Source organism: Calliphora vicina, chromosome 1 (genome assembly GCF_958450345.1).
Source record: "Calliphora vicina chromosome 1, idCalVici1.1, whole genome shotgun sequence".
NCBI classification, from domain to species: domain Eukaryota; kingdom Metazoa; phylum Arthropoda; class Insecta; order Diptera; family Calliphoridae; genus Calliphora; species Calliphora vicina.
In genome coordinates, this window is record NC_088780.1 from 129,934,497 (window position 1) to 129,995,444 (window position 60,948).

General features: G+C 29.1%; 1 protein-coding gene across 1 annotated transcript; it reads left to right on the top strand.

The window, feature by feature from the left end:
- Nucleotides 1-28,767: 28,767 nt before the first annotated feature.
- On the top strand, nucleotides 28,768-36,646 carry LOC135952842 (UDP-glucuronosyltransferase 2C1-like). The gene is made up of 6 exons (XM_065502716.1): nucleotides 28,768-28,829; nucleotides 28,891-29,074; nucleotides 31,021-31,335; nucleotides 35,523-35,877; nucleotides 35,962-36,388; nucleotides 36,493-36,646. Exons 1-6 carry the CDS (start codon nucleotides 28,768-28,770, stop codon nucleotides 36,644-36,646), a joined length of 1,497 nt encoding a protein of 498 aa, XP_065358788.1.
- The last annotated feature ends 24,302 nt before the right edge of the window (nucleotides 36,647-60,948 follow it).

Below are 60,948 nucleotides of genomic sequence, written 5' to 3' on the forward strand. Positions count from 1 at the left end.
AGTTATTGATTCAATTCCTAACGTTTGATTACTTATTAAAACACGTTGACTATTTTTATATGTATGCATTTTCTTAATTTTTTTTATTACTATGTAAATATTTTATATCTTTTAAATGGAGGTTTAATTATAAGCGACAAGTAGCACACGGAAGAATGTATTTTCAAGATCTATCCGAGCACTCTCAGAAAATATAAAAAGTCTTTGAAATCGGATGGAAAACAAAAAATGGCACGCGTTTAACAAATTTACATGTCGAAGGTGCCCTACTTTGGGTCCCATAGCGCCGCCATTGAAGTATTTGTAGGGTTCATTTTCAAATCTTAAACTCGAATATTCCTTGGGTACGCCGTTTAGAAATACGAGATTTATTTTCAAATAATTTCGATTCTACACGCAGAGAAAAAATATAGTTGGGCATGGTTACTGTAACCATTTCAATATTGTTACAAGTTTTTTAACTATATTATAGTCACAATAACCATTTACATGATTATGGTAACCATAATATGGTTAATTTACGATTCACATGATTGTATCAACCATATATATGGTTACAGTAAACAAATATATGTTGTGCTCTCGGCGTAAGGCTTATCATAATCTGAGAACAACATATTATGATAAAATTATTCATCATAAATATGGTTGCCACAAACATATATTTGTTTACTGTAACCATATATATGGTTGATACAATCATGTGAATCGTAAATTAATCATATTATGGGTACCACAATCATGTAAATGGTTACTGGGACAGCATTCATATCCAATCTCACACGCTTTGTTTTAACTGAAATATTACTTTTAACTAAATGGTCGGAGCACACCATTGGCTGTTTTGGCAAATCTTCTTCGCAAGCTTTACATATATCCATAAACTGTTGTTGTTGTTGGGTAAATATTTTTCTATTTTTTTTAATAATTTTCCAATTAATGAAAATTATGTATTCCCAAAGGGAAAATTTTAAATTGATATGGCATTACTATTTTTACGAAAACTTCAAAATCCTTAAGCATGTCAGATATAGAATTTGAAAAAATAAAGAGAGAATGAAACTACCTTCTATTTTTCTACTATGACCCCATGGCATAATCATTTACAGGTAGTCCCAATTCTACAACAAATACAACTAAGCAAAAACAACATTATTTTGTTTTTGTAAAAATATTTTCTAAATGTCAAAACAAAAATAAATAAAAGCAATATAATTTTATTTTTTTCTTATTTTAAAAGAAACAAATTTTAATTCAGTTCTAATTGTTAATACTTCCTATGAGGCTATCCGTGCATTTACTATGTCCCGTGTGTTTTGTAGAGCCATGAATTTCGATTCATTAAAAACAGCGACCGTTTCGAATGCACGGGTCATGCCGATGTGGATATAAGCTGGCGTGTCATAATGTCCTTCATCATAATGTCCATGGACGTTATCCAGGAAACTTTTTTAAATGAATCCAAAATACAACACCAAAGTTACGAGCAATTCTATCCGGGATAAGAGTGCCACTTTCTTAAATCTTAACCAAATTTTAAAAAACATTTATGTTTTAAAAGTGTCACAAAGTGCATGGACATTGAAATTGTTATAACTTCCATGGACACTATGACTCTTTTTGGTGTGACATAACGTCCATGGACATTATGACACGCCACCTGGAGATCAACGGGAGTATTACGGAATCTAGGATCGTTTGTCGATATTCCAACTGCTCTTAAAAATTTCGATTTAACCGAAAACAATTTTCAATTTAAATAAAAAAGATTTGACAGTTAGAAAACGGAAAATAATTTTATATATAAGTAAATAAACTTTGACAGTTAGAAAACAGAAAACAAATCGAACAAAAAATAATCAGCTGACTTATTGACTTCACCTGTAAATTAATACATCTTGTATGACCCTAACTATGAAAGAAATTTTAAAGTAAGTTTTTGTTAAAGTCGACTTTGTTTCAAAATAGAACTTTTGCTTTTATTTGAAAAAAGCTTCAAAACTTTTTCCAACATAATAATAATTGAAAATATTTTTCAATGAATGCAAATAAAAAAAGAAGAAATTTCAAAAAAATTAAATTACAAAATGTATGTACATTAAAGGTCAAAACAAAAAGCTGTTTTTTAAACTAATAAATAAACTAACTAAATGGTACGAAATTTGAAATAATAGTCAACTTTATCGACTTTAAGACTTTTGTAGTTAGGTTGATTAATTTTACAGACGAGGGAAATAAATCTGTAACTTCTAAACGTTTAGTTAGACTTGAATTAATTTGGACCTTAAGTTCGGAATTTGGACCTTATAGATCCAATTATCTCTTATAGCATAGGAGATAATCGCGTTTAGGCCAAAAATTCTCACGCCGCCTAGTCGATATCAAAATATAGTAAGCCATTTTAGATGACCCAATATGTTCTTAATTATTTTGTAAAGGGTTCCGATAATCACGCCTCTCGAATGGATGTTATAGCCAAAAATCCCATTATTGGGATTTTTCAAAACTTTTTTAAGAATTGCGGAATTCCATTTTTCAATAGTTGTATTAATGTTTGCATCTATATACATAAATAAAAATCAAATGTCGTTCGTTGGTAATTGCATCAGTTGAGAACGGCCGGACCGGTTTAGAATCTTTTTTAAATCGGAAAACGGCTACACCGATTTGGCTAATTTTTTGTTTAAATGTTCGTAGTTATCCAATTTAAGTTTTTACTGACGGAAAAATTGACCACGTCCACTTTTACGCCCACTTTTTTCGATTTATCTAAAATCGGAAAACGGCTGCAACTATTTGGCTAATTTGTTTTTAAATGTTCGTACTAAAATTCGTAAGAAAAATAAAGCGAAACTTTTTATAAAAACTTAAATAATTTTTTGGAAAATAAATTTTATGCATACATTTTATTGAAGCTTAATTCTTTGCCTATCCATAATTGTTTACAGATTTTAAATCGGTATAAAAAAGTGTGAGTTAGAGGAAATAAAGTACTACGACCTACCATAAAAACAGTTTTTTTCAAAATAACTTTAAAAATTTTGAGGGTGTTTCAAAATCTTTGAAAATGGTTTTAATATGCCTACAACCACCTATGCCTACAACCACCATTAGGTCGCTTTTCAAGCTTTTACAAAAAGTATTATTTTGAAGCAGAGTGTTATTAATTAAAATTCGAAAACGAGATCACGAGAAAATATCCGTTGAAATAAAATTACATAAAAAATAAAATTACTCATTCGTTGTCATACAAAAAAATTAATTTGGAGGATGCAAACACATTTTTTATATAAGCGGATTCCCTAAACTTTAAAAATCTAATTAGAAGTATGCACTTGAGTGTTGTCTACATTCTAAATCCGCTAATAACTTGACCAATAAGCGTTTAATCAAGAAAAGGAGCTTGATCTCGAAATATCTAAATTCGCAAAAAATATTCATAAATAAAAATTTTATTTCAATTTGAAAAACGTTTATCTTTGCAAAAACTCAATAAAAGGCATTTTTTCATATTTTTCAAAAAGTATTCCATGAATATTCTTAAAAAATAGACAAAATCCCCTATCCATGCCTAACATGCAAATTAATTAGGGATAGCATAACATCGTATTTTAAAAATTATGAATTAAAAATTCAACCGACATAAATTTTGAGCCTTAATTTAACTACTGCATAGTGGTAATAAAAATATTGTGATATATTTCAGTAAACACTTTCAGTATTAACACATTGACTGCCAAGGCACTTTCAGCAAATAAGATGCTGGGGGCCACAGCATTTTCTTTTCGTAATCTCTTCGAAAACGTCAATAATGGAATTTAGGCTTCTGTCAGTAATATTTACTGCTTAGAAAGAGATTTTTTTTTTATAAAAATGAGGGTCTTACGAAATGGCGAAAAAGAATTTTTTATTGGATACTGAGTTAGAAAAAATACTCAGTACAAGTTCAGAAAGTGATGAAGAATATGAAGATTACAGTTTTGATGAGGAATTTCCAGACAACATCGAAAAAATTCTTAAAATCCAGCACTATTGTCTGACATGGCTAGAGCGAATAAACGTCGTGTCAGACATATGTGTCCGACGTGGCGTAAACCGCATAGTGCAGTGTCACACACATGTGTCCGACGTGGCAGTCAATGTGTTAAGACCTATAGTTAGGGCTAACTGTAAGTTATGTTTATATTGTTAATGAGGGTTAGAACCGAAGTGGTATAAATGTATTTTATTTGTGTTTCCTAAAATTAACTGAAAATCATAATTAGATATTATAACAAACAAGAAATTGGAAGAGAACATACAAAATAGCTAATATTAAAAATCTTTGAATCAATTTAATTAAATATTGTAAAATTAAAAACAGCTGCAACAACAAATTACTGTTTACTAAAATAATAATAACTTGACCTCAATACAATACTACCAGTGGTATTATTATTGAGTACAAATACTTTAATATTAATTTTTCACTAATTAAAAGAAACAACAATAATTATGTATGTACATAAACCACTTTTATAAATAATGGTCAAAACTCCTTAAATAAACTTATTATATCCTCAACCATTTTTCACTGCTTTGCATAAATTCCACTCCTGGCAGGTACAGTACACACTCACACCTTGAAACACACAGCAACAATATCCTTTAACATTTGTGTCCCTTTGCTGGACGAACTTTTGTTACTGAATTTCCATGACTTCATTTAATTAATGCCACTTGTTTGTTTGCAACATTAACTTAAACAATCAATAATTATGAGGTTACATACAGAGAAAAACAACAACCACAACAACAGCAGCAACAACAGCAAAAGCAATAAAAATATAATAAACGTATAAAACTATGAAAAATTAAAATTAAACGTTAAACGTATAGAAAAAGGAAATAGCTACTTACGTTTGTATTTCTGTGTGCCAGTTAGTGTGAGTGAGAATAAGACGCAAAAGACGTTGTAGAAAAAAGCTCATTTAAGAGAAATTTCACTTAAACATGCAAAGTCCTAAAGTAAGAAAACAACAAACAATAACAGAAAAAACTACATTATAAATTCTAGGGAAATGTGAATGAAAAAACTAAAGGACTGTGGTTCAAAAGCAAGGACATTCAGGGTAATAAAAATTTTAAATTTTAACGGAACAATAAAAATTACACAATTATACAGGTCAACATCAAAAAAGGTTTGACTAATCACTATATAGATTTGATGCATCATGTCTACCTAAGTTAGATGTTTGTCCACATAATTAATGATAACTCAAAAAGGGTTAGTCCGATGTTACTGAAATAAACTTAAAAATGTTGAGATTTACATAACCTTTAATCCGTTTATATATATTGTGTTTCAATCGGCTCACTAGTTTCTTAGTTATAATAACAAATTGAAGCAAAAATATATTTTTTACGTGAAAATAGCAAATTTTATTGTTTTAAAAACTCACGAAAGCAACAAAATGAGATATCAATCATAAAAATCGATTATTTTCACAAAATTTTAGTTTTTTGTTTCATATACATAAAATTGAGTAGTTAATGTTCTTCTTTCGAATGATTGAATTTTGAAAACATTTTCCATATATGTATATGTGAAAATTTGTACAATGCGAGTTCGATATCTATCAAAAAAATGTTTTGTAATTCAAAACATGCAATGTTTGACTTTTTTTGCAAAATCAAAAACTTTGTTGATTTTTTTTATCGAAATGGGCCTTCTTTTTAATTTTTATTTTGCTCAACAGAAAGCTCAGATAATTACCTTGAAGACCTACTTAGTCGCTTAATGGGATGCGAGTGGGATATCTATCAAAATAAATATTTGTAACTCAAAATATGCAGTTTTTTACTTTTTTTTGCAAAATCTAACTTTTTTAAAATGGGCCATTTTTTTAATTTTTTTTTGCTCAAAAGAAAGCTTGGTTCTATTCCTTTAAGACCTACACTCAATCAATTAAGTCTCCGTACAGACATACTCATAATATAAACAAGCTATTTATGGTCACTTTTCAATACATATTTAAACCTTTTTTTAATTCATTTTATAAACAATCTTATAAACTAGAAATCAACATAAAAAAACTACAAACATTTTCATTAAAAACATAAAAATTTACATAAATTCAATAATTGTATGAAAAGTATCACCAAAAAGGTCTCCGTACAGTTAACCGTTTTAAGGCAAGGAATCCCAATATTAATCTTAATTGAATTTAATATGTGGTAGGTCCTCCTTTCTGAGCAATTGCAGCATTTTAATGGCTGTGCATGGAATGGACCAGTTTTGTTGTTGTCAGGGAATCTATTTTATACCACTCTTCCATTATAACGGCTTTTAGCTGATCTTTACTCGTTATATTGTGCTGCCGAATCTTTCTTTCCAAGTGATCCCATAGATGCTCAATCGGGTTGAGATCAGATGACTGAGCTGAGCAATTTAAGTGCTTAGGAACATTATAAATATGACATTCCTTTACTAATCTAGAGGTGTGTTTGGGATCGTTGTCTTGTTGGAAGCAATACAAACGTCCAAAGCCTAATTTTTCAGAACTTTGTTTTAAGTTTTCTTTTAATATATTAAAGTATGCATATTTATCCATCGTGTTTTCAACAAACATAAGATTTCCCACCCCAGATGAAGCCATGCAACCCCAAACAATAACGTTACCTCCTCCATGCTTTACGGTTAGCGTCAAATGCTTCGGATTCATTTCAGTATTTGGCTTTCTCCAAAACATTTATCTTCCATCAGAACCAAAAACATTCAATTTACTTTTATCGCTAAAAATAACTCGATCCCAAAATAAAAAATCTTTATCAATATGCTCGATAGCGTAATCCAATCTCTTTTTCATGTTCACTTTTCGAACAAGGGACTTCTTACGGCTTACCCGACCATTGTATCCATTTAGTTTAAGAGTGTTTCTTACAGTTTGGGGGTTTACCGTTAATTCATCACTATTTTTCAAGTTTCCCGCAATTACACATGCGTTAATTTTTGGATTACCTTCTACAAATCGTACAATTCTTCTCTCTAAGTGGTGGTCTAGTTTTCTTGGATGGTCAGTTCTTTCTTTATTTGCCATTGTTCCAGTTTTTTTGAGCTGTTGAATAACGTACTGAATGGAAGAGCGTGGTCTTTTTACAATATCCTTGATATCGGTTAGATTTTTTCCTTCATTTTGCAAGTTAATAATAATTTTCTTTCTATACATTAAAATTTGCTTATTTTTGGATTCCCTTACAACAACAAAGCTGGTCCATTCCTTGCGCAGCCATTAAAATGAAGCAATTGCTCAGAAAGGAGGACCTACCACATATTAAATTCAATTAAGATTAATATTGGGATTCCTTGCCTTAAAATAGTTAACTGTACGGAGACTTTTTTGGTGATACTTTTCGTACAATTATTGAATTTATGTAAATTTTTATGATTTTAAGGAAAATGTATCTATTTTTTTATGTTGATTTCTAGTTTATAGGATTTTTTATAAAATGAATTAAAAAAGGTTTAAATATGTATTGAAAATTGCTAGTTTATATTATGAGTATGTCTGTACGGAGACTTAATTGATTCAGTGTATATGGTTGCTTAGTGGAATGCGAGTGGGATATATAGCAAAATAAATGTTTTTTTTTTGCAAAATCGAACTTTTTTCAACAAAAGATTTTCGAAAAAAAAGTCAACAAAGTTTTTGATTTCGGAAAAAAAAATATTAAAATTTTTTTATTTTTTTTAAAAAAATTTTTTTCGAAAGATTGAAGAAATAGCTATCTAAACTATTTGAAACACATTTTGCTAAGAACAATAGGTATTAAGTTACATGGATGAGAAAAGTTACATGTTTGGCCAAAATGTAAAATTTTGACCCCCTCCGACTCCGAGAGTTCTTGACCGATCTTGTTGAAAAATTGTGTCTGAATTACTATCCAATAGTTCTAACCTTGGTGCAGATTTCATCCCGATCGGAAGACATCGATTTTAAAAGTTGGTTCACTTGACGTGAAATCCCCCATATGTATATTGCGTTTCGGTGTTATAATAACAAATTGAAAAAAATCATGAAAAATCGAAAACGAAATTGTTCAGTTTTATTGCTTTATCGCCAAGCCACATACATATAATAGGAACAAAATGATATATCAAATTCATTCACAATTATGTGAATTCGATCATTTTCAAAAAATTAATCAGCCTAACTACAAAAGCCTTAAAGTCGATTTTAAGTCCATAAAGTTGACTATTATTTTAAATTTCGTACCATAAAACAAATATCAAATATAATTTAAAATGTTGTTTTATTATTTAAATAAAAAGCTTTTTGTTTTGAACTATTATGTACATACATTTTGTTTTTTTAATTTTTTTAAATTTCTTTTTTTATTTACATTCATTGAAAAATATTTTCTATTTTATTTGAAAAACTTTTTCAAATTTCAAATATTTTTTTTGGTATAGTTTTTTTTTTTATTCATATGCGCTGGGAGAGAAAATACTAAAAAAGTTATTAATGTAAAGTTGAATAACTTTAACAATTTTCATCCCATTTGAAAGAGTAAAACCATGTTTTGTTAAGAATGATTTGCGTTAGAATAAATTTGTATAAGCTTTCATATCAAGATAAGGAATGAAAAGCTACTAAAATAAAAAAGTTGATAATTTGTAATTATAACTTTAAATTTTCTTTCCAAACCAGTTGAAAAATTTAAAGTCGGACAAAAACTGACTGAGTTACAGGTCAATAAGTTGACGAACATTACTGAAAACGTGTTTTTAGAATAACTTCTGAATTTGAGGGTGTTTCTGAAAATTTTAATGTACTCAGGAATACCTATAATCCTCGTTAGGTCATTTTCCAAGTTTTTTTCCACTGTAGCGCAATGTAATTAAGTCTCTTTAGAAGTTGTTGTCAGTAAAAACATAATGTGCTCATGCAAATGTCTAGATAGTAAGCTGTTATATAACAAATTTTAAATAAGACACTATAAGACTACATCTATGTAATGCAGACATTGAGAAATAAGTTATTGATGAATTGCCAATTTTTTGTTTGGTAGTGGTAGTTGTTTAAATTATACAACATACAAATTTTAATTCTCCACTTTAAATCCCACTGTATCTTAGTAAAATGGCGAGAAAAGCAAAAAAATCCTTGTAAATTATGTTTGTGTCAGACTCATAAACAATATTTTGAATTTGCATATAATTTTAATTATAAGTCAGAAGAAAAATATAATAGAATGAAAATAACTAAAAGCACAAAAACAAAGCAAATATTGTTGAAGAAAAAAGAACAAAAAAAAATGTGAACACAGAAATGGCAAAGAAACAAGGAAAAACAATAAAACTTCACTTAAAGTGTTGAAATATTTACGAGTATTTGTCATTTTCATAACAATGTTTAGTCAAGGAACACACACACTCATACACATTAATGCATACACACTACATACATATATGTTTGAGTGTATTTGTGCATACAAATGCAAAGTTTAAAGCACTCCAACAAACCAACACACACAAAATTTATGCTGGAAACTCTAGTTTCATAATATTTCAGAACGAAGTAACGGCGGTGTTGGTGATGGGGTTTAGTGACGTTATTGTAATTTTTTTCTTGTGCAGTTAAAATGAAGTAAAAAATGTATGTGTGTTTGTGTATTTATTTGTATTTTTTTTTTGCGTTTAAAGTTACACTTCATTTCTTTTTGTTATTTTACTTTTCCAAACATGCCACAAACACTCCTACAGACAACGGCACGCATAACTACACTGATATACAGCACACACTCACACAAAAACACGTACTGATATAGAAGTGCAATGTACCTTTGTCTTTGAAGAAGGTCCTTTTTTTAGTTTACTACTTTGTGAATGCATTTTTTGTTTGTTTTAAAGATTTTGTATTTTTTTTTGTTAGTTTATTTTTTCCCCTTCTTAAGTTTAGTATTAAGAGGAAATTGTTGGTTTTTTTCTTTATTATTTTATAGAACAATATTATTTTTACTTAGAACTATAGTTGCAGGGTATAGTTTCATCAATTCATTGTTAAAATTGGCTGAAATCATGAAGTGAAGAATGGAGTCACGTTAAGCACAAATTTTCCAAAGTCCTATTTTGTGCCTAACAATATTCAACTGATTCATTTGTTAGTATTCATAAGCAATAAATAAAAAATTCATAGTTTTCATTAAAATAATAAGATTGCAAAACATGATTTTATTTTCTTTGGTTACAAATAGTCGCTCGTAAAGTTAAATTGCTCTGATTATTTTGTACGCAGAGCCAAAGCTAATGCTGGATTGAAGTTGTATAAAGTTGCAGCTCGCAATGCAGTAAATAATTTAGAAACAAAAGAACGAGCGAAAAAATTTAAGTAAAATTTTATAATAAATACAGATGTTGTATGATGGATGATGAAACTTAAGCACTGGCAGACTTTTCACAACTTCCGGGTCAAGCTTTTTATGTGGCTGATGGACGTTGCAAATGCACGAGAACAATACCGGACAAAAAAACAAACCAAATTCCCCAAGAATTTTCTTCTGTGGAAAGCCAGCTGTACCACGGGAGGCAAATCCAACGATGTGGCAAAAATAGAAGGAGTTTTCGTAGAGCTTTGAAATTTGGTATGCCAATATAAAATACCTTAGTTAAGAAAAATAAAAAATCGGACCAAGGACACGCCTATCTCCCATATATCCCAAACATATAATTTTTAGTTTTGGCTACATAATTGATCTAAAGCTTACAATCTTTCTGATAATTTTATTGTGATTTCAGCAAGGACTCTTGGTACTGCCATAACCCATACCATCGATCAAATGCAGCTGGATTTATGCGCCAGAATCATGGAAAATTAGACATTTCGAAGGTGCACCATCCAGCGAAGCCATGGCGGACATAATGCGATGAAATTTAATTTCTATGAGAATGGATTTATGGAATTAATGGCTGGCATTTTTAATTTCGATATGAAATTTTGGTGAATTATTCTCGAATTGAATTAATTACTTCGAAGCTATGGTTGAGGCGTACTTAAATTTTTTGATACAGCCTCTACTAAAACTTTTTGTCAACCACCAATGTTATGTAATGTTATGTAGTGTTAATGTCGTAAATATGATTTTTTAACAAATTTAAATTTTAAAAAAATTTTTGTCAGGAAATTGATCTACCATCGCACAGTGGGTTCAAATGTCCCTTTTTTACGGATTTATTAATATCTCAACAATAATAGCGACGCTCGCAAAATTTTACGTGGGTAGCCCTTAGACCAATGCGCATATTGTAATAAAATTTTAGGGATATAGGAGGGGGAAGTCAATTACCCACCATATAAAATAATTATTAACTGTGCTATATCTATAGAACTACAATAGTTATGCACACTAAATTTGCTGCGGGTAACTCTAAAAACAAACTACACGTTCCGCCAAAATCGGAAGGGTATACGAGGGTGGAATCGGGTTCCCACCATACAAATGAATTATTAATTCTCCTATTTCTATAGAACTACATCAGTGAGACACACGAAATTTATGCATGATATTGATAAAAAAAACCATATTGTTTTAAGATGATATCATTATATTAACTAATGGGTAGGTTGAATAATAGAGATCTTTCCCAACTCCTGCCACTAAAAGACTTGCAAAGTTTAAATGCACTGCTTTGAAATTTATACAATACAATATTTGAAATGAGGCAATATAAAAATTACAGATGTGGACGTGAGTGATAACTGGCTCCCGACATAAAACTTTAAAATTCTCGCGATCGCGCTCACCAACATAATTGTTTTATTAAGCTAAATTGCCTGCTATCGGATGACTTCGTATTAACCACAAGACAAAAATTCGAATTAATCACAAGAAAAAACTTTTAAAAAGCATTTACAAGCGTGAGTGTATGGGAGTTAAATTGTTAAAATACCGCGTGCTATTCATTCACGATTAGAAAATCAATGGATGGAAAACTAAACTGAAATAAAGCAAAGTTTATTATTGTTTATCTCATTATAATACAAGAATATATCCACGTCCAGGCCTGACTCACACGTGACTCTCGTATTATTAATCACAACACCTGCACATCTCTTATAAAACAAAACAAAAAACAACGACAATAACAACAACAACGACAGCAATAAAACGTTTATCAGAATCGCAAAGTGCTTTTTGATGGAAGCTTTTACTAATTTACATATAACTTATGAGGCGCAGCGATGCGCAACCTAATTTTTTCTGAAACAACGCCTAAGTGTCCAGGCTTTTAAATTATATTAAATTCAGCTGAGCCCAGCTAATAACTTTATGTCCATTTGAACTGACAAAATCCATTTTTTTTTGCACTTCCAATATAAAAACTAATATCAAGCCACTTCCACAAATAATTCAAATTTAAATTTAACCATAACATATCAATAAATACCTGAACTTGATGGTTGCATAATTAGATTTGTTAATTTTTTTAAATTATCTATCACAAATAGTATTTATTTGCGCAATTTTTTTTTTTTTTTATAAATTTTTTAGGTTTTTTTCTCACAATATGTAATTTTAACACGTGACTATAAAAATACCTTTTAATATTTCACATTAATTTGCCTGCTAATGTAGAATTTTTTGCTCTTTAAGCTGGCACTTTCATTTTTCACGATACTTGAAATTTGTTTTTTCAATTAATCCGCAAAATTAGTATGTTTGGCCCCTCTGTGCATCGTATAATTCATTATCGTATACACAGTCATATCTTAAGTAAATACGTAAATAAGTTTTTTTTTGTATTTCCCTAATATGTTTCTAAGCATTCTAAGTTTTTAAAAATTTTATATGCTAAAAAATCGAAGACACTTTTCTAAAAATAATTTTGGATTTAAAAATCTATTAACACACATTTTTAAATTGCTATCAATCTGAAACAATTCAGTAAAATAAATTGTAAATATCTCAAAATATAACCCAAAAATATATTCAAAAACTATTTATTTTTTAAAAAATATTCATAAATATCGAAGTTATGTGCAAAAATCTAAAATGTATCCATATGGATACATTTTAGCGAAAGACTTAACGTAATATTTTTATATCTTTCGCAATAAAAATGTTTATGTACATCATTGCCCTGCCTTAATAGTGAGATGACTATGATCTGCTGCTGATCTATTATAACATACATTTTAGTATAACATACATATTAGTATCTAAAATTGCATATTAAAAGTATTCTGTGGAAATCCTACTTTAGAAATATTTCTTACGTATTAAATTCTTATACAAAAAAATACAAAAAAATGAAGAAAATTATTTTTAAAAAAAACTTTTTCTTGCTAAGCAAATGATGCTTCGTTTTATTATAAATTTTTATATTTTTTTTGTATCCTTCCATTTTGATTTTTACAATACTCTAGAGTCATTTGAGTAGCAGTGTGTATTCAATATTGCCATGGCAAGATTTTCAGTCGGTGCTAGAGTGAGTGTGTATGTTTGTAAAGATGTGTATTTATGCATGTTACATGCTCCATTGATGCAATTGTACTCAGCATTAGTAAATAACAAAAAAAATCCTTGATTTTTATCTGCTTTTTTTTCTTTGTATTTTATATTTGCAGTGTGTATAGTTTTATACAACTTATTTTATTTTTCCTCTCTTTTATTTTATAAACTATAAGTATATATAGATTATATTTGGCTTTGGCTTTTCCACAAGGATTTTTCCAGCAACTTTAAGTCAAAAGTAGTTGTGCTAACAAACCCTTTTATTTCTATTTTCCCCAAACACGTTTACCAACTTATCGAAGTTACAGAATGAGGGTTTAATTGACTGTAGTGTAAATAAATACATATACATTTGTATATAGGTATATACTTAGGTGCTTACTAACATACATTTGTAGTATGTGTTAACAATGTGCACACAGTATTTGTATATGTTTAGAAGTTGTTAAATACTTTTGAAAAATAAAATTGTAAATACAATATTTTAACCTCTCACAGTTCATTTCTAACAATTTTTCACTGTTATATCTTGCAACTGATTATCTGCATCTGCATTCCCAGGGCTAGTAACCACAATTGAGAAATAAATAAGGAATAAGCTGCCAGTAAAATTGCGACCGTATGGTAAAGTTTCGTGGAAGGTAATTTAAAGCGCTTTTATAGTAAGTAATCAGTAAAATGTGAATTTTATTATTTATATTATCCAATCTACATTTTTTACCTCGTATTTTAACATTTTATGGAAAAGGATAATAATTTTCTTGTTATATTTTTATACCCTACATCACCGCGTGTGTCATTGACAAGACCCATCAAAGTATATATATTATTGATTCTTATGAAATTCTAAGTCGATTGAAGTGTGACCGTCTGTCCGACTGTGTAAAATGCTCTCACGTCCAAAATACACAATAAAAATTAGCAGACTTTCAAAAAAAAGTTTTTCTATTGTCCTAAGCAGTTTGGTATTCAAAATCAGCAATCGGTACAGAAGAACCAGAGGTATGGAACAAAAAAAATTGATAATATTCACATATTTTTTGTTATTTACGTAAATATATTGCTGATAATACAATCAGATTTTACACTTGTTATTCTTCCCTAGGGGAAAAGGAACTAACAACAAACTTATCACGTGACAGTTCCAAAGTGGTAGGGACCGGTTCCAGTTCTAACACTTTATATGAAGGGGACTTGTCACTTTAACATGGGGATGTCCTAGGAAGGGGTAAATTGACACCTTTTTGACACTTTGTGACAGGTCTCTTAACTTACCTAAATGGACGTATTTAATTTCGGTTAATACAAGACCTGTCTCATATATTGTCCCAAGTGGATAAGTCGCTGAACTAACCTAAGCGCACTTATTCAATGTCGGTTAATAACTTAAAAATAAGAACGTATTAATTCCATAATTTTCAATATAATAGAAAACATATAAAAAAATACAATAAATAAATAATTTTCAACTTTGAATTGATGAAGTTTCTATTTATTTCGTGGAATACATTGAATCAACATTGTTTTTAAGTTGAAACATATTATTTTAAGTTAAGTTTAAGTTAATTAAGTTGAAAATATTGAATTAGTATGAAACATTATAAAATCTATATACCAACACTTTAAATAAACCATATGTAAACCATATCAGCTTTATTAGGTTGTAAAATTTTGATTGTTGTGGACGCTTTTAAAAAATGCCGATGAAATTCAAGTGAGTGTATGGTTTATTGTATACAGAAAGTGGAAATGCATTGGGAGTTTCAAAGTTCCGCAGCAACATTTTGGCATGAAGAAAGAAAAATGTGAGTGTTGTCTTTTAACCTACCAAATCGATTTTGAAGTAAAATAATTGCTTTTTTGTTTTTAAATATTTTTTGTTTGGAATTGAAGATGAAGCAGACTCACTCAAGTCTGATATAAGAAGATAGGTGCAATACAGCAGCCTTAATAGAACATCTTCAAAGACATCCCCTGTAGTCGAAGTATCACATTCGAATGGCTGTCTCCATAAAGTAATTAAAATCATATTGTTTTATCGTTTATAATACTAAGCGGGGCTTCAAGAACTGTAATCGGGATGAACTTATAATTGTTGAAGAAACCAACTGTCAGAACATTCACCTTAGGCCTCTGAATAAATACTCGCATCAATTTCAAAATTGTTTATTAATAGTGTGCATTTTAAATTACATAACGTTTCAATATTAAATCAAAGCTACATAACCTTAATATTAAATTGTTTCATTCTTAATTCAATATTGTTAAAATTTTATTTCTAAAAAAAATAATTTCAATAACTTTTCCACATTGTTTCAATAAGATGACAATGTTGTTCTATACGAATTACATATTAATTCAATGCCGAACAGTATATTTCTATATTGTTTCCACATTAAAATTATTAAAATAGGGCAACATTAAATTAATATTGTTACATATTGAAATAAAAAATTTCAACTTTACTAGGCTTTCGTTAATGTTTCTTATTGACTTAATATCGTTTTTATTGATTTTAAGTTGTTTTTTCTCTGGGTGTATCTATGGTGTTATCCCAAGTGAACTGTCTCACATATGATCTTAAAGTCCTATTCATTAATAGTGAAAAATTAACTGGCAAAAGAAGAACCTAAAATAACAAAAACAGACATGTATGAAAAAAAAGCTTAAAATCTAACGAAATTTGAAAGAGATTTCAAAAAGAAAAGTTCAAACTATTTTAATCCTATTTGGTGACCAGTTTCATAATAAACTGAACCGGTTCATTTGCGTTCATTATGTGACGTATCACAATGAGCAGAAAAGATGTAATTTCAACACTTTCTAGACCAAAATTATGTCATATAAAGATAGTGAACATAACACTTACAAAACCCAGTCTCAGGACTAATTTTGTGTCAGTTACCTTTCCTGGACGTTAAGTTAAGTGATATGTCTTGTTTTCACCTATCATAATTCGTTCCTTTTTGTAATAATTTTGTAATCACTGGTCACAGGACAAGTGCTTTTAGAACAGCTCCCATATAAGGACCACTTCCGAAAATTACATTAACCTGCATAAATATCTAAAAATATTAATATCGAACCAAAATTCTACAGAGATCGGTAATATTTATTCATATATGATACTACTAGATTATGTGAATATCGGTCCATATTTTACCATCATAGCTCACATATAAGGTCCACTTTCAAAAATCTCTTAAATACTCATAAATATCTTATCAATAGCTCTATCAAGTTAACATTTTACATACATAATTCCCATATAAACGAATAAACGAAATAGTTTCCATATACACAAAAATCATTGTATCGAATTTCATGAAGATCGGCTCATAATTCATCATAGTTCCCATATAAGGTGTAAGGAAACTTACATGACCCACTGATAATAATGTAGTTATGTAGTTTAGAATAATAATAATAAGGAACATAAATAATAAGAATACCTAGATAAAATCAATCAATAAAGCAAGCAGATCAGTCTGCATACTGGTTTTAAACTATCAACAAGTTATTTTTTATTTAAACTCGCAGCCATCCACTACAAAGGACTTCTTCCGAAAAATACACATATGAGTAATTTGTATCCAAAAATCATACTACTGGATTTGGGAATATCGGTCCGTAACTGGCCATACAAGGTCCATTCCCGATAATCACTATAAAACTCTAGTAAATAACGTTATTGAGATGAAATTCAATCATAAAATGACTAAAATATATATAAATCACGTTAAAATATTTAATGACGATCGGCACATTTCAACCATATAAAACCTACATCCGAAAAATACATTAATGCATATAAAATTATAAAAAAAAATAATAGACAGAAATCATACTGCTTGATTAGGTTATAATTATATATGGCTCCTGTATATGTAAGACTCACATCAGAAACCGAATTTTATAGTTATAATGAAGGAAAAACTCAGTGTTTGAAAATGAAATTGTACATTACATACTTTATTTGAGTATACAATATAAGTAATTTTGTAATAAATGTAAAATCCCGGAATTTTTTAAATGAATTCTGGTATTGAAAAATCAAATTCCGTTTGTCACCCTAATACGAGGAGCCGCAGAACAAAAGGTACTTTTTCGCATTTTTGGAGAAATTGGTTTTATGGTATTTATATAATATTTGGGTTGAAATCTTCTGGAAACAATATTTTTTTTTTATTTTTTTTACTAAGTAAATGAGTTCTAAAAAATTGGTGCTAAACGACAAAAATAATATATTTAATTTCAATGTGTAATTTGTTTATATGAGGATCCGCAGAACCAAAGGTACTTTTTCGAATTTTGTTTACCAATTGATTTTTTGGTATTTTTATAATATTGGGTTGAAATCTACTAGAAAAAATCAATTTCCCAAAATTTTTAAATTTTCCAAAAAAGTACCTTTTGTTTTGCGTTTCCACATATTAGATCAGGTTTAAAAACATTCATTCAAAATATGTATCGTTTAAAAAAATACATAAAAAAGTTCTTTTTTAATTTTGTTTTAAACAAAACGTACTTTTTACTTTCTTTTTCCGATATAAAAGTAATTTTATTTCAAATATCTTTAACATTTAATGTGCTGACTTATGATAAGTAAGAAACTTGTTACCATTACCAGGTTCATGAAGTTTTTTAAGGTAATATTTAATTTACCAAACATTTTAAATGAGAAAAAAAGTATCTTTTGTTCTGCGGCTCCTCATATACATATATCTACTAACGCACTTCAAACTACCCATACCGGGAATATCACTGCGTATACGTTATATTTATATTGTTATTTCCTAATCATGAGAAGACTCATACGTTGGTGTAATTGTAGTTTTAATTTAATTATAAATATACATATAATTAAATTAAAACTAAAAATACACCAAGGTGTGAGTGTTCTCACGATTAAGAAATAACAAAATTAATATAACTTATACGCAGTGATATTTTCTGGCCCACTTACTTATTAAATAAAAATAAATTTTCCTAAACTTCCCATTAGCCACTGAGAACTACTACTAGTGAATTTTCAACCCACTCGCAATGTTATTGACTGGTGAATTTAACACGGGGATGTCATTGCGGGTGGTCGATTGGCACACTCTGCATAACACTTCACTATTAAATTCAATAGTGAAAATACTCCAGCATTTGAGAAAAAAAGAAAAAATTAATTTTTCTGAGAGCGGGGTTGAACACATAACCTCTCGTTTTCTAGTCAAATGCTCTAACCACTAAACCACAGAGCTCTTATTTGTACTGCTATCTAATTGTTATTAAAAATAACATGTGAGTCTACTCTCTATTTTTGCATTTTATGCATCATCACTGAGAACGAAAACACAAACGGCCACATTCAGCATTACATGTGGCCATCGAAGAGGATTTTATTTTTCTTGAATTTATTTTCAAAAACTTAGGACAAATAGCTGACTATTGCTTATTACTGAATATGCTGGTGAAATGTAGTGCAAATGATAACCATTTAACTACCACTTTAGCAGCCACATCGAACTAGTTAGTTGTAGAAGTAGTAATATAGCCAGTGCAAGGTTTCCAATTGGCACTTTTCAAACTGCTGGGTAATTACAAAAATGAAAACAATTCAAAAATTAAAAATAAACGCTCATTATTTTAAAAATAACATTTTTTGACCTCCTAAAAATATGTGGGTTATTTTTTAAACGTTTCCAGAAACAAACATATTTAAAATGTATCAATCGTTAGCTTAGTGTGCAAACAGACTAACTCCACTGTTTAACCTTCGCTTTACCAATACCCACCCGGGTGACCACTTCGTTTTTATTGGTTTAATAATGTTTTTAATTTTGTTTCGATTTAAATGAAATTTATACTCACTGAACAAATTTTAGAGTTCTATAGAATTTAATAGAAACATTTTAAACTTTTTATAAGTTTGGTTAATCTTGTACTTGCTCATACAAGCAGTTAGATTCTATTGTTTTAACATGTGTTGTTTAGCATAGAACACAGAAATGTTCATCCTAGTATCACAGCAAAGTTATCAATGGAATTATGTTTAATTGAAGATATTTTGCACCCTGATTGTAAGGTTAATATACTATAAATAGTTTTGATTGTATATAATAAAAACGCAGGAAACATCGTTTTCATTAAATCGATCCATCTATTTACATTAGCGTCAAACTTGTTTTAACTATTGGTTTATCCAGTAAATATTAACCAAAAAATGTAAATCATAATTTTATTAATTAATTCGATCATTTTGAAATTTATTATGATCTCGACTCCTGACAGAACTTTAGTGAAAATAGAGTCATTAACTTAAATAACAAAGTTAAAATCATAAAAAAAATCAAAAAAACAATTAAGTAATACAAAATGTGCTAAGTGTTGCCTATAAGCTCCAACACATATGTCCAAGCATGCTTACATCGATATTTGAGTTTGTGTTAAACAGTTTTGAAAGCTCTAATACTGATCGTTGTTTGATTACCAAATAAACAGCAAGCATTGTTGATTGCTTGTTGTTGTCTTGTCGGTGTGAAAGCACAAAACCGCTTTTGTAAAAGCTCGCACATTGTGCATATGAGCTGAACGTAACTGTTATAAATCGTACCAAATATGAAATAAAACTGCTTTGATAGATTTAAAAAATATTGAAAACCAATAATTTTAGAACGTTTTTTGTATCTCCAGTAAAATTTGTGAAAAGAAGGCTTAGCACGTTTGCAGACTAAGCTAACGAAATATATATGGGGCATTTCATGTCAAGTGAACCAACTTTTGAAAAATGTCTTCCCATTCCTAAATTTCCACCAAGGTTAGTTCTATTGGATAGTAACTCAGACACAATTTTTCAACAAGATCAAGAACAAGAAAATAAAGTTTAGATATTTTTCTTGAAGACCTATTTGCTTGCTTTTTTTGGGATTCGAGTGGGATATCTATCAAAATAAATATTTTGTAACTCAAAACATAAAATATTTGACTTTTTTTGCAAAATCAAAAACTTTGCTGAATTTTTTTTCAAAATGGACCCTTTTTTAAATTTGTTTGTTTGTAGCTCAAACAAAAGCTGAGATATTTTCCTTGAAGATCCTTTTGGTGGGATGCGAGTGGGATATCTATCAAAATAAATATTTTGTAACTCAAGACATACAATTTTGAATTTTTTTGCAAAACCGAAATTTATTCTAATAAGAAAAGAAAGCTTAGGTCTTTTCCTGTAAGACCTATTTGGCCGCATAGTGGGATGCGAGTGGGATATCTTGTTGTGTCTGAGTTACTATCCAATAGAAAAACCGTGGTGTAAATTTCATCCCAATCGGAAGACATCGATTTCAAAAGTCGGTTCACTTGACATGAAAGGCCCCATATATGTAAATAAAACACTGCAATCGTTTAGGTTGAAATGACAATGATGAATTTGTTATGCCTTTCATAAACATATGTATGCTTTCTATGGGAAAGTTAAACAAATTTAAATGAAAACACACTAAATCCTGCGCTTAAAGCAAACACTTTGAATATTTTATAAAAAATATGCGAAACTTTTTATAAAAACTTACATAATCTCTTTATTTTTTATGTGCATTTTATGAAAGATTAATTTTTTGCCTGTCCATAATTGTTTAAAATTTTGAAATCGGTCCAAATATGTGTGAGTTATAGGTACCTACCCTAAAACAGTTTTTTCAAAATAACCAAAAAATTTTAAGATGTTTTAAGATCATTCAAAACGGTTTTAGTATGTCCTTACCTAGGCCTACAACCCCCATTAGGTCGATATTCAAGTTCTCACAAAAATAGTTATTTTGTAGCAGAGTGTAATTTATTGTTTAAAAAAGTATCTATCTATCTTGTTTGTTTTTTATTCTTAAAAAATTACAGTATTATATAAAAACATGTTACAAACCATTTAAATAACTTATGTTTAACTCTTTACTTGTTTCCGTAAAGAATATCGGAAAGTATGAATACTAAAAATAAATCCTTTAGGTGAATATGAATATGTGGATACCTCAGAACAATACAGAAAACATTAATTAAAAACTATATTTGCTTCATAAAAGTGTGTAGTGTAATAATGTTTGGGTGTTATAAATTTGGCTTCTCTTTATAAATATTTTACGGAAAAAATATAAATGTTTAATTTAAAATTAAAATGAAATTTGGTAAACGTGACTAGAAATGTTTATAGAAAGAAAAAAAACAAAAACAAAACGCACAGAGGCACGATCAAACACCAATACATGTTCATTGTGTGACATTCATAAAATTCGAATGCAAATGAATGAACGAACAAATGAATGAATGAATGTATGAGTGATATAAAATCATAACACATTTGTATGGCCCTTTGGTGAATTGAGAATGATTATTTTTCATTCTAATGGAATGAGTATTTGTTTGCTTTTCTATATTATATGGCTGATGTTAGACACGAACATAAATAGGAACAAAGAGAAAAATAGAAACATAATAATTAAACACGTATCGTAGTAATAATCAACGAAATTTAAACTATAATTTAAATTATTATTATTTTTAATGTAAACTTACTTTGACCGCTAAGGTCCATAATGACTAACCTGAATGTGTGTGTTAGTAGATTTATGAATATTAGGGCACAACTTATTTAAGGATTCATGACTTTATTAGACAAATAGATTAACTTTTACATTTTTTTTCATACGAAAAGTTGTATTGAAATTAAATAATATAATTACAAAAAGTTTTTTCCCAGGATATACAACTGAATGGCTTGAGTGGGATGGATAAGACAACCGAAAAAGATATTTTATGTGTTAGGTTAAATTACAAGGTTGTTGCTCTCAAATTATAGAGTTCACTCAGAGGACCTGTGGCCCAATGTGATAGGTACCCTTAACCCTTATGTGTGGCGATTCCCATTTATATACACAGTACTGAAATATGTATATTCAGCAAGTAGAAATACTACTCAGTATTGTGTTGTGAGCGTATGAGTAATATTTTTCATATAATTTGTATAGTGTTTACCCATGTACCCTATCACCCTGTTAAGGGTGTAAAATATAAAATGATTTACCACTCCCTCCCAAGTCGAGAAATAAAAGTGTCCATAAGTTATCCGGTGATACCGATCTAAAATATAAATATTCAAAAGTAGATATATTTGGTCAAAAGGCAATCAATTTGCAGTTGTTTTGCGGATATTTTTATAAAAAATTCATGCAGAAACGTTTGCTGACTGTAATTAATGTGCTGTTTTTCTATAGCGAACGAGTGCTTTGAGTGGACGTTTTACATGTATTTTGATTCCTATCTTTCAACTCTGAACTAAGGGTGCCGCACGTCCTTTAATATAGTCCACTTTTATAATATGGATGTAATGCGAATTTGCGTTTTAAAATTATTGCCATTTTTAGACGTTAAACTGTAATGTTAAGGGTGATAAATGTAAATGAATTCTTAATTATTGAGGATAAGTCTTAACAAATTTTGCCATTTCAAGCCAATGATCCTTGGCTAGGCTACTAGCCGCTCCATTTTAATTTCGGATATACAACGAAAATTGTGCTATATTCAGTTTACTGTTTGGATGTTAATACTTAAAGTACGGAGGCCGTATATTATGATTGCTGGTACTTAGAGGTTAACCAAACAAGTCAGGTAGTGTGCTAATTACCCAAGTGTGCTGTTTGCAGCGCTTTGGATTTATCGATACCGCATCCTTTTCACAACTATTGAGATTTTTCTATGAAGCAGGAGTCACCGAGTCATAAACTATATAAGGGTGAGATCGAAAAAATTTTAACATACATAAATATTAATAAAAAAGAAACAGCTAAACTTACAATTTTTTTTTTTATTTGATTGAAATTATTATTATAATTTTTCCGAAAACCTTTAAATTAAAATTTGTATAGTGCATCCTGCAATATGTTCGAACTGCTAGTCCATCTCCGTTTAAAATCTACCACCCTTTTGGATACCATTTTTGTACTCTTCAAATCTCTTTTAACAAGAGCCCAATATCTCGCCGCTGGCCTTAGCTCATGGCAGTTTGGAGTATTTGCCTCTCTTGGTACAAATACTACATTATTGTTCTTGTTCCACTCAAGACCTTGCTTACCATAGTAACAGGATGCCAAATTAGGTTAAAAATAAGTGGACACCTTAAGAAGTCTTATGAATGGAAGCATCCTTATTTGTAAACATTCATTAATGTAAATTTCGGTATTTATATAGCACTTTGTAACAAATGCTTGGCTTCTTTAGCGGCAACTGCATATTACTTGCCATTTCAAGAACTTTTTGGGAAAATGTTCTGCTTTTGGGTCCTAAACATTTCTACAACATTCCCTCGAGCATCAGCAACATAAAAATATTGATCTGAAGCTGCGAAATATTTGCCACAGGTATATTTTTTAACCCAGATATGCCGATTGCTCGAGCTTGATCATTTTAAAATTACTTTTAAATTATTTTGGAAGTAAATGAGAAATAAAAAACAGTGCAATTAGAGTTTTTTAAAAATTTATTGAAAACTACTTTTTTCAATAAATTTTTAAAAAATTTTTACAAATTTTTACAAACGATTTATTGAAAAAAGTGTTTTTTACAAACGTACAAACGAAATATGTCCATAATGACTGAATATGGGGATTATGAAAATATCACAAATTAAAAATTCAATAACTCAAAAATAGTAGCAAAATATAATGCGATCACACAATCTCCCATGAGGTATTGGTGAGTACTAAGTATGTGAACAAAAAAAAAATGGTATTTTGATAAACGTGACGTATCCTGTGAACGAGAACTACAGGCACTACATGTAGTACAGTAGGCATATCTGGGTTAAAAACACTTCAATTTCCGTGCTTCATTTAAATGAAACGCAGGCAATCAAACAATAAAACAAAGAAAATGTATTGGCTTTTAGATCCCAAATCAACTTTAACTTTAGAAAACAAAGTTATATTATATAAAACTATAATTAAACCAGTTTGAGCTTAAGGAGTACAGTTCTGGGGAACGGCAAGTAATTCAAACATCGAAATTCTTCCAAGATATCAGGCCAAAACGTTGAGTCTAATTACGAATGCTCCTTGGTTTATGAACAATGGAAATATACACGGTGATCTCGGTATACCAACTATAAAAGAAGAAATAAATAAATTCAGCGACAGATATCTTCAAAACAAAAACACTTAAAAGATATCACATACTTGATCTCCCTTTTAGAATATAACTCTTTTTGTCGGAACTTGAAAAGCGACCTAATGGAGGTTGTAGGCCTAGATAAGGACATACTAAAACCGTTTTCAAAGATTTTGAAACATCCTCAAAATTTTGACTTATTTTGAAAAAACTATTTTAGGGTACTTCATACTACTTTAGTACCTCTAATTCACACATTTTTAGACCGATTTCTAAATTTTAAACAATTATGGATAGGTAAAGAATTAAGCTTTCATAGAATGTAATCAAGGAATCTATATTCCAAGAAATTGTGTAAGTTTTTATGAATAGTTTCGCATTCTTTTTTATTTTTTTCGTAATTTTTCAAATAGTTATTTTAATTTATTTCTATGAAAATCTATTACTTTTTGCACGGTGTTTTAAAGGAAATTTTATAGAGACAAAAATTAGACATTACTTGTTAAAATCGGTTCATATTTGCAAAAATTATTAAACTTTTTCAAAAAGGTTCGAAAAAGTTTACCTTGTAAATTAAAAATTGTACAAATATTTTTTTTTCTTGTAGAGATAGTTTTTTGTTTTTTTTTATTTATATACACTGAGGGAGAAAATACTTAAAAAGGTGTTAATGAAAAGTTGAACAACTTTTACAATTTTCATCAGATTTGAATAATTAAAACCATGTTTTGTTAAGAACTGATTTTCCTTTATACTTTGGTATAAATTTTTATAAGCTTTCATATCAAAATAAGCAATCAAAAGCGACTAAAATCAAAAAAGTTGATCAATTTTGTTTTTCTTTTAGATATTCTTAACAAAAACAATACCTATAACTTACAAATGTATCAAAAAATGCACGTCAGTTGAAAGCGTAATCAGGTTTCTTTCCAAACTAGTTAAAACATTTAAATTGCGTCAAAAACTGACTGAGTTACAGGTCGATAAGTTGACGAACATCACTGAAATAACTTTAGAATAACTTCTGAATTTGAGGGTGTTTCTGAAATTTTTAGACACAATTTGTAATGTACTCAGAAAGACCTATAACCCACGCTAGGTCGTTTTTCCAAGGTTTTTTTCCATCGTAGCACCGTATAATTTATCTAGCCATTTTTATGCCTAAAGCTGCCCACACACGGTTGATTTGTGAGTATGATATGTGCGTGTTCGACTGCTTGTTACTCGTTAATGGGGCTGTGAGCGAACAAATCAGAAGTAATTGAAAATTTTCAATTTCTTCTGATTTGTTCGATTGTTAGTGGGCTTGTGTGCGAACATTTTACAATTTTTCCATTTTAGTGTACAACGAAACGTCAAATTGTTCTATGCGGAGATGTTAAAAATTTTTTGAATTCTTTAATTTATATTTTTGTTTGCAAAAAAAGTCAAAGAATTGTTTGTGATAAAAGTGAATGTGCCGCGAAGATGGCTAGCAAACAATTTTTAATTGAATTTATTGAAGTTTTAAAAGAAGAAAATGCCATTTGGCAAAGTAAAAGTGAAAAATATAAAGACAGAAACGAAAAACAAAAAGCATGGGAAAAACTTTTATCAAAATATAAAGAATTTGATAAAAATGCTACAATTGAAATGGCTACAATTGAAAAATTTCTATAGTGTTCTGGAGTTGTAATTTCCAGATTTTTTAATAAAACTACATGTGAACGCTTATTTCTTTTTAAAAGCCAGTCATTCGTCCATTTCCTTCTTTTTTTTATTTTCTTTTTTTGTTGTGTACACAAATAAATTACCAACAGTGCAATTGCATCGTCCGCTTCACAATTCATGTTTATTGTTTGACGTTTAAGGTTATTGTGATTTGTTCGTCGTCTGTGGAGAAATGGTATACTAACAAATTATACGTACAAATCAACCGTGTGTGAGCAGCTTAAGTCAAAAATTATATATTTAATTTATTGCTCAGAAATATTTGGTATTTAAAATGATTAAAATCAGTTACAAAACTTTGGCAGGAAAATTATAATAAAATGGGTTCAACCAGCAAACAATTATGGATTAAAACACATACAAATCGATGGTACCTTCCACACATCATTCACGATTGCTCTAGTTCTCAAATTATATCTTTGTTTTTAAACAAACAAACTTGTTAAGGGTAATTATGATCCCCTGATTGCAAATATCTGGTCAAAAAAATTTTCCGATCTTTCGTTTTCCCAGAAAACACTTAAGTTTGCACATACATATATGATGTGCCGCATTTGCGTGTAAATCATGGTTTTTATGTTTTATGAAACAGTTACATATGTTAGCAATAATTCCTCATGTTTAATATTTTAATTTTATTTTTGTTACTAAGTATTTTTAAAAATTAATTTAAAAAATGTCTATTTTTAGAAATGTCTATTGCAGAAATTTGCCCCTAGCAAGGATGGGGAGGGGGTTGGTCACGTCGGGATATAGCTTTTTAGCTAAAAAATGTGACTTAACACTTATACGAAAATCTTTCAGAAATTCCACCTTTTTCACATATAAAAATTTTTTCGAACAGCGGAGCGAAATGGGTTAAATTTGTGTTGGAATTTGTATATTATTTACAATTCATTCAAATTCCATGTTGTCGAAGATATATTAAATGATTATATTGAAGTTAATCGGCTCTCCTCGATTTTGCAAGCAAGATGATAAATATGAGGTTTTAAAAATGTAGACATAAGGATAGAAGTGTGCCCCTATATTTTGTTTTTCTAAAGATAAGGATCAACATACAGGAATATGTGGCTGTAATTCGAAACAGCCACACGATGTACCACAGCCAATAACAATTAACAAGCCACACTAATGTTAAACAAACTCTTGTAATAACAAGATTTACATGTTTAAGATCGTTGTTCAAATTAACACCTAATATCACATCTAAATTTCTCCAAAAAATCATTACTTGACATTTTAAGTGATTTAATTCAAAAGAATTTTATCTTGACCAATCCACTACATTACCAAGATCCTCATTAATGCGGTTTTGAAACATTTGTAAATCAGAAATGTGTGAAGTTGCTAAAAGTTGAATGTCATCAAAAATTGTAAAATCTGACTAAGGCCGCGTAACTTATTAAATTTAAACATAGTTTAGGCTTAATCAATGATAAAATTTATTTAAATTTTATGAAAAATATTATAGCCTTAACTATGTTTAAAAGTTTTGATAAGTTTCCCGGCCTAAGAATTCTAAAGTTATTGACAGTTTTAGTTAAGGTATTTTGCACTCAATTTATTACAAAATATGAACTTTGAACTTATATAAACCGGATTTCGAAATTCTGAGAAACTTAAAATTGTGTATGGTAAAAATTACTTAATTTTTTTAATCGATATTTTTAGTTTCATTATTATATGTAAATACCAAAATTAAATACTGTGCAAACAACAAATTGATTTAGAATCGAATTATTTCCAGATTTATATTTACTAGGATCGCCTGGTGACCAAATTTCGACCACTTTTAAAACGCTTTTTACCACTTTTATGTAAAGAATTTTTAAACAATTTTTTATATTGTGCATAACTAGAGAAATAAACCTTTTAAACCATATATGTTTCATCAATATTATTTCAATAATATATTAAAATTAAATTTTTAGAATTCCATAACAATCAAACACCACCTTAACGTTTATTATACATGTAACTGTACGTGTAAGCTATTGACATGGTATGTATGGTCTAATCCATTCCTTTTTGGAATGTTTGAGTGTGAGGGAGACCCATCCGTTGTTATTGTGTCAAATTATTGAAATTCTAAATTAGTAAATGTCTAAAATAGATTTTTGAGTGTATTCCCTTGTTTAGCTGTATGACTAGAATACATAAATATACATATATTGAGAGTTTCTAACGCACAAGCTAAACAGTCTTAAAAAGAAATTCAAATCAGAACGTTGATAGACACAAAACTCCCAAGGGTTTTCTGTCTATTGTAGTCCATAAAATTGTATTGTACATACAGTGGTGGTCGGTATACCTTTTTTCGTTTCGTTTTCAATGGAAATGCTACAGCACAAACGAATGTATATTATTTTTACGATTTTAATTACATTGAAATTAAGTCATGCTGAAAACATATTAATGATTACTATGGGCGGTACAAAATCACATAAAATACCATTTTGGGAATTAGCCAACGGTCTTATAAAAAGGTAAAGGATCTATTGTTTATTATTTAAAAATATCATTAAATTTATGTGCAATTTTTAATAGAGGTCATCAGATAACTTTCGTTAATGGTTTCAAGCCAGATTTTCATATAAAAGGTTTAAGAGAGGTGACACCTAAACGTTTGGTAAACTACATAAAAACATTCACTGATTGGGATTTAGTAGGAGGTCGTTTGGCTAACAAGGCGCCTATACCAATTTGGCAGGCTTTACATTATCCAGCTGAGGTAAATATTGTTATTTTTTTGCTGTATTGTTGATTTTAGGGGGACATATTTAGGATTTAATTGAAAATGGTCGGTGGGCTAGCAACATGATTTGTTTGAGTTATATCTATATTTTGCAAGTGACATTGTTTCATTTTCATTTTTTCCTTAATGCGGCTGCTTATATTTACATATCGTCACCTAAAATGCAAAACAACGTATCATCAAAAAATTCTAAATTGATTTTATTATTGATTACGATTCACTACATCATATTACATATGTGTAAAAAATTTTGAACTTTTACTATCAAAAATAACCAAAATTGAAACTAAAATATCATCAAGTGTATGACAAACCGTATACGCTTTGAGTAATTAATCAATAAATCGTTTTTACCTTTTTTTAGATAGTATCCTAATTTTTTTTTAATAAATTTGTTGCAATTGAATATTTTTTGCAGTCTTAATGAAAATTTAATGAAGGACCTTTTTTAGTTTAAAAAAGTAGTTGTTAGTAATTAAAATAAAAAAAACATAATAAAATTAAAAATGAATATATAAACTGCTTTTATTTAAAATAAAAAAAAATATTTTTATTTAAGTTTTTATTTTTTCATAAAAATTTATATTGATGATACGTTTTTTGTTTCAGAAAATAACAATTCAAAAAACGTAAGCCACATATCTTAAAGTGTGCTTTGAAAAAATTAGTTTTTTTTCATAAACTATATTTCGAGAGTCATTGTAATTCAGTTTTGAAAATTTTGTCTCAATATCTCAAGTAGTTTTCATTTTATATCGTTTTTTGCTTCTCCTATAAACTTATGAAAAGTGATGTTACGTTATTTTGCATTCTAGGTGACGATATAATGTAAACTTTTGTTATATATTGGAAGCTATCTTGGCTCTATGATTTAAAAATGCGTTATTTAGAACAGAATAGACATTATAGTGTAAACAACAATTTTATTGTTTTTTTTTGCTTCGAAAATGTGGAATTTTGTGACAACAAAGCGTCATATGTGGGATGTTTTGCTTTACTTCTTTACACTGCTCATCATATCTTATGGAATATGTTTATCGGTTTCAATGTGCGTGAGATGGTTAGTTCAGTTCAGAAGTGGTGATTTTGACACGGAAGATAAAAGATCTCCCAGGCCAGCCAAAAAATTTGTAGACCAATAATTGGAGGCATTACTTCATGAAGATTGTTGTAAAACTCAGCAAGAGCTTGCAAAATCATTAGGAGCTACTCAAGCAGCAATGTCAAAACATTTTTTTCCAGCTGAATTTATCCAAAAGCAGGGAAATTGAATACTATAGGAATTGAAGCCGAGAGAGTTTGAAAGACGATTTTGACGATGACAACGCTTGGCCACATGTTGCAATACCTGTTAAAAACTATTTAGAATGAATTGGTTGGGAAGTTTTGCTTTTTATATATTTTTGTATTTATATATCGCACTGGTTCCTCTAAAGAGCGTAAAATCAAAATTTTAAAATGTTCAGTAGAAGCAAAAAACTATTTTATTTTCAATACATTAGAATGAAACAACTGTACGGATACAACTGTATTTTTTGGCGAAAGAATAGAGAAAATGATAGCAGATTTTTACAATGGGTAGATATGACCACTGCACATCGATATCTTGCAAAAAGTGAAAATAGAAAAATTTAGATTGTACAAATAAAAGTTACAAATTTTAAAAAATTTCCCATTTGTAAATCATACTCCCAATAACTCAAACAAATGTTTTGTTTTTGGTAACCTGTTTAAAAAAGTTCGACTACAACAAAAAATCCGCTTATAAAGTGTATGTAACATTCAGTATATCTTAAATTTTGTGCAAAAAAACTTAAACAAATCCTTAAAGTCTAAAATTCAAGTTTTAAAAGACATTTTCTATATTATTTTTCTATTGAATTGAAAATAACAAAAACAAATTAAACAACAAATATTTGCAGTCATGCAACAGTTTGTTGGAAACTGATGCTGAAACCGGTGTTGCCGTAACTGATGAATTATTGACACAGAAATTCCATTTAGCCATTGTTGATGGCGCATTTCCGGAGTGTGCACTTGGTATCGTACATCGTTTAAGTCTGCCATTCATGTTTATCAATACGGTCGGTTTCTATACAGGAAGTCTAGCAATTGCCGGAAATCCAATTGCGTATGCTGTGACGCCTCATGTATTTACAGCATTAACACAAACAATGCATCTTTTGCAACGTGTACAAAATTATGTAACACATATATTGGCCGATTTATTACACATGGTATGTATCTATTGTATGTATATTTATATATCTTTACTTGTCTCTAGTACATTTGTATGTGTGTAAGTTCTAAAGTCTCTATGTACTTATAACTGTATGTGTAACTGAATTGTAACTCAAAGAAATATGCATTAAACACATTCAAGACAGCAGGCTACCAACTTCAATCTGTCAAAAACAAAAAAAAATCTATTTTTGTCAACTACAAAACAGAAATAGTGTTGCTAATATAATAAAAAATGTAAATCAAATTAGTGCTTAAAAAATATATACAGGTAAGCCTCCATTTACGCGGTACTTTTTTTACGCGAATTCGATATAACGCGAACTCAAATTAGCAACCATTTTTTCAAATACGCCACTTTTTTTACAAGATTTTTATATAATGCGGCAACAAACAACAAGAAATGAAAAAAACACAAGCGAATAACAGATTTCTGTTTTGAAAACTTCGTTAATTTTTATGAATTTTTTGTTATGTTTTGATCTCTTTTATGTATTAGAATATTTTTTTTTAATTGAAATTTTTTCCTTAATTTTCGATAAGAAATTATTTTTTTAGTTGAGTTTTTTTATTTCACTTTTGTTTTAAGTAAGTTTTTAGAAGTACAAATAAAATAAGTTTGCTTAAAGTATATATCGTCGCCTTAAACGCAAACGGACGTAACTACATTTTTATTGTTTTTACAGGATACGTTATAAAATCAATAATAATAGAGTATTCTTGGCAATTGGTCAATCAATTAAAAACTCGATTTTGAATTTTTGTGTAGTTACGTTCGCTTTCATTTAAGGTGACAATATGTATGTGTTTTCTATTTAACGCGATTCCAATTTCTTTTTTGTTATGTGACTGATGTATTGTTTTACGCGAAATAAAAAATTATTGGCATCACAAAAGCATTTCCTTCTAAATTAGAACATCGTTTTAAGCGAATTTGATTTACACGCTATTTTTTTGGGCCCAACAAACCGCGTAAATGGAGGCCTACCTGTCCTACCTAATCGACTTTCTGAGTCGATTAAGCGATGTCCGTCCGTCTGGTCGGCTGGCTGGCTGTCCATGTAAACCTTGTGCGCAGAGTACAGGTCGCAATTTTTAAGATATTTCGATGAAATTTGGGACATAGTATTTCTTCGGCTCAAGCACCAAGCCTATTGAAACTGGCTGAAATCGGTTCATTATTTCACCTAGCCCCCATACAAATGTCCTCCCGAAATTGGACTTTATCGGTCATAAATGTTTAATTTATACATGTATCCCCACAAATTCCGCTCCAAATAAGTTTTATATACACAAAATTCATGTCACCAAATTTTGTTACGATCGGTCCATAATTAGTCATAGCTCCCATATAGACCCGCTTCCGAAAATCACTTTAACGTGCATAAATCGCTTAAAAATGTTGGTAAACACACAAAATTCAACATAGTTAACTTTAATATAGACATAAATCACACGACCTAATTTCATGGTGATCGGTCCATAATTGGTCATAGCCTCCATATAAAGCCCACTTCCGAAAATCACTCAAAAATATAAATTAATGAAATTTTAAAAGAAAGATTTTGTTTGCTCTTTTACTTAGTGTAGGGTATTATATGGTCGGGCTTGACCATTCCGTTATGTTTGTTCCGTTATTCCGTTATGTTTGAAAAAAAACTCCTAATTTAACTTGTTATATCTCTAAATTTCTTCTCTTAAGTGCATCATAATTTAATTACAATAGTTGCTAATTTTTTCTACACTTATGTTGTAAATTCCCATTTTCTGCACATGACCACAAGTGTTTCACTTTTGAAAATTGTTCATCCATAAATGAGCTTAAGTCTTCGATTACATGTGGTATGTATGGACAAGTATTTTCATGCAGTTTGTGGCAAATTTAAAACACAAGAGACTCACTCTATCAACGATTTCGGATTACAATATATTTTGTGTATTTTAGGGCGTACTTGTGGCTTCTAAGAAGCTATACGTACTATGCTTTTGGATTAATGTAAATTAGTTACTTTCATTATTGGGCATGAGTCCAGTACCTACCACTGATACACTTTAAACACTACACGTGTTAGAAGGACAGAACAAAAATACCTTGATTCATATTTCAAAATGTTCATAGATGAGTTGCAAAATGTTTGCCATGCTTGTATTATGTGTGTAAGGAAAAAAAATTGTGAAACATTTGTGGAATTAAGTAATCAAATTCACTTTTGATTATTTCAAAACCGAAAGCTACCCCTTAGTTAATTCATTCAGTAATTGACAAAATTTTTATAAATATATGGGTGCAGGGGAGAAGCTTATTATTAATAGGTAAATGTTAATGAGTATTATTAGGGATATATGTTTGAAATGTTTGTAAGGTTTTTATACCCTTCACCGCCATAGTGGGGACGGTATTATGCGTTTGTGCAGATGTTTGTAACGCCCAAAAATATTAATCTAACACCCACCTTTATGCCCGTAATTTCAACAAATAGATATCTATTAGTGCTTAGATACTTATGGAGTAAAAAAAATTTTTTTTGAAGATATTGCAATAAAATTTGGTACATAAAATTATTTCGGCCCAAAGACGAAGACTATTGAAACTGGCTGAAATCGGTCTATTATTTCACCTAGCCCCCATACAAATGTCCTCCCGAAATTGTGCTTTATCTGTCATAAATGTTTAATTGATAAAGATATCCACACAAATTAATCTCCAAATAAGTTTTATATACAGGGCAATCATGTCAGCTAATTTTATGATGATCGGTCCATAATTAATCATAGTTCCCATATAAGGCACATTTCCAAAAATAATTTTAACGAGCACAAATCTCTTAAAGATGTTTGTATACACATAAAATTCAACACCAATAACTTTCATATAGACATAAATAACTTAATCGAATTTCATGGCTATCGGTCCATAATTAGTCATAGCTCCCATATAAGGCTTATTTCCAAAAATGTTGGTATACCCATAAAATTCAACATAAATAACTTTCGTATAGACAAAAATAACAATATTAAAAATAACCAAATTTTATGGCGATCGGTCCAAAATTAGTCATAGCATTAGGCCCATTTCCGAAAATATATTTAAGGAGCACAAATCTCTTAAAAATGTTGGTATACACATAATATTAAACACAAATAACTTTCATATAGACATAAATAACATTATCTAATTTCAATTCGATCGGTCCATAATTAGTCATAGGTCCCATCATAGCACTCTTCCGAAAATCATTCCGAAAATAAATTATTGAAATTTTAAAAGAAAAATGATTTTGCTCATTTACATAGTGTATGGTATTATATGGTCGGGCTTGACGGACACACGACAAAATCGAAAAAATGTTAGAGGCTTTTTAAACCACTACACAATTTTGATGTATTGTGGTTCCAGTAGTACAAATATGGTCCAAATTTTAAATACTATGGATAGTTTTCTTTTATAAAACTTTTTTGAGTAAAATTTTGAATTTTTTTTAATTCAAACATAATTAATGATTACTCAAAAACGGTTAGTTTTACACTTAAAAACACTTTTGATCCCAAATAAAACTGTAATAAGAGCCACGTTTGCGAACTAATTTAAATGGCACCCATCCTTTCTTCGTTATTTTGTTATTCAATATTTTTGAGTTGCGAAACCGATTTCTCCGTGGTAGTCAAAGGGTTAATAAATGTGTATCAATTTATGGTTGAAAAGTATGCAATAGCTTTTTTTTATTGCATAGATATCACAATACAACACATAAAATGCAAACTCGTAATCGTGTAGAATATCTCGAAGTACTTGTCAAAACTAACAAAACCACATTTTGGTTTTACTAGTTCAGCTGCTGTTCGGATTTTATGGCCTCATGTATATTTTGGCTAAAACTTGATTTTTCCACCAATTGGAATTTTGTTTCCTGTCATCGGCGCAATTGTAGCTATAAAGTAGGAGAAAAAAAGTGTAAAACAAACCAGAAAAAACTGCTTCTAAAGAATTCATCATTCTTTAGAAAATAATAATAATATTGGAAAAAGCCTTTTCCACATTTCCCAGCTGTATTTTACATCTACTATATGCATTCACTTATGTTTTAATACACATTTAAATTTCACTAAAATTGTTCTGCACTACTCTTTAATACATGAAACAATCATCAAATCAAACTAAGCTAAACAATTCTTCATATTCTAGTATTACACAAATCAAGTACATGATGTACTTATCGCACACCTTGGCTCCAGTGTGCCACATCCCTTTACAATGGCACGTAATGTATCATTTATTTTACAAAATGGTCATGCCATTGTCACAAATCCACGACCGTATTATCCGAATGTAGCCGAAATAGCATGTATACATTGTCGACCAGCCGTTAAATTGTCACATGAACTGGAAGAGTTTGTAGAAAGAGCACCAGCGGGTGTAATATTTTTCTCAATGGGTTCATCAGTGAAACCGGCAAATATGCCCGAAAAATTTCGTAAGTTGTTGGTAAAAGTATTTGCACGTCTGCCGCAATATCACATACTGTGGAAATGGGATGAGAATTCAACAGCAACAGCAACGCCACCAACAACAACATTGTCAATGAGAAATGCTACAGCGACAACAAAAACAACAACATCAACACATTTTATGACAGATATACCAAAGAACATATATTTGAGTGGCTGGTTGCCACAACAGGACATATTAGGCCAACGGAAGTTGAAAGCTTTCATTACACATGGCGGTTTGTTGAGCATGTACGAGGCCATTTATCATGGAGTACCAATGGTAATGTTGCCAATATTTTGTGATCACGATGTAAATGCAGCCAAAGCTGAACAAGATGGTTATGCGATACGTTTATCGCTTGAAATCATAACCGCAGATAAACTATATCATGCCATATTAGCAATTATAAACAATGATAAATATAAAAGAGAAATTAACGCAAAAAGACAATTACTGTTGGATCATATGAACACACCACTGGATACGGCCGTATTTTGGACGGAATATGTGTTGAGGCATCAAGATATAACGCACTTGCAATCACCAGTACGATATATGAGGTAAGGGTATACAATTTCTATTGTAAATATAAACATTACATTATTTTCACCAACACCCCAAAGTATGCAATGGTTTTATTTACATTTGTGGTTTTTTCTTTCAGTTTTTTCATATACTATTCTCTGGATGTCATTGTGTGCTTTGTAATATTTGTAGCCAGCATATTCACAATTTTGAAAAAAATCGTTAATTATGCTTCTGCTACTAATCGGAAAATTCCTCGAAATCCACAAGTGAAATTCTTAAAGCAATATTAATTTGTGTGTCAGAGTTAAGTAGTTATTATAGTCTATAATGTTATTTGTTGTTAATTTTATAATTGCCATCTTTATATTATAAGAATGATGCGTACAATTTATAGAAAATTATACTCATACTTTTACACATAACATGTATAAATTTTGTGTTTTTAGTTCAATAATAAAAAATGCATTCAGTTGATAAGGTGATAAGATTTATGACAAATTGTGTGTATTTAATGTCTTAATATGTATTACTGTTTACTACATTGAAATATTTTATGATGCTGCAGTGCAAGTGACTGCATGATGATAAATTCATCAGTCGAAAGTAGTCGAAGGTATAAATGAAATAAGTCAATAATAAAGAGGTAAAGATAATTGGGGGATTCAAACGGTTTCCTATTAGGTCGTATTGTCATAATGTCCTAAAATATTTTTTTAGTTCAAACTAATTTTTGTTGGGTTTCAAACAAAAAAGTTATAAACTAATAAGAGCTTTTGGACTATGTTTATTGGTTTGTCATAAAATAACACTTTTTTGTTTGTATCACAACAAGAATTTGTTTAAACTAAAAAAATATTTTAGGACATTATGACAATACGACCTAATAGGAGACCGTTTGAATCCCCCAAATATCTTTATCGTAGTAGTATTTTCACCACTCAAAGATGCGTATTAAAATGCTGAATACTACAAAAAATCAATAAAACATTTTTAATTCGGTCTTCTGTTCCCTACCAGAGATTGAAGATTGACATCCATTGATGTCCATACAATTTGCAAAAAAATATCTAAACATTTTTCGAAATAAGTCTCACAAATTTCGTAAAGATTAATAAATTGTTATCGCAATAATTTTGCTCCATAAAAGGAAATTTTGCACATCAATGCAAAAAATAATAATTTTTGATTATTTAGTTTTCCAAATTTAGGCATTTTTTTCGTGACTAGGCGTATTAAAATATAGCAAAAAATCTTTTTATGGATTAGTTTGGAGTTTATTAGAAATAAAAGGATATTTTTAGAAACAATAAGTAAGAGTGCTATATTTGGCTGTGCCGAATCGGTGAAAATATGTTTAAAAAATCGAGGTTTTTATATCTCAGCTTATATCTGAACCATTTGTGGGACAATTTCCACTTCAAACGAATCAGTTGCGTTCGGTATAGAGAATTACCTTAGCACCATGGGTATTTGGCCGGGTTTCACATACGATCTCTTACTAATGGATTTATTTTTCATCGCAAGTAATGATACGGTGCAAAAATTTATAGCGTTCAAGCATCTTTTCGGAAATGCAAAATTGTATTTCAAGATATCTCGGCTTCAATTCGTATGGTACCCAATTTCCCTGCTTTTGTACGAGTCCTATTGCACACAAACGTGAGGAACTCCCAATGATTTTTCAAGCTCTTATTGAGTTTTACAACAATCTTCATGGAGGAATGCCTCCAATTCGTACACCTTTGAATTACTAGGGTATTGCCCATATGTTCGATTAATTAACCGTTAATCGGTTAACCGATTAATTTTGGACGGTTAACTGTTCGAATAATTTAAAATTGCCGATTTTCAAATAACAAATAAACCTATTAATTTGTTTCGATTAACCGATTAACGGAAATTCCTTTTTTTTGCACTTTAACATATTTTTTTGTATTTATTTTTCCAATTCAATTCAATTACAAATTTCAAATTAAAATTACAGTGCACTCCCGATAATATGAACTAATTAAACCCAGGCCAGTTCACTTTTGCAAGATTGTTCATATTTGCGAATGGCATCTAATTTTCATCAACAGCTAGGGATGTCCAAAAATTTTTAAGCAGTTGAATTAGTTTAGATTTGGATTTCAACTCTGTGTAGATAGATAAAATACCTTAAACAAACAAAAATAAACTGTTCATATTTTAAAAAGCTTTAAGTTCATATTTTAGAGTACCCTATGAAAGTAAAAAGTGTTCATATTTTGGGGTATTCATATTATCGCGAGTGCACTGTATATATTTTTTCGAACATCAAAAAAAATGTTTAGTGAGAATAACAACTTAATTTACATGTATTTAAAACTTTGTTTGCATTTACATGTACAGAACTTAACGAAACTAAACGAAGCTATCAAAAGTATTCAATATCTAAAACAATCCAAAAATGACACCAATGATAGCTTAGAAAAAACTAAAAAAACTGAGATATTGAATATTCTTCATCATGCATTCGATTTCTCCAATATCTACAATCAGCGAGAGATTTTTTTCCAAGTCAAGTTTTATAAAATCTAAAGAAAAAAATCGTTTAAAAGGAAAAAAGTTAAATTATATTCTTTTTATAAAAGATTATTTCAGAAGAACTCACTAAAATCCTAAAAAAAATCAAATGTGTATACGAAAAGGATCTCAAATACCATATTTGCTTTATTATACCCTTCACCTTCGTGAGAAGTGTATATATAAGTTTGTCATTCCGTTTGTAATTTCTACATTTTTAATTTCCGACCCTATATATATATTATATATATCGCTGGCTTAACATGCAAAGAATCTAAGTCCATATTTTAAAATTTTACAGTAGAGACAAAAAACTTTCAAACATTTTTTTGCGTAAATATTTTTCTTTGTTTTCGATGTGCGTAAAAGCTAAATCATAACATAAGAATTTGCCGAGATAAAAGGTTTTTTGGACTTAGAACTTTTTCTATTGCTTAGTTTGCATTTTTTCTATGGACTTAGGTATTTTTCTTAGAACTTGTCTTTCAATTCTTATTTACTAGTTTTTATATCTGGATTACTAAGTCATTAATATAGACAATATGGGTATCTAATGATAGAAATTTCAAAGTCCATTGCAACGATTTATATAAGGCTATAGTAAGTTGGACCTACAATGGGTCAAAATCAGGAAAAATATATTTTTACCCGAATTTTTTTATTCATCAAACATTTTTTTGCCAAAAATTATTTTTTTTTTATTTTTAAAAATTTTTACTAAAATTTTAAAGACTTTCAAAAAATTTTCAAAAATTTAAAAAAAATTTGGAAAAAACTTTTTTAAGAAGGATATATAAGATTCGGCACAGCCAAATATAGCTCTCCTACTTGTTTTTCACTAATAATTAAAAAAAAAATTTAAAAAACTTAAAAAAAAAAATTTGGTAATTTTTTTTTTAAATTTTATAAAACAATTTTGAAATTTTTTTTTTTAAATTTTGTATACCTAAAAAATTTTAAAATTTGTATTTAAAAGTACAACTTGGTGAAGGATATCTTATATATCGGCACAGCCGAATATACACAGCTATAACACGTTTGTGTAGATGTTTGTAACGCCCAAAAATATTAGTCTAATACCCACCTTAAATTATACAGATAGACTCAGAATCACTTTATGAGTAGATTAATTTTGAAGACATTTCGATAAAATCTAGTATATACACTTTTTTTATACCCAAGGACGAAGCCTATTGAAACTAGCTGAAATCGGTCTATTATTTCCCCTAGGTCCTATACAAATGTCCTTCCGAAATACTTTATACTATGGAAATCATGTCATGCCGATCGGTCTATAATTAGTCATAGCTCCCATATAGGGCCCGCTTCCAAAAATCACTTTAACGAGCATAAATCTCTTAAAAATGTTGGTATACATATAAAATTCAACGCAAATAACTTTGATGGCGATCGGTCCATAATTAGACATAGCTCCCAAATAAGACCCTCTTCAGAAAATTACTTTTTTAAATTTTAAAAGAAAAAAATGGTTGGGCATGACCGACCATTTTTTCATACTTGTTTAAATGGTTAAACTGTACTTTTAATAGGGACTTAGAGCTTTTACTTGTTATAAATTGGACTAAGCGCATTTGCTCATCACTACAAAACAACAACAAAAAGCGAAATAACTCCAATTGTTCAATTCACAACTGACGTTGTACAGTCGTATGAGTTATAAGTCGTCTGAATCTACAATAGTAGTATAATTTCTATATAAATATTTTGTACAACGCATACAACATTTTTACATATGTTTTTCGAATGTTGTATGAAAATTTAAGTGTTACCAAAAGTTCACATTTATACATAAACAAAAAATTTTGTTAATTTTACTGTAAAATAACAACCAGAATTTATGAAAAACGATTATTTGTTTTAAATATTTGTCAATTGTTTGCATTTTTACACAATTTAGACATTAGTTTGCTATTGTTCGCTGCACTATTAGTTTTGCATATTAACAGACTATGGAATATTTTGTTTTGATCTGTTTCTTTTTGCATTTTCAAGGCTTGACATACGACTTTGCTAAATCTGTGTTCACAACCACAATAGTTGTATCATACAACGTACAACATACAACTCGTTGTGAATTGGACAAATGTATTTTTACTTATTGTACATTACTACATTAAAATTCCAATTTCTAAAAAAAGTGGACTTAGAGCCTTTGCATGTTAAGCCAGTGATATTCTGGATCCTTCTAGATAGCGGAGTCGATTAAGTCATATCCGTCTGTCTGTCTGTCTGTTGAAATCAGTTTTCTGAAGACCTCAGATATCTTCAGGATCCAAATGTTCAATAATTCTGTCAGACATGCTTTCGAGAAGTTTACCATTTAAAATAAGCAAAATCGGTCCACAAATGGCTGAGATATGAGGAAAAAACCTCGATTTTTTACATATTTTTGACCTATATCTGGATTACTAAGTCATTAATATAGACAATATAGATATCTAATGATAGATATTTTATCCTTTGCAATGTAAAACCATAGTAAGTTGAACCTACAATGGGTCAAATCGGAAGTTTTTTTCGCTAAATATTAAAAAAATTTAAAAAAAAAATTTAAAATTTAAAAAAACAATTCGAAAATTTTTTTTTCCAAAAAATGAAAAAAACTGCAAAAAAATAAATGTTGTTTACCTAAAAATATTTATCATTTTTGTTTTGAAGTATAATTTGGTGAAGGGTATATAAGATTCGGCACAGACAAATATAGCTCTCTTACTTGTTTTTTGGTTGAATTGTTAGGTTTTGTTTGTTTTTTTATTGTTTAAAATTAAAATAGATATTATTCGGTTAATCGAATAATTTTAAATTAACCGAATAAATCTAAATTAATTATTTGCTCGGTTAACCGATTAAACCAGGAACCCGGTTAATTGAATACCCTAGCAATTACATATCATTGTACGTGATATTTGTACACTAATAGAGTGGAATAAATTTTGCAAAATATGAGTATCTGAAAAATAATTTGGTCGTTATGTTCCATTCAGAGGGTACTATATTTGAAATATCGAGCGAAATAAGGGTATATCGTACGTGACATAGAACGGAAGTCATTTTGAAATACATGTAGAAATATGCAAAAATTTTCGAATCGTGAGAGGCGTTATGTTTTCTTTTAATTTCTTATACTAAACGAAATATTTTTCATTTACAATCCGTTATATTTAAATAAAAACAATCTTTGGATGATTTTATAATAAATAAAATTTATTATCGTACGTGACATACCGTACGTGACAGATTTTTCTCTTATAATAAAACAATATATCATAGAGAATTATACATAGAGACGAGACGATCCGATTTGTCAAACAAAAATACAACAAATAATATTTCTGATACAACAACAAAATACATTGTTTAGCATGTATTTTGTTGTTACAAGAGATAGGTTTTTGACAACAGACTTAGGTTTTTGACAATTCCGTCTCGTCTCTATGTTACCCTATGCAATATATATTCTGTAAATATATGTATACAAAAACTAAAAAAATTTATGGAAAGTATACATTCGGTTTCAATAAACAATTTTATAATAGCAAATAAACAATCATAGTCAAATTCATTTCATACTATATGCTACTTCGGAACTTAGTTTTAGCCGCAATTTTAGCCTATTATTTTACTATTATTATGCCAATAAAATGTAATAAGCTCTAAATACTTACACATAGTAATATTTTAGTATTTTCTCCTATTCAAATCGTCTTGAAATAAAATTTTCAAGTGTTTTTTGGTTTTCGGTCGTGGTAGTCATTTTCGTGGAATTGCCCATATGTAAGTTAAAAATCTTGGTATACATACACGAAAACCAGTTCTTCATTTTATTTTTAAGATTTTAAAACTTACTTATAACTAAGTATATACATATACATATGTATAGATAACAAAATCTTGTTGCTTTTCATATAACTGTCATAAGTTTATACGAGTTGTCAAAAGTATTCAACAAAATAAGATGGCGCAATGTCGACATAACATACACATGTATGTATATGAAAATGTCGTAAAAATAAAGAAAATTGTGATTGTAATGTAGAAAATTTATAATATTTATACGAATCAATATATGTACGTATGTATCTTTAAAAATACAGTTGGTGACATAATTATAGTTGTAACTAGATTTTTTGACATGTAGACTTTTGTGGAGATTACGATGTTGATTTCACATTTTAAACGCACTAGTCCGCACTAACATGTGAAAAGATAAAACGGCCAATTTTAGAGTTTCAAAAAAACCGAAAAATTTAAAAACTAAAATGCTATAAAATATAGAAACGATTCCTACCCTAGAGGAACCAATCATGTTACCAGTTCTGTATCGGTGCCGTTTTCCCTAGGGTATCTACCCATAATTTCTTGATATCAAAGAATACAATTTTTTGTTTTAAGCATCAAAAAGTTATTTTATTTTTTTAAAATTTAATTTGAATATAAATTAAAATTTAAAATATTTAATATTACATTGTTTTAAGTTAGACCTATATTTCTTTCGTATTCTGTACATTTACATACAAATATTTATTTTTAAATGCATCTCATGTTAAACAAAAAATAAGAAATACAAAAGTTAAAAGTAAAACAATTTTGTATATAAATGTCACAATGAAATGTTACATCTTTAATGCAGTTGAAAAATGTTATTATACATATAAAAATATCAAGTTGTTATGAAAAATACTTATACTAGTACTTACTTACAACTCTAGTTTTTAATATGACAAAATTGTCGGCGAGCATTCTATGATATTTGCACTCGTAAAGAATTAAAATAAAACTATTAAAAATTTGAAAAAAAAAAATATATGGCGGATTTCATGTCAAGTGAAAAAACTTTTAAAGCCAATGATTTTTTGCAAACAAAAAAAGTAAAAAAAAATTTTATATTTTTTTTTGGTTTTTCGAAGAATTGAATTAACAACAATAGGTACTAAGTTACATGGAAGAGAAAAAAACACATATTTGGCCAAAATGATAACTCGGAGAGTTCTTGACCGATCTTGTACAAAAATTGTGCATAAATTAATATATAATAATGTCAAGTTCGTTCACTTGACATGAAATCCACCATATTTATACGGGCAAAGTCTCATCATTTTAAGCGCCATCTTGTTAAAGTCATTTACATGTATTGCTTTTATATGTGAGAGAGAGAAAGTGTAAGGATAAACGTATATGTATATGTATCGATAACAACAATTCAATCAAAATGACAATACAATTCATTCAGAAAGACATACCAATATATAAAATACACTAAGAAAATAATAGTAATAGCTTAATGTTTTTTTATTTTTTAATTGAAAAATTCTTGTGCATATACGATTCGATAAAGAAATTGTAAATGTGTATGAAAAATATTAAAAAATATAAATTTCTTTTAGTGTAAATTTACACAAACCAATAATATGAACATCTATTTGCAATTGTTGTATTCGTATATGTATTTCTGTTGTTATTTCCCAGCAGTTGAGCAAGTGTCCAATCTATCCTTTATAAACAGTAATTGTCACTAATGTCTCATGACTTGGCTGACTCCAACTTATATATTATATGCATTTTGTAGTGTAGATAGAAGTCAATTTGTTACTTTTTACATCCCATGTAATCTAGCGTGAAGACAATTGCCACTTAAGTGTCTGTAAGTAATCCAGAGTGTAATCACTTTAAACGTTTATTTTGTACAGTATTTTGTTGGAAGAAATTCGTACAAAGTGATTTTATACTTTTATACTTATATTCTCATACAATTTATTTTCTTTTTGCTTAAGTATACTGACATATAACCTTGTGTGAAGACAATTGTAACTTGGGTGTCTAAATTGTAGTCACTTTAAACTATAATTTTGTACTTTACTTTAGAAAGTTGTTAATTTACCCACCAGAAGTAACTGCCCAATTCACAATTGGTGTCGTAGCGTTGTATCGTTGTATGTAGTAATTTTTTTTATTAATGTTTTGTTTTTGTTTAAAAAAATTAGTTGGAAAAATATTTATGACATACAATGCTACTACACTACGACATCAATTGTGAATTGGGCAAATATATTGGAGAGTTGTACGAGGAAGTTTTGTTTACAAGCAATCGGTTATTGGACTGCCTATGAGATCAAGTAACCAGTTAGGTAACTGACTCTATGTAACCGATATGTAAATCCAATGCGTTGACTACTTTGGACCAGCTATCAGATATTATCATTGTAATCAAAAAGGCACAATAAAGTAACTAATCACGTAGCTAGTTATAACCCAAAATGGTAGGTAAAATCACTAGTTCCGGACAGTCTCCTAGATCTGCTGGGTTGTATTCGTATATTTGTAAGGGTATGTGCTGATGACGGTGGTGTATTGTGAAATGTTATGTTGTGAATCAATCCCTTTTTTTATGTGAGACAATAAATTTTCGTCTTTATTCACTCAATAAACTATTGCAGCAGCAATAACAACTACTGCATCAGCAGCAAAAAAAGTGAATGTCATTGTTCACTTAACAGAAGAAAATGTATGAACATTACGGTTGCGCTTACTTATCACTTTTTGGATTTCGATGCTACAAGCTGGCAAGCTTTAGGCTACGAAATGTATATTTATTCGGCAATTTCAAAAAGGTCCCCATACTAACACTTAGGTAATGTTAGAATTTACGATTTGAATTTTCATTTAACGGTTATTAGAATCGAAAATAATAGTTTTAATTTTTTGGAATTTAATTTTTAGTATCAAAATATAAAATGAATCTACAAAAACTATTTTCAATTCGAATTTTTTTAACATTTAGTTTTTTTTAAATTTGCGAAACATGGAATTATATATTCCACCTCAAAACTTCAGCATTCGATTTTTAGATGACAAAGGGAGCAACGGAAATCCAAAAAGTGCAAGGCCATCCTAATAAACATGTAAGAATTTGGATAGGAAAAAGTGTAATTTCGCATTATATATTATTTTGTAAGTTCAAACTTGTAAACAGTTTTTTGTTTGCCTATGTTAATGCCAGCGTAGAAAGCTGTGCTCAATTGAACCTGGTTCAAATGTTTAATTTTTTGTTTCCAGTCAGCTTGGGTTTTCGAATATCCCTATTTTTGGTGTTTTTCTTCTAAATCTTCGTTAATTCAGCTTAGAATGTGAAAGTTTTTTGCATGAAACTGGTCTACGTAAACATATGTTTATTTTGAGTGTAATAATTCATTTTACGAAAATCTCAAAAAATTGTACTGGAAAAATTAGATAATTTAGTTTCCATGCCATAGACATGGCAATAATATGCCTAATTTTCAAAATCCGGGTATGATAAAAGATCCGGGAATTATAAATCCTAATTACAATCGTTCAAAACATGATAAGTTTTCTTCATATTACATATACAAGTAAGCCTCCATTTACGCGGTACTTTATTTACGCGAATTCAATATAACGGGAACTCAAATTAGCAACCATTTTTTCAAATACGCGACTTTTTTACACGTTTTTTGTATAATGCGGCAACAAACAACAGGAAATGAAAAAAACACAAGCGAATAACAGATTTCTTTTTTGAAAACTTCGTTAATATTTACCTCCTGTCTATACCTGATAAAATTTTATTATAATAAACGTCAAAATGGTTGTCAAGATAAAAAATTATCAGATATAGTCTGCATTTATTAGTATTATTGCTTCGTTATGACAAAATTGTTAGTGCTTTTGCTCAGACAACTTTGTCTTGACAACAAATGTCATTAATTGTTATGATAAATATTTGTCAAGTATAGACACGGGGTTATGAATTTTATGTTATGTTTTGATCTCTTATATGTATTAGAATATTTTGTTTTTTTAATTGAAATTTTTTCCTTAATTTTCGATAAGAAATTATTTTTTTAGTTGAGTGTTTTTACTTTACTTTTCTTTTAAGTAAGTTTTTAGAAGTACAAATAAAATAAGTTTACTTAAAGTATATATCGTCGTTACGTCCGCTTTCATTTAAGGTGACGATATGTATGTATGTACATTTGTGTTTTCTATTTAACGCGATTTTTAGGTCCAAATTTCTTTTTTGTTATGTGACTGATGTATTTTTTTACGCGAAATAAAAAAATTTGAACCTCGTTTTACGAGGATTTGATGTACACGCTATTTTTTGGGCCCAACAAACCGCGTAAATGGAGGCCTACCTGTACATAGGTATGTAGATAAAAATCTCAAAAAGAAAGGTTTTGCCAATTTAAAATTTGCATTTGTGTTAAATCTTTGTTTTATGCAGGAGGCAGTATTCAGTTTCAATTATGGAATATAATATGAGATATTTAAGGATATTATTTGAGAATATAAAAGTATATTTTTTGGTTTGGCAAATTGTAAGTCCATAATATTTTATCGTCCACAGGAATTTTTATCAAACAAAATGAAAGATTTCATTCGACATATATATTTAAGATATTCATACATCCCTGCAGTATCGAATATAAATAGAAACGTAAGAAAGTATAGTCGGTCAACCTAACCGAGTATATCACCCTACCTATGAAAGAAATTCTAAAGTTAATTTTTGTTAAAGTCGACTGTATTTTAAAATAGTACTTTTGATTTTATTTGAAAAAAGCTTCAACACTTTTTCCAACAAATACATTCAAATAATTGAAAATATTTTTCAGTGAATGTAAATAAAAAAAAAATAAATTTCAAAAAATAAAAAAACAAAATGTACATAAAAGTTCAAAACAAGAAGCTTTTTTTTTGAAATAATAAAACAACATTTTAAATTATATTTGAAAATTGTTTTATGGTATGAAACAAAGTATAACAAGTAGTCCAACTCTTTGACAACAGTACCTAACTCTATACATGTGTTAGTAAAAAAGCACCTAACTCTAAACATGTGTGAGTAACAGAGGCTATAGAGTTTTATAAATATGTTCTAAATTTGAGTTTGTATGAATTTTCAATACCAAAAATTGTAACTCTGTCCTATAGTTTAAATTTTACAATAACAAAAAATTTCATGTCAGAATTTCCAAAAATATTTTTATCTTGATTTGTGCAAAATAGTATCTTTTTAACAATGAAAGTATTCTAAAAGTGTTTAAAAAAATATAAAATTATATATGTTAAAGTAATAATGTACATATAAAAAAAACGTAAAATTTCAAGACATTTCATTTGTTTACATTTCTGTGAGCTCACACCGTACCCGTATATGTGAGAGAGTAATTTGAAAAAATTGAGAGTTGGACTACTTACTGGCCTACCTAAACAAAAGCGTAAGACGGAACGTTTTTTTGCGCTTAGCTTTAACGCTGAAATGCCATACCTAAACAACAGCGGCAACGCTACGTCAAACAATAAAAGCAGGGTTATCAAAAAAATAAATATAACAACCCTGATTATTTAGACAATAGCCATATTTCTGATAATATAAAATATATAAATATAAAAGAAAATAATATATGTATACTATTTTAAATATTTACACTTACCTCCATTTTCTAATAACAAATATATATTTTTTGCTTATTTTTTTTCCTTTTGTATGTATGTGTTTACATTTATTGTGTTTTGCAACTAACTTCACTATTAAACGCGCTGTCAAAATTGGATTTTCCAATTGCAAAGCGTTGCCGCCGCGTTATTTCGGTATGCTACATACAAATTGTATGGGCATGAGAATTTTTGACAACTAAAAAACGCTTGCCCGTATTTAGGTACGCCAGTTAGTATACTTTGGTATGAAATTTAAAATAATAGTAAACTTTATGTACTTAAAATCGATTTTAAGGCTTTTGTAGTTAGGCTGTATGAGTTTAAAACGTTTTTATTTTTTTTTATTTTGCAGTTCATCACGTTGTCAAATGAATATAAAAGTTATATCGATTTTAATAAGCAGTCTATGTCATTATTTCAGAAATAATGCAAATTGTTTCAGCGATTTGACGTAATCACTAAATAAAATATACATACAGGTAGGCCTCCATTTACGCGGTTTGTTGGGCCCAAAAAAATAGCGTGTAAATCAAATTCGCGTAAAACGTGGTTCTAATTTAGAACGAAATGTTTTTGTGGGGCCAATAATTTTTTATTTCGCGTATAACAATACATCAGTCACATAACAAAAAAGAAATTGGGACATAACAATCGCGTTAAATAGAAAACCTACTTACATATAGTCACTTTAAATGAAAGCGGACGTAACTAAACAAAAATTTAAAATCGGGTTTTTGATTGATTGAACAATTGCCAAGAATACTCTATTATTATTGATTTTATAACGTATACTGTAAAAACAATAAAAATGTAGTTACATCCGTTTGTATTTAAGTCGACGATATATACTTTAAGTAAACTTATTTTATTTGCACTTTCAAAAACTTACTTAAAACAAAAGTGAAGTAAAAAACTCAACAAAAAAAAAATATTTCTTATCGAAAATTAAGGAAAAAATGTCAATTCAAAAAACAAAATATTCTAATACATAAAAGATTCTAATATTCTAATAACAAAAAATTCATAAAAATTAACGAAGTTTCAAAAAAGAAATCTGTATTCGCTTGTGTTTTTTTCTTGTTGTTTGTTGCCGCGTTATATAAAAACAGTGTAAAAAAAGTCGCGTATTTGAAAAAATGGTTGCTAATTTGAGTTCGCGTTATATCGAATTCGTGTAAATGAAGTACCGCGTAAATGGAGGGTTACCTGTATTTTAATTTTTGATTTATTTCAAAACTCCTTTTACTTACGATAATTCAAAACAAATACTTAGTTTTATTTTATTTGGTGCTGTTTGATCCTACAAATCACTTGTAAGAACAAACAATGTCAAACAAATTTGTGCTAAAACAAGTGGTTACGCTTTTTTGAGTAAATATATATTGGGCCTTATATGGGCTATGAATAATTAAGAACCGATCCTCATTAAATTAAATTATATGATATATGTTGAACTTTTTTTGGATACCAATATTTTGAAGAGATTTACACTGGTTAAAATGATTTTCAGAAGTTGGCGTTTTTTCATTCAAAAATTTATTAATTAATAAATTTGTATGTGTACAGACATCATACATTTATGACCAATAGAGTCCTATTTCTGGGGACATTTGTATGGGGCTTAGTTAAAAACTAGACGGATTTCAACCAAATTCAGTATACTTCGGTCTTGTAAAAATAACGCATATACCAAATCTTATCGAAATATTTTCAAAATTGCGACCTGTGCTTTGCGTAAAATTTTACATAGACATCAGAATATTAGTTTCAAAGCTTATTTTTAATTTGTTAAGATTTTAACCAGTATGTTAAGTAAGTAGTCAATGCATCCCTTATAAACAGCAATTGCCACTAATGTCTAAACACTTGGTAATCTAGCGTTAAGTAGATTGCCACCTAAGTGTCTCTAAGTAATCTATAGTGTCGTCAATTTAGATATTTGTTGTACTGCACATTTTTTTTTGTATAAGAACAGGTTTTATACAAATTATTATAATATAATTCTCATACAATTTATTTTCCTTTTTCAGAAATATTCTGACATCCCATGTAAACTAGTGTCTCTAAGTAAGCTATAGTGTAGTCATATTAAACGTTTATTTTGTATTGCACTTTAGAAAATAGTTATTTTACCCACCAGAAATAATCTATTGTAGAGTTATAGGAGAAAGTTATGTTAACAAGCAATCGGTTATTAGACTATCTTGAAAATGTCTGAATATTTGAGATCAATTAGCACCCGTAAATGTAGCTGAACAAGCTATTTTATGTAAGCAGTATGTGAATTCATTGCGTTGACTACTATTAAACAGTCTATTTGTAACCTATGTAGAGTCAATTGAGCGCCTGTTTAGAACACTTTAATATAACTGCTTACGTAGCTATTTATTTAACTCGTGTAGTTCGGGACTGGAGAACTGCTGGGTATTGACAAGATGGAGCTTAGTCCCAGTTCCATTTGCTACGAATGCATTGCCTTGAACATAATACTAGAAAATTACGGTAATTGTCAGCACAGGTGTTTTCTGTGCTTAATTTGTTAGCTTTTTCTATTCTGCTAACTAGAAATGTTAGTTACTGTTGCTAAAAACCTTTTTCCCAAATACAATACCTTAAGTATAAACATGTTCAGTTAGTATAAATAAATTGTGGTGAATCCTTTTAACCAGAAGCAACCATTCAATCATATGTTTGTCTTCTACATAAAAATTCTACAATATCACTATCAAACAATAAAATGACAGCAAAAACATCATCAAATTCAACAACATCATAATCGTATTTAGAAATGTTTATCAAGTACAAAAGTGTGAGTGTTCTTTTATGTGTTTAAAAAAAGGAAGACCAAATTGTAAGAACAAAAAATTAAATATCTTTCAAAACTAAATAAATATAAACAGTTTTACTATAAAATCTGGAGAAAGAACTTTGACTTTTATTAAAATTTTAAATGTTCTTGCTATGCTGCAAAGCTTGTGCAATTCTGATAATAAATTTTACTGCATTTTCAAAATTATTAAAAAAAGCCAGGTCTAAATAAACAAATAAGTACCATTCATCAATACCATTCTTATTTGTGACCAAAAATGGAACAAATTATAATATTAAAAGTTTGTTAAACGAATTCCAATAATTTAATAATTTTATTAAGGTTATATAAGATAATAAAGACAATAAGAATTAGACCAATAGCTCTCATTATTTTATCTTACATACGATGTGAACTTTTAAGGATTTCGGAAAAAATAAATTCAGAATATTACTATTTAATATATAGGAAATATATGTTGAAGACTAAAATCGGAAAAACTTTAACCATTTCGTCGATGGATTCAAAAGTAATATTTTTGAATATATGTATACTTAAAATTTTTCATAAAAAATTAATGTTATTTCATGAGAAGTGGACAATTAAGTTTAGTCATATTGAACTCTTCAAGAATTAAAGTTTAAAGTATTCTGAGCCAAAATAAGCCCATTATATTTTTTCTTCAGGAGTAAGTGGTGTTGGGGTAATCTCGTGTACGAATATGATACTAGGATATATACAGATGGTTCTAAAATGAGCTGTTGCGTTTTTTGTGACGAACTTGGGTTAGACATCTCATACCTTCTTCCGAATGAATGTAGTGTTTTTCAGACTAAGTTAATGTGGCCCTCTTAATGGGGCACTGGATGCAAAGCAAGCATGCAATTCGCCTGGGACTCCCTTTTAACGACCATTGTCGTAGCTGTAAGGATAGGGAAAAATAGAAAACGATTTTCCATCATCTCTACGAATCTAGTTTTTAGTAGTCAGAAATAGTTAATATTAAATAACTACAAATATACAAAAGCGTTAAGTCCATTTTATTTTGTAAAAATTTCAAAATTATTATCTCAGTCAAATGGAATTGAGTATAAATAATACTTCTTTTAATTATTGGTTTATTCATTAAATTTCAACCAAAAAATGTAAATAAATTTTTTAATTAAATATTTGATAATTTTGAAATTTATTATCACATCGACTTTCTGATATGAAACAGAAAATGTTACAAGTCCCAAAAAGGACTTATAAGATGTAAACGAACTTCTTCTTAGCTGTGATTATTTGTCACTATAAATCATATTAAATAACACGTTGCTACGATGGAAAAAAAAACTTGCAAATCGACCTGGTCTGGCTGAGTACATTAAAAATTATGTCAAAAAATTCAGAAGTTATTCTGAAAAAACCGTTTTCGGTGATGTTCGTCAACTTATCGATCTGTAACTCAGTCAGTTTTTGTCCGACTTTAAATTTGTTAACGGGTTTGGAAACGCTTTAAAGTGACGTGCATTTTTTGATACATTTGTAAGCGATAAGTATTGTTTTTGTTAAGAATATCTAAAAGAAAAACAAAATTTATCAACTTTTTTGATTTTAGTCGCTTTTCATTGCTTATTTTGATATGGAAGCTTATAAAAATTTATACCAATGTATTAACTAAATTTAGTTCTTAACAAACAAACGTTTTAATTATTCAAATCGGATGAAAATTGTAAAAGTTATTAAACTTTTCATTAACACCTTTTTTAGTATTTTCTCCCCCAGCCCAAAACTATACAAACAACATTTTTGTAAAATTTTTTAATTTACAAGGTAAATTTTGTGGAACTTTTTTTCGAAAAACTTTAATAACTTTTGCAAGTATAAACCGATTTTAATAAGTAATGTTTCATATTTGTCTATATAAAATTGTCTTTATAAAACTTTTCACTTTTTTTAGGTATTCATAGAAAAATATTAAAATAACTATTGTTGAATTTGAAAAATAACGAAAAAAATAAAAAAAAAAGCGAAACTATTTATAAAAACTTAAATAATTTCTAGGAATATACATTTTATACATACATTTTATGAAAGCTTAATTCTTTACCTAACTTTGCTTGTTTAAAATTTTAAAATCGGTCTAAAAATGTGTGAGTTAGAGGTACTAAAGTACTACGACCTACCCTAAAACAGTTTTTTCAAAATATCTCAAAATTTTGAGGGTGTTTCAAAATCTTTGAAAACGGTTTTAGTATGTCCTCACCTAGGCCTACAACCTCTATTAGGTCGCTTTTCAAGTTCTTACAAAAAGTGTCATTTTGTAGCAGAATTCAAAAATATTTCAAATCATGGATTTTAGAACGTTTTTTGTCCCTCCTGTAATATTTCTGAAAAGCTAACGAAATGATTAATAATTTAAAATTTTAAGAACAAAACACACTAATGAAGTTAAATTTATTGAAATAATGTATGCATCATCACTAAGTTTTTAATGAGATTTAGCCTAAGCTTATAGAATTATGCGGGATTTAATTTAAAATTTTAATGTATGTAATGTCATCACGTGAGAACGTCTGGAGCAATTTGGCTGATTTTTTTTATTCGATTCGAAATTTTCAGGAAATGGTTTGTAAAGAAAAAAAATTCAAAAATTCTGGGTAAAACTCGAAAATTCTTTTTTTTTTGAAGAACTAACATTAGTAAATGCTACCGCGCGAAGCCGGGGAGATCAACTAGTAACAATATAAATAAATTAAAATATGGCTGACAATGAAAACGAAACTACACTAACTACAGAAGATAAAGAAAAGGATAACAAAAAAAAAAATTTGGACGGTAGATACTTACAAGGCCGTAAGCTGGATACAAAAGTTTATCCATAAATATTTAAAATTAGATCCTTCGGAACAAATCTTTTTATATGTCAATCTAACATTTGCGCCTGCTGCCGATCAAATTATCAAAAAATCTATATGATTGTCATGGAACTAATGGTAAATTGATACTGTATTATTGCAAAAATCAAGCCTGGGGATAAATCGATATAATGTTGTCTGTCCAGCTCTAACAATATTTAACCAAAAAAGTCAAGTATATTATTTTTTAACATATGGGCAATTCCATATCATCGTACGTGATATTTGTACGCCTATAGAATGGAATAGATTTTGCAAAAATAAGAGCATCTGAAAAATAATTTGGTCTTTATGTTCCATTCAGAGGGTACTATATTTTAAAATAATGAACATTTCTTTCGAAATATTGTTGTCCAAAATATTGAGCGAAATAAGGGTGGAACTCATTTTGAGGTACATGTAGAAATATGCGAAAATATTCGAATCGTGAGAGGCGTTATGTTTTCTTTTAATTTCTTACACTTTTCCTTTACAATCCGTCATATTTAAATAAAAACAATCTTGGGATGATTTTATAAGAAATGCAATTTAATATCGTACGTGACATACCGTACATGACAGATTTTTCTCTTATAATAAAACAATATATATTCTGTAAATATATCTGTGGTCATAAGCAATAACCACCTAAGTCGACTTAAGAAAGATTTGAGTTATGTATGCTACATTATTCTGTTCATAGAACTCTATGTATACGTGAAATCCCTACCTTCCTAACTTTCTTATTTAAGTTATTAATTAGAAACATATTGGCTTAAGTTCTAAGGAAGACTATTGCACTTACAATAAGCGCCAAAATATACTTAAGAAAACATTCAATTATATTTTATTTTGTTTAAGTAGCTTATAATGACTTTAGTTGTTATTGTTATTTTTCACGAAATACATTTTCATAAATAAGAGTGCTGATATAAGAGCCAAACTAAAGATAAGCGATTATTGCAAATTGGCTTAATTACTTGATATGTCAATTTTTAAATATGTAATAACAGCTTAACTCAACATATGCCAAGAAACAAACAAAATACTTATTTTCAACAAACGCCTAATCAGACATTAGCATTTTCAATTTAGTATTTCTGAGTTGCATTAAGCGATGATATTTGTTTTTATTAAATATTTCTCTAATAAATAAAGCTTTTGTTATAATTTTTCATTTTAGTATTGTGGGGGTAAGAATCTTTGATTCTGCATTATACTTTTTCTAATTGAATTAGGCGGTTATTGCTTGTGACCACAGATATGTATACAAAAACTGAATAGAAAATATACATTCGGTTTCAATAAACAATTTGACAATAGCAAAAAAACAATCAGAGTCAAGTTGATTTCATACTACAAGCTAATTTGGAGTTTAGTTATCGCCTCAATTTTAGCCTAAAACATACCTAAAACATTAAAAAATTAAATATAATCAGTTCACCCAGCGAAAAAATGAACACATCCGTGTACAATTTGACACCATTCGGTGTCAATAGTGTATCAACCCCGTATGTCTGCAAATTGTAAACGAACGGTGTCAATTTGACAACGAAAAAATTACACCATTCCGTAGCCGATTTGACACCATTCGTTGTCGATTTGACAACGTTCGTGTACGATTTTATAACAGACCGTTGACAATTTGTCACCGTTTGTGTACGATTTGACAACAAAAATTATCGACTTGATACCGTTTGTGTACGATTTGACACCTGACAATTTTTCCTTTCTATTTTTTTGGTAATTAATATAAATAACAATTTCTTTATTTTTTACATTTTTTAGTACAATACATATAAAACATAAATATAAAATAAATATAAAAACTATAAATCTCCATTTGGAGTTGTATGTCGTCACTGGATTTGGTGGTCTTCTCTGCCTGGATCTCCACTGACTTCACTGCCTGGATCTTCATCTGCATCAACACAAATTCGCAATCAAACACAATTACACTTTCTTTTATATTTTGGTTCTTAAACCATTTATTTGCATCACTATTACCCTTTATTATTTATTAAAATATTTTAAATTTTTTAATGTAAAGGAAATTAAAACACACTTATGAAAAGCAACTTACGTTGAAATGCGTCGCAAATAATTTAACAACATTGCGTTGTCAATTCGTACCCGTTTGTTTACAAATTGTAAACGTACGGTGTCGAAAAAAAGTCGATTGTCGATTTTGCAACGTCGTTTTTCCCTCAGTGTTTAAACTATTATTTTTGTCTTTAAAATGTTGTAATATGATCTAAATACTATCACATATTAACATATTATTATTTTATTCTATTCAAATCATCTTGAAAAAAAGTTTCAAGGGTTTTTGTGTTTTCAGTCGTGGTAGCGATTCTCGTGGAATTGCCCATATATGTATATAAATAAGCATTTATTTAATAATAAAACATTATTAAATCGATAATAAACTCATCGTGCTTTACTATTTAGAATCATTGTAATTCGTAAAAATATTGATCTGAAGAGGTTTGTATTGGAAATCAGCAGTTTAGGTTTCAAATCAGACCAATAATGTGTATACAATGAACCGAGTGATAAAAACCGACTAAACCGGTTAACCGAAAATCAACATTTTAAATTAAGCGGTTCGAAAAATACCGATGTTTCGAAAAAAAAAATCCGGTTTTTCGGTTAACCGGTTTATAAACACTATTAACGGGACACTGTACACTCGGCAAGCATGCACATCGCCTGGTAGTCCCTTTTAATGACCATCGTCGTAGCTGTAAGGATAGGGCAAAAAATTTAACGATTTTCCACCTTCTCTGTGAATGCTCAACCCTGAATGCTATAGGTTGGGTCTAACAAACTATACATTCTGATATTACTTTACGATGTAATATGTAGTGTCAAAACGGGGTCCTTTCGACTCTACTTTATTGTTCGCAAGCAGTGAATTACCACGTAAACCAATTAACCAACCAAGCCCTACATTTATGAATGTTTAAATACACTATCTGTTTTACAGATAAACTCTACAATATTTAATTTTTAAAAATAAAATTATAAACACAAATTCAGAATGAGTTCTCAGGATTAGAAATTAATGTCCATATACTAAATAGAACTGGGCACATAGTGCTTTGATAAAAGTCAGTGTTTAGAACTATGTAATTTTTTGTTTTTATAACGCAAACACTGGCCACCTTATCAAATATATTTATGTTTGTATTGTTGTTCATGCAATAGCATTTGCTTTCTTTTCTTAAAATAAAAATTAGTTTTATTTTTTAAATGCATGTACCTGTCATTCATATAAGAAGGTTTTCATCATTTCCTGTTTGCAGTTGCAAAAATAACAAGAAATTGAAATAAAACACAATAAAATAAAGTGCTGTTCATTTTCTTTGAGGTATATGAGTTCCTGCAGGTACGTTCTCATATTTTGCAAATATTTGAATAAATAATCTTAAAATAAAGATATTAAATAATATTAAAACTAGTTTTTTATTCGCAAATCATGACTATAGTGTATGTATCAACAATATTATGAGCACTGTAATCATTCGTATGACAGCCCCATGCATATCGGACCATAACCACAAAAATATTTTAACCCACAATAAATGCGACTTTAAATTTTTTAATGCAAATCATTTACATAATCTGTTGAAATTTCATGGGTATACTAATAACCGTTAAAATTTTTTTTTTCGTTCGGCTTTTAAAAAATCGATAGGTCAAAGAGTCGACTTTTTGTTTCAGCTATAGAATCCTAAGGATTTTTAAGGATATTTTTTTGATTCACTTTTGTATCACTGGCGAATTATTTTTTACCTTAATGTGCTTATTACATCAGTCTGCTCGAATATATCGAAAAAGTTGATTTTAAATCTCAAACTTATTTCGTTCAGTAGTTGAGCAATGTGAACAATGTGGGAGAATCCATACCAAAGCGGAAAAAAACAGTAGATTTCAGATTCACATTTCTAATTTAACGATAAAGGATCTCCAATCAAAAAGTCTTACTATGATAAATTTCGTTAGAATCGGAGATGAAAATTCCGATGCTGTTCGCTTTGATATGGATTATTCCTATGTGCATGTTACTACCCAGCAGTTAAGCAAGTAGTCAAAGTATCCCTTAAAGACAGCAATTGTAACCCCAATTTATATATTTTGGTCATTTGACATGTCTGTGCTCTTAATAGTGCAGAGAGAAGACAATTGTTTACTTTGTACATCCCAATTAATCTAGCTTGAAGGCAATTGTCACTTAAGTAATTTGGAGTGTAGTCACTTCAAACGTTTTGTAAGTTATTTGTACAAACTGGTTTTATACAAATTATTTTAATATAATTCTCATATTGTTTATTTTTATTTTTGCACTTTAGAAAGGAATCCATTGAATAGTTGTCGGAGGAGGGTTTGTTTACAAGCAATCCCTTATTAGACTGTCTATGATATATCTTTTTAGCTGACTATTTGAGGTCTATTAGCACTCGTACATGTTAAAATTATGTAGCTAATCAAGTAACAGGTTTGGTAGCTAGTATGGTAACATGACTACCTTGGACCAGCTATCAGTCTCAATGTAATCAAAAAGGGTCAATTAGCTATTGAAGTTCCCACCCTAAATGATGGGTAAACTCACTAGTTCGGGACTGTCTCCTAGAACTGCTGGGTATGTAGTAGGTGTGCGATTACGTACTTATTTATGTATGAGTAAGTCTGTGAATTTGTATGATAGACATGGCATTTTTGCTGCTGATGGAATTACTTTCTTTAGAAAAGAATCAATCAATCTGTGCAAATGTATGCATTTCTTAAGAAATAGTTTCAAATGCACATTTTCACATATATGTATACTCATGTCGCATTTATTTATGAACTTCCCTTACTATGTAAAAAAAATACATTCAACTGGCATTTGTAATTTCTGTATATTGCAAGAAGTAAAATTAAAATTATATTTAAAAAATTTGTTAGTTTAAGCAAGAAAAACTGTTTATTTTATTTATTTATGAGGACCATTGAATTGTTACTTCTATGTAAAAATCATAGTCTAAATATGTATAGTAATCATTAGGGGTCGGATTTATATGCAAATGCATGTTTTTTCTCGAACATCTAAATGCCATGTACACTAATTATCTATCCGAATCACACATTTTGCTGTAAATTCGCATCGATTTGTTAGGGCATATTTTTGCATATTTTATTGATAATGCATAGTTTGTTATATTTTTCTTCAAAATTCATACTTTTATGTATATTATTCCAATTTTTAGTAAAAATATTATTTTTTATAGTCGATGGGCAATATATATATTTATTTTCTCGATAAAAAGTTTTTTTTTCTAATTTTTTATAGAAAAAGCATCAAATATTGTCGACTGACATCTTTCGACATCGAGAAACTGGCACCAGGTCTTCTTCATTTCTCCATCAGCAAGTTTTGTTTTTAAAGTACCTAAAATTCATTAAATGTATCAAAAACATTAATATTTTGTTCATTATAATTTCAATTTATATTATATTTCACACATACAGTTATGGTTCTTTGAAGTTATTTATTATGAGATGGAAATTAAGGTTAGATTTGAGATTACAGCACGATTTTAAAAATAAGTCGCATGATAGAGTCTCATTTACATCTAAATCTCAAGGCGAATAGAGTAATCTTTTTTCTCCTCTTTTCCCCGGTATGGCTTCAAATTTTGTTATGTGCTTTATAATCATCATATGCACCCAATTTCGGTCTATAAGGCCTTTTTCCAGGAGTCGAGGGTGTGTTTTTATTGAACACTGATGCCATTGGTAGTAGGGGTGCTCTATAGAAACAGTTGGTATAATCTTAAGAACTATAATACGAATGACTTTCTTTGTGATCGATTTGATTTGTTATGGTCTTTTTATAATAACCAAGTCGATTGTTGGATTACGGTACCTAATTACCTGTTTCATGTTTCTTTAGGCTACGAAATTTGTTATCCGATGAGTCTTTATGGAGCATAAACTTTCCAAATATCAAATCCTACATTCATTGATATTTAAATTTGCTACAACAATTTGAATGTCATGACTGGGACATGGGATCCTAAATACGTTTTCTTATCGGTTTTTTATTTGAGCACATAGAAAAGTACCAACTGATAAAGCTACAGCTGTTGGAGATATGACCCCTATCAAAAATTGCATACTAACATATCAAGTGTAACTTATGAATTCAAACACATACTGATTTTAAAGGAAGTTTGGTATAACACATTTTGCATGCAAAAACGTTAAAATTTTTTAAAAGGGGCATGGTTTGTGAATCTTATGAAGAGTAAATATAAGCTCTTTATATAAGTATTTGGTATTAGTGAAAACCTTAGGACTTGAAAATTTATATTTTAGTAAAACAAAATAATTGTGTACATTTTTGGGACATAATTTAAATTAATTTAAAATTTTTACAGTTAAAGACATAGAGAATAATAAATAGAGACGAGACACTCCGACTTGTCAAACAAAAATACAACAAATCATATGTCTGATGCAACAACAAAATACATTGATTAGCATGTATTTTGTTGTTGCCAGAGATAGGTTTTTGACAACAGACTTAGGTTTTTGACAATTACGTCTCGTCTCTATGTTACCCTATGGTTAAAGATATCAGAACAAAATGTTTAACTGATATAGATCCACATGGCCTTAAATCAACGCCATTTTAATTTTTGTCATTTTTTTATTTCACAATACGAAAATTCCTAAAACGAGTAAAATGTGTTCCAAAAACTAAGTTTTTTTTTTATAAATATGCCCTCTGTAACGTTATTTACCGTGTGATAATAATATCGCTTTGCATGTATTTCAGAAAAATATAGGGCTAAATAAGTTTAGAGCTCTTTTGAGGATCCATTCTTTGCGT

What these genes read in the sequence shown, in the direction of transcription:
- LOC135952842 (XM_065502716.1), top strand. Translation starts at nt 28,768, where the DNA reads ATGGGCGGTACAAAATCACATAAAATACCATTTTGGGAATTAGCCAAC. An exon ending in GCCAACGGTCTTATAAAAAG is followed by an intron (nt 28,830 to 28,890) that starts GTAAAGGATCTA and finishes AATTTTTAATAG; the next exon opens with AGGTCATCAGATAACTTTCG. An exon ending in ACTGTGGAAATGGGATGAGA is followed by an intron (nt 35,878 to 35,961) that starts ATTCAACAGCAA and finishes CAACATCAACAC; the next exon opens with ATTTTATGACAGATATACCA.